This window comes from Candoia aspera, chromosome 5, assembly GCF_035149785.1.
Source record: "Candoia aspera isolate rCanAsp1 chromosome 5, rCanAsp1.hap2, whole genome shotgun sequence".
Lineage (NCBI taxonomy): Eukaryota > Metazoa > Chordata > Lepidosauria > Squamata > Boidae > Candoia > Candoia aspera.
This window is the reverse complement of record NC_086157.1, coordinates 29206758-29278846: the sequence shown is the minus strand read 5'-3', so window position 1 is coordinate 29278846 and position 72089 is coordinate 29206758. Positions and strand designations below refer to the sequence as shown.

General features: G+C 39.0%; 1 pseudogene; it reads right to left on the bottom strand.

Annotated features, from left to right (window-relative positions):
- Positions 1 to 19818: 19818 nt before the first annotated feature.
- Positions 19819 to 20834, bottom strand: LOC134498657 (ADP/ATP translocase 3-like; annotated as a pseudogene).
- Between the last annotated feature and the right edge of the window lie 51255 nt (positions 20835 to 72089).

The following is a 72089-nucleotide window of genomic DNA, read 5'->3' as shown; positions in this document are numbered from 1 at the left end:
GTTCCTTATATTAAGTAGTCATCAAGCAAACAAACTCCATGGCTTCCTGTTCCTCCCATCACAAATTTTGCTACAGTGGCACCATCTGTATCCCTTCCAATCAATATAATCAGGCATACCTTTTTTGGGTGTGTGTGTGGGGTGTTGCTTCATATTTGGTTGTCACTGATAGCCTCAGAGTGTTATGAAGCATTATCTGAAAAAGAGCAGGATGTTAAGAAATTAGATAATATCAATAGACAATTCAAACAGCAACTCTTTGTAAATCTTTGTACTAATTTGAATTCTTAGATAGAACCATGCTGTGTATTGTCTTCTAACTTGGAAGGGGAACAACACTTTCTAGAATGTGATGAGCCATTATTTTGTTCTAAGGCTGAAAGCCACTTGTTTAAACAACTGTTGGGTCAAGATGGCAAAAATCTTTGCTCATTCGTAATTGGCTTCTTTTATTATGTTACAGTGTCAAGTCTGTTTGATTTTTCTGGTTTATTTTGTGATTTAACTATGTTATAAACCATCTTTACAACTGCAATTAAAGCATATTAAAAAGTTATCCTAAATCAATTAGTGCCTCTACTGGTGAGTCTTTATGAACTTTCTCTCTCTTCCTCCCTCTCTCGATGCTCACAAACACACACATGCACACACCCCTATCTATCTTATGTCTCAAAATGGGTAAAGTTGTCTTTAGGTAGTTGTCTTTTGCTTTATAGAAACAATAGTAACATCCTCTTTCTAAAATGATCCCCTAAAATATTTTTAATAGCATAAATCTCCAGTAATTACATGTAGTTAACAATATTTATACGGAATGAAAGTGAGGATTTCAAATATCTTGTATTGTTTCTTTTCCATTATGTATTAGTATGTATGCAAATATTGTCTTTAGAAATTATTTTTAAAATTTCAAGAAAAATTACTAATGTTTGTAGTACTTTACTAGTGGTTAGCTGGATATTCCTTTTCCCACAATATATTTGTTTTCACCGGCTTGGCTGCATCTCCATACAATTATCCCAGAAGTATATGAATAAGAGTTTCTAAAGATACTTCATAAAAAGGTCCATTGCATGAAAGTAACCTGAATATCAAGGGGCCTAAGGAACAAGTGCCTTGCACATTTATATGAGACATAATCTGTTATTGGCAATTATTGACTGGACTGGCAGAGTAGTATTATACTTGGTTAAAGTTAATGGTTGAGCAAGGCTTCCATAGAATAGTTATCTACTTGGAATCTCTCATAGATGTGCCGAGCATCATTACAGACCTTTCCAGTAATCTGAAATATATTGATTTGAGGAGCACCTAGGGTAGGAGGAAACTCAGAATTTCACAAGGGACATTCAGAGATAATACAGTAAACTGTATATCAGCTTTGGCTCTATGGGAGAACACATGTTTTTTGCACAGAAGGTTCTAAGTGCACTACCTGGTATCTTCAGATAAAACTAAATAAAGGCTCCTGCCTGAAACTTTGGAGACGTATTTCCTGTCTCTGTTGGCCGCATGACACTAAAAGGGAGTTATCATACTTGGTGTAATATTGCTTCTGATGTTATGAATTTTCCAGCAAAACCTGTGTAGAAACCTTAAAGAGCTTTTTCTGGATTTGAGTTACCTTCTGCTGTGTCACTCTTGCAATGGGGTATCAGCTGTAGTGATAAATAGGAGGCCACTGTATCAATAGACAATGAAAACATGTAGGAGGAGTATCAAAACATTCATTAGGTGAAGACTACCAATCAAATTCAGAAGTATATACTTCTGATATACCCTTAATGCCATGCTGAATGATTTTGTCAGTGATCAATAGCTTTGATCTTCATTCAGAAGAAGGAAAGCTTAAAATGTATTTCATTTGTTTGATTTTCAGCCAACATAATTACTGTTGAGATGGGGTAAGTCATAAATGCACTGGATAAGTATTTCCATTGGGAAACAGGCAAATATCTGGAGGAAGACACTGTGCAAGGTGTCTGGGGACAGATATATGTGTCCATTGTCATAAAGTACTACGGGTACTTTTAAGTCCGTCCCCTCTCCTTGGTCTTGTGGAATGCATGCACCTCTGTCGGTGTGTTTTAAACAAGCTGTGATGTTTTTCAATTGCTACCCTAGTCACTGAAATGCCATTGCTCTTCCTTTCTCCCCTTCTTTTCTAGAGTGACGTGGTGGCATTTCCATGACAACAGCCCCCTAAAAAGCATCATTTAACAAAAGAGACCAAGAAGCTGTAATTGCAAGAATGGGTGGTGGGGTTTTTTGGGGAAAAAATGTGTCACTTTTAAAGAGGTAGCTAGGCCCCCTACTTGTGCATGCACACAGGGTCACACATTCCCTGGCCAATGGGCTTTAAAACCAGTTAGGCCACAAAACAGGCCTGCTATTTATTGCCTTCATAAACAAAGCCTGGATTCTCATCCTCTTCCAGCTCACTGCTGCGTGTGATAAGCAGGCGTCCTACTGCTGAATTATGATCTTGCTTTCAGGCATATGGCCCCAGGATCTATAGCAATCCCTCCAACAGCTTGAAAAATTGAAATGCTTTGAAGGAAGATGAGCTTGCTAGAGCTGTGACTGGCAGGCAATGAAATTTTCTCATTGCTCAGGTTGGAAGAAAGGACAATCCATTTCAGTTTCAGTTAGCCCCCCTTTTTGCTCATAGGGTTTGCAAGGCACTAACGAGAATGCAGAGATTGCAGTTTATATATTGCCAATTTAATTACAGAATTTTCCCCTCTTCTTCCCCACCCCATCTCTCTTTGCATAGGATCTTTTATTAGCATCTACATCAAGATGCAAGTTGCAATATTCTCAAATATTAAAGGCAGTTTAGTGCAGAATAGCAATATGAACTGCTGGATTCCTGAAGTGGCCTTTTTTTTGATGGACTGTTTTTTTTTTTTTAATAATATATGACCTGCTATAAAACTGATGGCAAAATATGTAGATGTATTTCCTTCTCAACAATGCAGATTGCTTTCCTAACTATCCTTACATGGTAATAAGGTTCATTGACATCAGTGGAATCTACGGTCATGAAACCTTCCATGGAAGTATTTGGGTACCCTTCTGTAGGCTTCAAATTACTTACTACATAAAGATTCTTACTGAAAAAAATAATCTAAAGTTGAAGTATTTGATTTAAAGAGTACAGTCTCAGATACAATCTGTTCAAACCATCACAGAGAATATAGATCTTTTCCCTTGCAATTGTAGACATACTTGTACCCTCCATCATTTCTTAATCAATGTGATTAAAAATCCCAAATTTGCTGGATGCAGTGCTGAGTATAAGATAATTCTTTGACATTTCATTTGAGTCTACAATATGCAACTTCCTTTTTAAGCTCTCAAAAATGCAATTAAGTTTCAAGGAAAACCTTTGCACTTAAGGGGTATGTACAAATATCGCACCAATAATTTGCTCTAAACCTACTGAACTGGGTAATCTGATAGAGGTTGGGGGCTTGCAAGAGGTGAGAATTACTTTTTGGGGTGAGGAGGAGAATTCTTCTAGCTCACTATTGCAGTTGCTTATCTGTGTTTAGTACAGTAAATATTTAAAAGGAATACTGGCTATCCAAAAGGATTTAACAGCTGCCTGTTGCTGTTGCAGAACCCTAGCAAGTTATTATCCAATTGTACTGCTGTTCCAGTCAATCATTCAAACTCCTTGATCAGCAAAAAATCATCAAAGGTCTTAATTCATGCAGAAGGATATGAAGTAAGCTGTTCCATATTTTATGCTTAGCATTAAAATATCATGGAAAAATGAAAGTTCTGAGAATACATTTGAAAAAATGTCAGAGCAGACCATGGATGGCAATGAAAACAGTATTCATATTAGGCATTGCACATGGGACCATTTACACTGATGGAACTGGGATAAGGGGGAGCAAATACAGACAATCAGTTTGCATTATTGCCTTAAAAGAAGCACATGCTATTATCCCTGTTGAAACTCCCCTTTCTCTGAGAATTTCAGCATATAATGAATGGAGGAATTGGATGTGGATTATCCCAAGGCTTAAGTTAAACCTTTCTGGATCTGTCTTTACTTAATATTTATCTCATATGAACTATGTTACATTTTTTATTCTTTGAACTCATGCATTACAACTTTAGCTCTATATCACTCTACTAGCATCCTTATCTTGGCTTTTCCAGTATTTTATTCAAACTGAATTTGTCACTAATCCTCTCTCCCAATGAATCTCTTATATTTGGAACATGAGCTAGAATCCAAGTGGGCTCCCCAAATTAACACTCTTAGGATTTTCAGCCACTATGGCCAAAGGGAGTTGGAAATTCTGGAAACTGTAATTCTAGCACATTTGAAGAAGGCATCAGGTTGGGAAAAATGATCTAAGTTTTCAAGATGTATAGTTATATCTGTGTCTTCATACCAACACATGGAACTTTTGTAGAACTTTCTTGTAAAGTAACTGTTCTTTTAAGACCCTGAAGGTGCTGAGGGCTTTCTTTGTGCATATCTTCCATGCAAATTGTATGTGAAAAGCGAGCTTCAGGGACTGTTTCTGTTTTTAAACGACTTTCAAAATATTTTTTGGATTCTTCACTCGCTTACTAAATATACATGAATGCTTATAAATAAATATATGAAACCATAGAATGGAAATATTTGCCTGGGACAATGCCAAGTAAATGTCCCCAATTAACACAGATGGAAATAATGCTATTTTCCTCTGGCCTTAAGAAATCAAGTGTAGAGAATTGTTGTTGTTGTTGTTTTAAATAAAAGTATTTCAGTAGCTTCCCTTGATCCATTAAACTTAAAATAGATTAATCTCTAGGGAGAGTCAGCTTCCCAAACATGTCAATTACACAGAAGGATAGCCAGGCAAATACATCCATTTAATGGAAACCTGCAGACTAGTAAAGCTAACTGCATAATTTTAGCTTTCATCCACTCTACACTAAAACCACTGTTATGTGTTGCCAGAGCTTTTGGTACCAATACCTGCAGTCCAGGTTATCAAAAGGGAATGTTCAAATTTTACAGGTTCAGACCCATAGAAAAACAAAGCAACAATGCCTTCCCTGCCAGTTTTTAAGGGAAGACAGTAGGGATTGCTGGTTACTGGGGGGAGGGTTTGAGCCAGAAACTCTCCAGATCACAGACTGATTCTTTAATTCTCCATGCTTGTGCAGGCTTCTGCTTAGAATGGAGAACCAGAAGCCACTGTTTCTCCATAAAAGGCAGAATCCACAGTCCTGTTCTGTATCACTGTGAGCAACAAAGCTGTCCAATTTCATATGCCATATTAATCCAGACAATGGGAAGCCACAATGTTATGTAATTCCAGAGTACAGGTCTTCTGCCAGCCACTGGCACCTGTCACCTAATTGCTTGCCCCATGATTTGTTTAAGCTTGGTCACGTTATTTATTTATTATTAAATTTTATTACCTCCCATCTCCCCCAAAAGAGGGACTCTGGGCGGTACTTATCAGAAGTTAACTCTAATATCTTTGGAAATGGGGATAATAGTATATAGTATGTACAATATGTATGTATGTATGTATGTATGTATATACTGCTTGAAAGAAAGATAAGGAATTCCATCCCTAGCCATTCCCCATGTCATGCAGAAAAGCCAACAAGACTGCTGTTGCCTTTTCAACACTGGTGATGGAACAACACATTCCAGGTGTTAGAAGGCTGTAGGGCACACACAACTCTGTCTTCTACAAAGAGAATGGCTGGACAATATGTGGTGGAATAATATATGTGTGTGTCTGTGTTTGTTGGGAGGAGACTATTGCCGCTTCTCATCCCCTGACATTTGCCACCCGAGACAGATTAGTTAGTTATAATCCCAGTTAGTTCAAACCCAGGATCAAATTGTAATTCTGACTCTCTTTGAACCTTTGTTTTTCTTGCTATCCCCATTTCTCTTTTCCTCTCATATGTAGGTTTTATCACATCTACAGCCCATTCTTTTATCTTTTTATAAACTGAGTTTTAAAGAGAAGCTGGTGGCAGCTGTTCTTGCATTTTAGGTCAAAAGTGACCACATTGTGGATGATAACCCACCACCCGAAGAGCAATGCTGTAGAGAAAGGAAGCAAAACACAGTATTAGAGTGGAATTGCATATTAATATGCAAAGCATGTCTTCATCTCCACCTCCCTTAAGCTGCGGGGTTAATTGGAAACAGCACAAGAAAGCTCCAAATATTAAGCAATTTCAAGGGAATAGATGTAATGTTATAAAAGCCGTGTTTAGTCTGGCCAAGCTGTATGGGAAGTAACAGGCCTTTCTTCAAGTATTCTTAAGAAAATCACAAGAAGGCAGGCAGTGATTTCAAGTGGTTCGTGAAGAGCTACTGATGCTCTTATGATTGCTAGATCAGAAAGATCTCAGAGCCAAATTTCTTCAGAGCCTGTACAGATCCATGATCAATCCTACATAAAAATAAGTTACTATATTTAATTTTATATGGACCTTTTAAAAATTTGCTAGGGCCCTCTTAGATATGGTAGATCAGTTTGGTGATGCTTATTCACACCTGCTTCTACTTTATGTCCCTTCAATCTGTATTCTCCCAGTCCTTTTTCCTTTCTCCAAGCTCTTATAATAAGTACTTCTGATGGGGAGAAAAGCGAATATCTCATAAGATAGTATAGATAGAACAGAGAGCACCATGAGGAGGAAATAAATATGTTGGTTTTCAGTGTTTGGCTCTACCACGTGTATTGTTGGCTTTCTCATCCATTATAAGTCAAAGCAACCTCTATGGATTGCTCCAGCAGCTATGGTTTTTTAAAAAATGTATCATTATGTGTGAATGCAGCAATTATCTCAAACCACAGGTCAGAGGTTGTGGGCTGGGAAAGAGACAGAGTGCAAGATCTGAGGAATGGCAAAGGTCTTAGGGCAGAATGGACAGAAGGAAAAAGTTAGGCCAAGGAGAAGACAGTTGGGGCCAAAGTTGCCTGGCTGGAAACTGTGAATGGTAAACATTTCTCCAATCATTGTACAGTAGATGTGTTTTCTATACTATTAGGTAGAAGAAGAGAACATAGCTACACACTCACACATACGCCTCCTCTTGCAGTCTTCAGAGCCTGGTATTTAGATAAGAAATGACTGATGATCAAATGAACAATCCCAACCAGAATATTTTCATTTCTGACTGGTTTTTTCTTGTATTCAATCCATTTGTTTAATGGCACATTTATCATGCTGCCTAGTGTACTTCATTGTGCATTTTATACTTAACGGATTTCTTTCAGAGCCACTTAATATCATTTTTTAAATCTTTCCAACCTATTTTCTTCCCTTGCTTGTATCTTATCAATCTTTGATCCATAATAGTTTTCTCACACCTCTGTTGTTTAATCAGAATTTGTCTGGCTGCCACAGCAGCACTACTTCAAAGCTCTTTAATCATTGTATTGAATTAATGCAATTACACGGCTGATGCATTAGAATTCTCACCTCTTGTCCCTATATTTACAACCCCTCTTGAGTCTTTTGTAGCCTTTTTAGTTTACCATCCCAAATGCTGGATTTCTAATGCTTCCATATGCTTATCTGTCTGTAAAGAATTGTTGAACAGCACAGCAACTACAAAGATTTTTCAAACCGAATGATAAATAGATCCGGAGCAAATACAGTAATTTGTGTTTTATTTTCTTAACTCAGAAGAACAGATTTCATTAAATTGAGTCAGGTTATGTATAGAGAAAGAAACATTTACTCTGTATTAGATTTAACTGTATTTCTTTGTTTTGAAACCCTGGAAAATGAAAATACTTAAAATTGCTAAAGAAAACATATTCTCTAGGTTCTTTTTGCTCTATTTTCTTTTTCTTTCTTTTCTTTCTTTCTTTCTTTCTTTCTTTCTTTCTTTCTTTCTTTCTTTCTTTCTTTCTTTCTTTCGTATTTATCTAGTGTTTTATATAGCCTTTTCCCCATGTTTGAGTTTATTATTATTATTTTACATATATTATTATGTTTCCTGAAAAGGCAGCCCTGTTAGTTTCTTGTAGCTATAATAATTTTTGTGGTACTTTAAAGGAGATTTATTCAATTTAGTACCATCTGCATATAGTATGAAAACAATTCCCATAATTCCCTATGACTGAATTCCTTGAGATTTATAGTTCCAAATTATCCAGAGGCATTAAATACTAAACAAATTTATTACAACTCTGTCCGTGTGTGTATGTGTGCATCCATTCAAGTCCCAAATTACTATAATCACAGCAAAGGGATAAAATAAAATTCTGGTGAACATATTGACATATTGAATGCCCAGGGCAATTCACACCAAAATGGCTTGGTTCTCACTGGCTCTCATTCTTCTATGTGAGAATCTAAATGGAGAAAGAAATCACCTCAGGTATTATCCATATCAGTGGCATTTTCTGATATTCCCTTTAAGGAATAGATGCTTCAGTCAAGATCAACTTCTAGTGCCTAGATCACTGGTTCTTAAATTGTTTGGCCCAATTACCCCATTTCCTGGTCTTGAATAATGTTATTACCACCACAAAAAACTCCAGACACTGTTGTTTTACACAAGCATTTTGGCAGCAAAGTCCCAAACTGGATCCTTGATTCACAAAGAAGCAATTACAAATTGATCCATTACCTGTAGGATATGCCCAGATTATCCCCTTGGGGTAATTACCCCCAGTTTAAGAACCACTGGCCCAGCTTGATAGATACCTCCATGCAGGTTTTTTACACAGTAATACAGAGGCCTGCCATTGTCTTAATTTCCCAAACTATTCTATACCATGGTATTCTCTGGTGGTCTCCCATTCCTGTATTAATAAGCCCTAACCCTGTTTAGTTCTGACCTCAGACAAGGTTGGCCAGGTGCTAAAATGAAGGCTTCCTTTATTTTCTCTCGTATAGGTGAATGGCATTTGTTTAACTCCAAGAGGAAAAGAAATTACTACATATGAGAATAGACAAAAACCTAACACTATCTTTGATTTACAGCAGCTTTGTCCGGATTCTTTTTCTATAATGACACCCTCTTGATATATTGGACTTTGAATTATCCAGTGGAATGGTAGTATGGGAATTCTAGGAAGTGAAGTTCAAAAGTCTAGAGGCAACAGGTTGCTAAAGGGTGCTTTAGAATATTCCAGACTGCCTCCATGAATGTCTAAATCTTAACAAACTGAAGCTCCAGTGTGCCCTTCTTTGACCTTCACAGCTTTTCCTGATGGCATAACTTCCTATCCTTTTTAGGTAAAAAACACATGCAAACTACATATAATTTTTAAGATGGGTACATCATAGGGTTTTTTTAAACAAAATCCCCCCCAAGCCTTTCTTAAAAATCAAATCTGATCCACATGTGTGAAAAATGAATGTATGATATGTCTGCACTTTACAGACCTCAGTGTCTCTCCCCTTCCCAGGTATTAAATGTGACTCAGAGTGAACAAAAAGTTGCCCATCCTGGTTTTAATATTTTTATTTACTTATTTTTGTTTAACGTTGTTACAGTAGATATCTCCCATCTTTTCTCCAGAACTCCATCTATCCTACATAACATTTTCTTTTCCATTTTTTTCTCTGCAAAACACCACAGAAGTTCAAAGGGGAAGAGCTAATGCAGATAGTCGGGAGACCCAAAAGTCATTAGACTTAATATGCTAATGTGAGAAATAGAATTATTTCTTGCACTCCAGCAGGATGTGTAGCTCAGGTGGACCTGAGACAGTTGTGGACATAGATCCTACAGCCCTATGAAAAACTAATCACTGCTTCTCACCAATGCCATAATGGGCATCTCTGAGACATGTGTTTGTATGTATACGTGTGAGTGAAATAATATATTTGCATTTTTTTCCTTTTTAATGCTTTCCTACTTTTAATTACAGAAACAATTTTTCAGAATATCCTGTCTTTTTTGATTTATGGCACACTCCATTTATGGTACAGTTCTAATCATTGTATTTATTGCTGCAGAAACCAGCTGAATTTGACGTTCTAATATTCAGCTGCAGATAATAAGTTCTTGCCTCTCCTATACTCCCTGTCTTCATCCATGCAATTCTTCATGGTTTTCTGGTATGCTCTTCCATTATGCCACCCACCCAAATTTAGATTCCTGCTCTCTCATTAATTGACAAAATGCAAGCAAAGGTCAAAATGGCAATTTGCTATTAATATGCACCATAGGAACCAAGCGTGACAGGTGAACTATGTAAGCTAACAATGGCTATCCTATGCTGGTGTCATTCTTTTTCTCACCCAGTTTCATGGTACTCCACATAATTTTTGAAGAGAGAGACATTCTTTCTTTTTGATTAATAAATGATTCCTCATTGTTTAAATGGACTCTTGTAAGAATCAGGTTCATTAGTTTTTGCCTTAAAAAAACCCAAAGTGTTATTAATCATTATTTTGTTTAATGTTTTTAGAACCATCAACAGGAGCAGAGATAAAATAGAGAACAGTATTTAACTTCTTTAAAGAGACAGGATTCCTGGCACAGTGATAAATCCTTTCTTTTTCATTAAAGATACATGTTCAGAGCTTCCCTTTCTTAAATCAATCTTTTTGGAAGCAATGGAAGAGTCCAGATAGCAGCATTTTTTGAGGAAACAAGGAAAAAGTGCTTGATACTGAAAATCTGGACCTATTGCAATTGTAGCTCTGAAGCTGGTCTTTTGGGCAAATATCCGGCAGCTTTGCCTTCTCCTCTTCTGCAAATCTGAAAATATTAGCATTCAGTCTTTACCCAGGATATATAAGGAGACACTTGCTTTATACAGGAAGAGGAGCTAATAATAATTGGCTTGCAATTAAAAAAATAGTAGGCATGATGGTTAATATGTCAAAGTTACAGCTTTTTGGGTGAGGAATTGGGAACATAACTCCATTATCAGGATATGGAATCTGCAACAAGCAGTGTGTTGACAGTCTGACCATAATGACTAAGAGATTTCTAGCCATGAATGACTCTCATCTAGCATCAAAAGCCTGACATGCCATTTGGGGGTCAAAACATGCAGATAAATTATGTTCTATACACATGTGTTTGATACAGTGGAATAGCTAGAAACTTCAGCCATATTATTCCTGTTTGGGGACATTTTTGAATGGAAGTATACCCACCTCTCTGCCCTTATCTAGGTCTCAAAATTGTATAGCTGGATAGAGATTTACCACGATATCAAGAATTTCACTTGAATCCTGTTTATTATACAGAGGATGTTTTCTTTCCATCACTTAGGCAACCCAAAACCTGATTTCCTGCAATAATTATTTTAATATTAATCAGCCTTGTTGTCTGGTGAAAAAGTGTCCAGAAGGATTTATCTTTTTCTTATTAGTTTGTATCAACCTTCTTCATTAGTATGAAGAATGGAAACATCAAGGCAAAGTTAACTACATTGTCCATAAAAATCCTGATGAAGGCAATCAACTTCATAAGCCAACTCAAAACTCGTAATAAACATGTATTTATTTTATTTATTTGGTAAACATTTGAAGACCAGAGAAATAAAATATAAACATTTGAAATTCACGACCAGCATATATAAGGAAGAAGATGTCATAACTATACTTTGATAGGATTGGACCCAATACCTTCTAGTGGGGACAGGCTTGTAAAGATAGATGCAAAATGGAACCCAGGCTTAAGTAATTGTAGGACAGACTCAGAGGCTTCTAATGGTAATAGCAACAGTTAGGAATTTCACAACCTTCTTAGATATTTCAATAGATTGATCCAGCAATAACTGTTCTCTAGTTGCTGATTGAGGTTGGTCTGAGAATTTGCAGACATGTCACACAAAAAGCTTGAGATACCAGATGTGAGATAAAGGGCTGTTTAGTAGCATGATCCACTGACTCAATTTTAGTGTATGGACAAGTGCAAAGGTGGCCCTGGTAAGGGATATTATTGTAACTTCAAGGGCAATACATTTATTTGCAACAATGGTGTGACTTGATGGCACCTAATGAATCAAAGTATTAGGGGTATGGACCAATTACAGAAGTTTGTAATTCAGAATTTAATCCTGCAATTAGAAAAAAAAGTTAAGCTTCCCTTTGCACATTTTATACACAGTTGAAAGAAATGTTTAATCTGGGCTTATTATTTGTTTGGGGGAACTACTTTGAAAACATACATTTTTGCTATCCTGAAAAGTCCCTCTCTTTCAGCCTCCCAAGATCAAAACATCCCCCCCACCCCGAGTTCTTGGAATGATTTAGGTTTGTTAGGTTTGTGTGTGTGCGTGTGCATGTGTGTGCTTATCTATAGGCCTTTGTATGCAATTCTATTCTCTTTCTTGAAATTGCACTGCAGTAAAGCAAAAGATACCAGAGATTTTGCTTCTGAATACCAATGCACAGCTTCTTTTCAAGAAACATTAAAAAAAACACACAAGCTGGTAAAACTCTGAGGCTTTGATGGTTCTGGAAACTTTCAGTGTTTTAAGCAGATAAACACATTTGCTAAACAATAGCCACGTAATGACTCTCAATAACACATGATTGTCTTTTATGTGCAGAACGATTTTCGGTCATTAAATATAGGAGTCAGAGAGAGAAAGAGAGAGAGAGAGAGTTAAAATGAAGAACCTTTGCTGGAATGAATTAAATATCTCCCGTGCAGAGTGCACCTCTCTTTCTAGACTGGCATTTGGAACTTGCCGTCTTCAAGGAGATTGGGATGCTGTTTTTCACTTTGTCTGTACAAATGATGTTTAATGACCTGGCAGGTTTGCTTTTGGAATTCATCATGGAGAATTTGTCAACTGCTTGATATAAATGACAGATGTTTCAATGAAATGGAGCAGTGGAACAAATCTTGTTGAGAAGGGTATGAAGCAGATGTTCAGAGCACTGGCCTGGTGTGTGGGGAGAGAAGTCTTTTTTGTTCCTTCCCCTTTCTACAATCCCTTTTGGTAAGCAAAAGGGAAATGTGTTTATCACAGAACATGCGTTTCATGCCTTACCCTTTCAGCAGTGACATAAAAATGATGAAGGAGTAAGGATTTAAACAGTCTTCACATTTTTACAAACACTTGGGGGACTAGGTTCTGACAGTTGTTGCATTATCTTTAACCTATGCCATTTCACATTTAAATCTGCCTATTAAGTTGTTTAAAAGCTGGCACAACTCTGAGCTGTTATTTTCCATCACTCATAATTCATATTTGCAGAGGGAGGGTTGTAATAAAGGGATAGAGAAATTAGAATGCATGCAAGTGAAAAAAAACTTTTTTTAAAGTCAGAATCATTTCAGTCTAAAGTGTTTCAGGTACCGAGGAACATAATTTGTCTTGTTTTTAAAAGTTTCACCCAGTTTTCCTGACTGAGTGAAAAAGAAAAAAAAATCTTGATCAGATTAAAAATGGGAAATTTCAGTTTCAACCAAAGCATCAATCACACTTAAAAACTGCTACTTGCTTTTTTTTTTTTTTAATATCAATGCAAAAAGGAAATGAGAAAAGCATGCCATTATTTCAGGCATTTCCAATCATCTGAACAGAATTAAGCAATGCCGTATCCATACTAGGGGTGTCCATGGAGGGGGAATTTGTGTCAAAGAAGTCAAGATGATGGCTACAACTACGCAATCAAAGTTCTGTCCCTCTTTATGTGCATCACGGGACTTTGATTGTATGGTTGTGGCTGCCATCTTGATTTTTTCATTCCCTACCTGCAGATATCTCTGATCTATGTTGAATTTGCTTTACATCTCAAATTAGATAATCCTGTTAGATTTCTACAAGATGGTTCCCTTCCCCAAGTTCTTTTAATATAGTCTTTTTCAGTTTTAATTTAGGAATTATATACTTTAACATATAGAAGAAACAAAAGGCTTTGAATCTAATGGATCCAGAACACTAATCTTTGGGACCCTATAATTGGTGGAAAATGGGTAGAAATGGATCTATCCTTGCAGAGAAGTTTTTAAGGTGGAGTAGCTCAGCATATGTGGGAATTAGCATTGCTCCCTTAAATTAGTTGAATTTAACTTTCACTGGAATCCATGGAAGAACTTAGCTGCAATTTAAGCCCTTTAGATTCCAATACGAGTTGTGAATTTACAGTGCAAATAACCCAATTTAGGAGAGACCCATTAAACCCATTTTCTCTCAAGAAAGTGAGTGTAAAATGGCATCTTTATCCTGCATATGACCCAGTATATTTGATCTGGAAATAATCCATGGGATAGAACTGTTTTTCTGAGCAAGCGTAGTAAACTTGGTAAGTAAATAAACATAGCTTCTGGAAACATTTGCCCTTATCTATTTATATTTTTTTACAGATTTTTCTCAAGATACCCAGTATGTTGTACTGATATTTTCTAAGAACTCAAATGCAATTGAAAAATACAATAAGGCCTGTTTCCACATTATCATAGTCTTGTTTTCATTAAATGTAGTAATAGTAAAGTTACTATTACTCCTAGTAAAGTTACTAAGCAGCTGTTATGTATATAAAAAAATAACATTATGCTCTTTCTATAGTGATTAAGGAATATCGGTAACCCAGGGCTGCAGAGGACACAATGCTATTTCCTTTACAGAGTGGAGGAAATCTAAAAAAAGAAGCAGCAAAGAAGCTCTCTCCAAGAATCAGGTCAAATGGAAGTGTCTGCAAAGCAGAGGCTACTACTTTTTGAGGCTTCCTGGGAAACAAAGACCTGCTCTATTTACATGGTGAACTTATACTGTACATTTGACTACAGAGTGGTGTGTTGCCTTGTGCATCAGATCTCAGAATGCACATCATAAATGATGCAGTTTTTCATCAGCTTCACATGCAAATGAGGATTTTTAGATTAATGCCTCCTTTCCCAACTGAGTGCTCTTCAGATGTGTTGTGCTGCTGCCAGTTGGACAGTGTGAGCATGTAGTCCTGGGAAGGCACTAGGTTACCCAAGGCAGGATTGGAGGGAGTTCATTTTCAGTTTTAAACAGCACTTTCACTATCACTGAAGCCCAAAGATTCAGAGCAGAGCTGTTAAATTAGGTATTTACAGCTTATTTTATTAGTATTCTGCCAAACCACAAAATAGATAAAGCTGTTTTATGGTTTACATCTGGGTGAAATAATAAAACATATGGTCATGGTGTAAAAGCATATGCAGCTGTGATTTTCTGTAAATACCCTAACTTCTAGATAGCTGCAGAGATAAAGAACTTATGGCATGTGCTCCAAGTTTATCCTGCTATCCATCACTAGCTGGAATATTTATGATAACTCCAACATCTGTGGCATATGTGTTAATTAACCACTTTTTAAGGAGCCATCCTTGAGGCTTTTCCTTTTATGTAGAACAGATCAGGATTATTCTATGTAACATAACTACAGAATCCATGGTTCCTAACATGGAAAGCTCTTAAAGAATTGGTCTTTCCTGCCCTTCCTTTTGCAGATACCATTCAGAGCTATGTCCTCTGCAGATGTCCTCTGAACCCCATTTTTTTTATGAATTCTGCTCTTAACCCCCAGTTATGCCCACAGGGACATTCTTCTGAAGTTAGAAGAGTCAATTCTTTTATTTCTTTCTTTATTTCTTCATGTACAGCAGCTCTTCAGGTCATAGCTATCTTGCTTGAAGACAGTTTGAGTGACGCCTTACAAATCCTATGAAAATATACTTCTGTTGCAGCTATGGACTTTTTTTTTTGCCTCTTTCTTCTCAATGATTGCCAAATCAAGGAAGATGGGGGGGGGGTAATTGAGGGGAAAAACATCAGAACAAATTAGCCTATGTTTTTGCCAAACACAAAAATGTGCCGTATTGACAGAACAAGCCACTGTTTGGGAACCCAACTTCAAAACACACTGCCCTGCTTATATGGGCATGGCATTTTTTATTTTTAAACATGTTTCCAAATCTATTTGCTTTATAGATATGTACTTTATGTCCGTACATTTTAAAAGACTAGTTGTGTGTTTGAGTAGCAGCACAAATCAAGCTTGACTCCAGGTGATTTGAAGGACTTGTCTGTGTAGTTTTGTTGGCAAAAAAATGGAAGTGGTTTCTTCCAATTTTTTATCTTTCCAGTTTAGATTATAGCCCTAAAATTTCCATGTAGTCTCCCATCCAAATACTAATTAGGTTCAACTAAAGATCAGACAAGATTCAGAGTGGCTAACATTTGCATGTCTAAAATAAAGTTGCACTACCTTGCTTTGCTCTTCAATGCTGGTGAGAAGGATGTACACAGTTAGCAAAAGATGGGTGACAATAATTTGCAGTTGGCTCCTTTCCTGTTCTCCATTTTCTCTTCTTCTTCATTTTCTCAGATTGGACAATATTGTAATCTGGATTACATGGTGATTTTTGTTGTAGTGTTGACATGGTGCAAATGAATGGCACATTCAGGGATGGAAAGGTTATGGACTTGGTTTGATTATTCAGAGGATGAACCTAAAAGAATTTCTCTCTCTCTCTCTCTCTCTCTTACACTCACATACGCATACTTGTTTGACAAAGTATCTTGAGACAGCCCTAGATATGAAAGATGTGCTTTAGATTCTCCCTCTGAGTAAGTATCTGGGGATATTTACAGATGACTCATTAAACCCCAAGTCATTGCCGTCTTCTTTAAGAACGTGTTTGGGCACATATTGCTGAAATGTATTACTGGATGGAGCCATCTTGCTGTCTGCATCTCAGTGCTATCACTCATGGGGTGAATTGGGTGCTTCTGTCAGGGTACGGGTGCATTTTATGTTTTGTTTGTGTTTTTCTTAATTTAATTGTGTACTTAAGCAAATGGAATTCTGTGCCAAGGAAAACTGGATTCTGGGTGTGATATAAATTATGCAAAAATAATAATATAGCCTAATTTGCATACTGTATTCTGTGGTGACTACTTCCTGGTGTATTTAATTCTGATTTTACTCCTGATGGTGGTGGGCAATGACCCATGAAAGCCATGGGAACCGTTCCCTTTTTTTCTGTTCTTGTCGTAGATTTCTGCCTTTTAAGATTTTTGTGGGACCCAGAATACTTCAAAACAAATTTAAAGTGTTTGCTTGGCCATAAAAAAAGGCCCTCAGTCCTCCTTGGCTGAGTCAAGAAGCATGTGCTGCCATGGATTCACTGGCTGGTTTGTGTGAGGCATCGCTCCATCTTAGTGTTCTCATTTGGTAATTGGCTACATTTTTCTTGTATATTTTCTAATGATTAATCCCTAGACCATATCATTTTTATGTACCTCTTCTTTCCTTCATATTTTAACTCTTCATACAAATATACTAGGGTAGGTGACAACAGTCTAAAACAAATTTAACAAATAAACTAAGAGTGAATAATTGACTTTAAAATTAATAAAATAAAACCCATGAAACAGAAACATGGTTTCTTTCCAGGACATTAAAAAAAAGTAGAGAAAATGTGTTATGGTTTCACTAGGGAAAGTATATTTAATCTTTTAAATGTCCTGATATATACAATAGCTGGGATGCAAAGAAAATCTTTAGGAAGACCCATGGCCTAGAACAGGGAGATTGTTTTCTTCTTCTTGCCTTGTCACACACTGCTTTTGCCTAGGACTGCATTCTTGTGCTGGACTAGATGATCCACAAGAGCCATTACAACCCACACAACCTATCCTTCTACATAATGGAAATGTCAAGTCATTCAATTTTGAGATCCTAGATAGCACTTTTGGGTTTGATGCTGATTGTTAGTACTCTGACTTGCAGGCAAGAACAAATACAGTACGGAGCCATGTGGGTATGTTATGCCATGGAAAGGATATAAATTTTCTGCATATTTACATAATACAGTCTGCAGTCTAGATCAGTATTTCCCAACCTTGGCAACTTTAAGATGTGTGGACTTCAACTCCCAGAATTCCTCAGCCAGGCTGGCTGGGGAATTCTGGGAGTTGAAGTCCACACATCTTAAAGTTGCCAAGGTTGAGAAACACTGATCTAGATAAACTATGCAAAAGGCATTTTGCATACCTTATATTTCGACTCATTGATTAAAACATTATTTCTTGATTTTAAATGTTTCACCAGGCAGCTGTGCTCCAGGTATAATTTTAAGCAGATGTCTGAACCCATTTTGGTTTGCCTTTTAAAATGAAAAATCAGACTCTCAGCAAGCTACAGTCTGTAGTTGTCTGTGAGTTGTATGCATTTAGGTGTGGTCTCAATTCAGAGTGTTAAAAAAAATAATTAAATCAATTTTCCCTCCCGGCTCCCCACCACCAGAGATCGGAAGAGCTTACAGATGCATCTGAAGGAATGTACTAGAACGTGGGATGGGGAAGCATACCCAAATATTTTCCTTTTACAGAAATCTAGTTTTCTTTGGGGGAGGGGGAGAAAGGCTAGATTCTTAAGCCGGTCTTCTCATTGCAACCACTTTGTCTTGATAGGACCTTTGACTCAGCAGGGAATGGCAAATGTTTCTCAACTTCTACTCCCACCCTCATCCCTTCACACTTCTCTGACCAGGCCTGGGGCCACTGAATAGAAAATCTCCTGTGTCTCTGAGTCATTAAGGAAAAGTGTTTGGCACAGTATGTATGAAATAGTGCAATAGATGAGGTAGTGAAACTAATAGCTGGGGAAGAATGAGAGAGTTGAAAACTGAAACCCTGCATTTCTCTGGGAGAAGTCTTCTCTGACATGATAAATCAACAGTGTAACTAGCACATCTTGACCAGAGAGAAACACAAGAGAGATGAAGGTGATTACTCTAAAGAGAGAGAAAAGAAAGCCGGTGTGGATGCTGAAGGGAAGAAAAAAATTGCCTTTGGGACTCACCCATCCTTTGAATTCCATTTCTAGTGTAAGTATAGCCTTGATGCAACCAAAGGAATCTCTTGCCGAGTCATATTTTCAAAGCAAAAATGCTTCAGTTGACTGTGCTTACAGTCAGTTTTGGACATACTGGAAAAAAAAAAAAATCCTTCAAATTGGCTAATCTCTTAGAACAGTGGATATAAGAGGCTAGTCTGCCTAATGTGAACACACACAGAGTCTCTAAATTATTATTTTTAGATCATGGTTACCATTGTCAAATCACAATTATGAAAGATCTCATCCAGCTTAACCTTAATAGAAAGAAGCTAAGCTGAGACCCTTTTCAAAGAGAGAATACCGTGAGCTGAAGCCCATTGAAATCAATGGGCTATGACACTGGTAATGTTGCATAGGATGCATAGGATTATGGTGGATTAATGTTCCATGTGGCATGCTACATGGAGGATTTTAAGGTGTTAAGAGTGGCAGTGATACACCCAGTCATTCCTACTAACCCCACGACTGCTTTCCATATGTACAACAGAATATTGCTGTCAGTACAGAGGTAAGACTCATATGGCTGTTTTGTTGCCCTCTATACATGTGATGGTATGTGTACGTGTGTGTGTGTAATAACAATGAGTTGCATCTGGATAGCATTTTATTGTGGTAAAACTTTTGCAAGAAGAGTTTATTGTTCACAGAATGCCCCAAATTGGAGAACGCAAATGCTAGATGTTCAGCTGTGCAAAACAGTACATAGTGCTTAAGTACAAGTGGATAAACAAGATTGGCTAAATGAATATTTTTCAAAACCTGATTTTTATGGTCCTTTAAGGACAGGACTTGAAACTTATAGCTGATCTTCAGACAAGTGCAGATCAGCTTCCTTGGACCCCAAACTGTAGCTATTACAACAAACACCAAAAATAGACAAATCCAATGAGGTGGATTGTCTGTTTTGATGCCTGAATAATGCTGTCTCAGAAGTACATCAGTTCACTGAAGGAAGTTTCTGGTCCTACTTAAACATGATCTGGCCCTGATAAATAAGACTGAGTAGGCATCTTTTTTAAGGTTGTGGTCCATAATGGCAAGTTATTCTACATGATCTGTCAATTTAATTTACATTTCTAATAAAGTTTTGTTTAAATGACTTTCTTGAACTCATCATACAACACAAGCACAAATGCACCACCCGTGCCTCGAAGAACATTCGACCATGCCCCTTTGAAGAAAGCCTTTCCATCTTCATCTCTTGCAATCTTCCTCCAACAGTCAATTGTTCCAGAATACATAATGTCAGCTGCTTTATGCCCAGACTGCATCATCATTCGATGTTGCACTGTGTCAGAGGGATAGGAGGCCACACCAGCTACTGCAGTCACTGTTTGTGCAATCACCTGGCTTATCACATTATGAGTGTTCCTAGGATCTGGTAACATACTTTTTGCTGTATCATAGATTCCAAAATATGCAGCTCTATAGATGATGATGCCCTGGACGGAGACATTGAAGCCTTGATATAAGCCATGCGGGCCATCAGACTTGAAGATTTTGATGAGGCAGTCGCCCAGACCTGTGAATTCTCTATCAGCTCCAGCTTTTCCAACATCAGCTGCCAGACGGGTTCTTGCAAAATCCAAAGGATAGACAAAGCAGAGGGAGGTAGCTCAGCTGCACTACTTGAGGCCAGGTTACCAGCAAAATATCTCCAGAACTGTGTGTGTTTGTCTACTCCTCCAAAAAACACTTGCTTGTACTTATCCTTGAAGGCAAAGTTGAGTGCCTGAGTTGGGAAGTATCTGATAACATTGGCCAAATTTCCACGCCAGAAGGACAATATTCCTTGCTCTTTAGGAATGTGGACTACACAATCAATCATTCCTTTGTGCTGTTTGCCAGCAGCAATCTGCTTGCTTGCACACTGCACCTGAAGCAAGAGCTTGACCTGCTTGATGGGCGCCACCGCCATCTTGCTGATGGCTGCCATGACGCCATCTGCGAGGAAGTCCTTGGCAAAGGAGATGGCCTGCTCTGCCGTGGCCATGCTGGATCGGAGCTGGTGGGTGGCACCGAGGGGAGGGGCTGGGAAACGGGGCGCTCTGCCATTGCTGCTGCAGCGCAAGACACCAAAAGGGGCACAAAGAGTTTGAAAATGAAGCTTCAGGTTATGAGAAACTCTGAGAAAACCAGTCTGCTCCTTGTAATTCTTTGCAACCTTTTTTCTCTGGCTTCTTTGGGTCAGAGGAGTAGCTAGAGAAAGGGGTGTGGGCAAGCAAGTGTGAGTAAATAAGGAGTAGTGGAAGTAAAAAACGGGAATGTGAACTGGACGTAGCTAATATTGGACATCTCTTGGTACCACTTGCTTGTATGTAGTCACTGTAGACTTGTCAGTAAATGCACAATTCAGCAACAACTGCAAAAGCATCCATGCAGATGTCAAGGATGAAGAATAGGAAAGTGGATGTGCACCTCGGTGTAGTTTCAGACTGGATTCACATCTCACACTAAGTCATGATTTGCTTAATTAGGATTTGTTAACTAAGCCACAATTATCTAAGATCATGCAATCTGCCAAACCGCACTCCCTGGATTATAAATTACAGTGTGTAGTTTGCATAATAAAGAGGCAAGATACAAGCAAGTCATATGTGTTCTGTGGGGGGCTGGAGGAAAAATTCAAACATCCAATGCTATGAAGGGGGAGAAAAATTCAAGCATCTTAGCCACAAACTGTTCATACAGAGATTCTTTTCATTTTCAGCTGCATACTAGGATGTCAAATACATATTTCACCTGCACTTGGAAACATGTGTGGATGCACAGATGGGTGGAGGTCCCTACCACTGTCATTATGCTGAACGAAGTACAGTCCAAGGAAAAGGAATTTCAACTTGAGTGGAAAAATTAAATAATGAGCTAATCAACAATGTTTCCTTGGGAAAGAACAGCTTCAGCTCCAAGCAGATTCTCCAGAAAATGAGGTGAAGTCCTAGAAAATTGCATTCTCAAACAACTAACAAAGGATGATTGTTGCTACTGATGTGCAAAAAAGAAAGGGTGATGATACAAAAAGCTTGCTACTCTAGGTAGTTGTCATTTAGTGACCACCTCACTTAGTGACCGTTCACAGTTACAACGGTGATGAAAAAGTAACTTTATGACCAATCCTCTCATTTACAACCTTCCCAAGTCTGTAAAGCAAAGGAAAGCTGAAGTAAGATCATAAGCACAGTTGCACTTTCATTTAGCAACAGCTTCACTTAACAACCAAATTGTTAGTTGCTAAATGAGGACTACCTGTATAGTAGCACTAATTCTGAGAGAGGCACAGATAACCATTTGTCCTGTAAGAAAGGCAGGAGAGAAAGCTTTATCAATAAACTTTCTTCAAGAAATAAATGAAATGCAAATCTAACAAATTAGTCCTGTGATTAACACACAGTAGAATTTTTTTTGGCCATTTAACTTTGCTGTTTGCCCAGTTGTAATCTATTGAGAATTAATATTGGGACTTAGAAAAGAACCATTTCCCCTTCTTTTTTTTTTCCTTTTTTCCCCCTTTCTCTCTGAGTATTAAACTAGAATCTATAACCAAGTTCTCAGTTTGCTATTTCAGGAAAAACTGGCTTCTAAGGAGAAGGCACAGATTAAAACACCTTGCCAGAGACTCTAAAGCAGGGTGTAGTGGGCAGCATTTTTCTGAAAGTAGTCATGGATTGTGCTCTGCTTGACATCACCTTGAAGACAGCCCTCTTTAAAAATGCCTTTGCTTCTGTGTTTGGCATGTTTTGTTTGGAAAGGGTAATTCCCAATTATATTTGCTTTTGTTTAGTTGTATACCACGTATCTAACTCCAGTATCACTTTTCTGAGTTCTACATTTTTTCAATTTCCACAGTTAACCATGAAATCTCTTCCTTTGATTGGCTCCCTACTCATGCTTTCTCTTCAAAGCCTGTTGAATGGATTGTTTCATTCATTATGGTACATATATGCCTTACTGCCCCCCTCCCTCACAAAAAAGACTTGGCCTCTGTTTCATATCCCCCTGAAGCTACTCCAAACACAATTTCTCAAAAATGGGTGGGATGGCTTCCAGCATTTTGAGGTAGGAGACATGCCAAGTTTGTAATGCAAGCCCTAAAATAGACTTAACATAGTTTTTAAAATAATGAAGAAAGCAGAAGAGTCTGCTGGTGTGTGTGTGTATGTGTGTCAAAAAAAAAAGTCAAGATGGTGGCTCTGACTGCCAGTTGAAGCCTCTGGAAAGAAGTACCTTGTTTATGAAACCAAAATTAAGACCCTGTCTAGGCTGTGACTCAACTGGATAAAGACACATCTGCTTAGCAACTTCCCCCTGCTGTGTGATTCTGTATGGCAGATTTGAAGCTGGCAATGAATGCAAATCTTATTTGTTATTGGGTGAATTAAAGACATAATAATGGAGAAAAAAAAACAGATTTGGTTGGATTTCTAACTAAAGGTTGGCTTCTGAAGAGAGTGCCTACGCCTGTCTGGCCAGAGTTTCCCCTCTTAATCTTTCTGCTTTCATCATTTGCTATTGTGCGTGCAGAAGTCAGCACTCTTATTATTTGGATTGTTTTACAGTTTTAATGTTCCAAAACACTTTACAATCCACACAAAGACTTCTGGTTATTAGGGAGATTAATGAATGTACAGTATAATAAATAAAACACAGTAAAATGAGGGGCTAGGTGAGAAAGTAGGAGTGTACTCCTTCATACAAATGCACATTTACTGCCTACTTAAAATGGGGGTTGCACTAGTAAAGTGTCTTCTTTGATGGAGCTGAGAATGTGAAAGAAGAATAAAGCCACTTAGCACAGATGTCAGCTCTAGGCACTTACAGCTTTGGCAGATCAGGAGGATACAACCAAATCAAAAGGGGTGGAGGACTGGAGGGTGAGGCAATATAAGTTCGGATGAAGATCCATCCATTAACTTAATATGGCTCCTAGTATGGCATCATAAAGGGGGCATACTAGGAGAAAATATGGCTGTGCTGGCTGGGGATAATGGATGTCATAGTCAAACATACTCAGGGCTTCATCCTTGGGAAAGTTGAACCTGAAATCAGAGCTGTTGCAAAAGCTCCTGAAAATTGCTTCTGAAGTGCTGATAGATAGATCGATCGATCGATCGATAGATATAACTATTTAAGTAAGTAAGTGCTGATAACGCATTTAAGGCCAGACCTGGTCAGGGGCACACCCTTCTTCCTGATGACTTTTTCCACCAAAGATTTTGCTGCCACATTTGTACCCAGCCCTGTCCAGAACCTCAGTCACATGCAAGGTGCATGCTTAGAAGCTGTCTGGGCAGAGTAGGAGGCACCTAAATTCTGGGATTTGCCATTTGCCCATGGCTGCACCAAAAACATGGCCCCTCACCACTCTCTCCTCACCTTGCCATCTGACCATACATGGGCTGTCTTCCCCCATCAGCAAACAGGATTTTGGAGCTTTGGTTGCAACTGTCACAAGTTTGTATTAGCCCAGCATTCCTTAGGGCATCTTGGCCTAGAAGGACAGAGCTTCTACTCACGATACAGAGAGGTATCTGGGAGCTACACTTGTTGGAAGAAGCCACATGTGCAATGCATATCCCCTCCTAGAGAAGGACAAGATGGCTAAGCACCCCAAACTTCCAGAAAGGAGTCTACCCAGTAGGTGAAGCTCTCAGAGCTCTTGGTGTGCTCACTTGATTGCCCTTGAGTTATGAGACTTTGATGAGCATCTATCAGATAAAGTCACTCAGATTCACCCAGAGCTGGCATCTGGCTATGCTGGTCCAGTAGAATCCAGTCAAGTCCAGTTTGGTCCTGAGTTCAGTCTTGTCCAGTTATCTGAGTTGAGCTCCATCAAGTGACTCCCAAGGAGTCCATGGGACTATGAGTTCTGCTACCTGTGTGTTAGATCCTGGTTAGTCAAGGCTCCCAGGTAGTGTCATGTAGCTTAGTTCAAATGGTGGTGAATGTCTTTTTGCAGGAGGCCGTGGTTCTGCCAGTCTTGAAGGAGTTGGTGGTTCTCCCCTCCTCAAGAAGTCATTCCTGGAGCCAGCAGTACAGGGCAATTTTGTCCAGGCACTAACCCTCTCTTCTTGGAGAAGGTTGTTGAGAAGGTGGCAGGCTTGCAGACCCAAAGGGCTCTTCAGGAATCTGGACCTATGGCAGTCAGGTTTCAGGCCAGGATATACTGAAATGCACTGATTGCTGTTGTGGATAATTTCTGGTGGGCTCAGGATGGGTGTAGTGTATCCATCCTGGTCCTCCTTGATCTCTCAGTGCCTTTTAATACCATCAATCATGGTATTGTTCTAGACTAGCTGAGGGAGTTGGAAGCCTGTTTCTTTGGTGGTTCATGTGTGTGTGTGTGTGTGTGTGTGTGTGTGTGGGGAGACATGTTTCATTTGTGTGTGTGTGGGGGGGAACAGATCTAGCCCTGGCCCCCTGCTTGGGGTGGTCCAAGTTCAACTGTCTCTCTCGCCTAGCTGACCTTGGCTGATTACAAAAAGCAAACTTCATCAGATTTGGTGAGTACTTGGATAGAGGACCACCAAGAAATAATCAGGCTGTAGGCTAAAATTTGAAAAAAAAATCCTGAAAGAAGGTAATGATAAATTACATCTATATTGTCATTATGCCAAAGACCCACAATGGACCATGAAGTCTCCAGGAGTTGAGTTCAATCTGAAAATGACTTGACTTACTCCCAAGTAAGTGTCTTTGGAACTGCAGGCTGAATTACTGTGAAAGTTTATTTGCAATTTGTATGCAGTTTTCTTTGACTGAAATGATATTAATATAAGAAAACCTTTCAGCTGAAACAGAACTGATTTTTGCTCAGGTCCTAAGCATGCTTTTGTGAAAGTAAGTCCTATTAATCTGAAATAACTTATTTCTGGGGAATAAAGCTTAAAATTTCATCCTGGGTCAACCACCCTCAATTCCAACAATGAATATAAAAAATGTATTACAATGCTTCCTGAGCCATGGGAAGAGTGGCAATTTATTTTTAGAAAGGCCAACCACAAAGGAGAGAACATAACAATGGGGTGATCATCTTGTAAAATCTAGCAACTGTCAACAACTGTGAGCACAGGAAAGTGAAAGACCAAAGCTGTAAATTCTCCAGGAATAGGAAATGAAAGAAATTGCCTAAGTAGGCGAAACTTTTTGGCATACTAAACTGCTATCAGTGGGATGCTGTAAGCATTTTTATTACAATATCAAAGGACAGAAATTAAATAAATGCATGTAGTGGTTGGAATCTAATTTCAGATGGATTACTGCAGCCTGCAAAATTATAGCACATTGTAATAATATATGACTTCAGCACTGCACTCCCCTTTACTCTTCAGGCTCTGATAATCTTGGAATGTAAACATACATTTGGCATCATGGCTGAGTATCCTTCCACCTGATGTCAACCTTTTATGCTTATCCAAATTCTAGACTAAATTGTGCATCATCTGCTATGAAGCCAAATTAAACTGTATCTTACTTTGCCCAATGCAGTCTCAGGTACGGGTCTGTCTAATCTTTATTTCTTAGAAGATAATACACAGGTCCAGGCAATGAAATGCAGTCTCTACTGGACAGGAAGTAATTACATTTTGACTATGATCTAATTGAACTCTCAGTTCTTCTCTGCTTTATTTGATCTGATTTGACCTTTATTTAAAAACCCTGTGGCCATAGAAACAACCCAGAATATGGAAACATTGGGCAGTAAAGATTTTTATTTCTTGTCTCTTCAATCCCCATTGCAACTCTCTTGACATAAAATGATTGGATTTTTATCCCTTGAAATTTGTTATCAAGATGTGATGTTTCCATGTCTCCAGGGAGTTGCTGCAAGTGCTTCTCTTCAAGCTCTTCTCATTAAAGTCTTTTCCCCCCTAGCATTGGTGGTTCATCTGTGACACAAACATTCATCTATGTCATCTTTTACCTATGTAATAGCATTTATCCATTTAATCTATTATCCAATTTAAGGCTAATGTAAACTACTTCCACCCTTCAGTAAGTACCCTTGAAAAATATATCTCAGCTAGAAACAGCCCAGCAGGCTAATGGTGTCCAAAGTTGCAGTCCCAATACAGAACAACCTTTACAAGCGCCAGGTCCACCACCACCGCTTTTAAAAAACAATGGCTGCATCTTGCAAGATCCCCAAATCTCGCAAAATTTGGAGATCTCACTAACAACATCTTGTGCATTCCGGCATGGAGTAAGATAAGATTTTAATGTTCTTGTCTGAAATCTCACACAATCTTACATAAGGACACCAACATCTCCTGTGAGTTTCATAATTTCAAAAAATATTTTTAAAAGACTGTGGACATAGCTAGGAGTGCTAGGCATACTTTGGCACCCGGCGTAGTGTTTTGCTGGCCCCTATCCTAAGGCTGTAATACAAGAACCATCACTGGAAGTATAAATCACTCCAACAACTTTCTAAATGAAAAGTAACATAACAGTTTCTCATTTGTTGTTGCATGGGAATCACATGCATTTCTTCCAGATAGTACTTTGCATCACATTTTCCCACCTGCAGTGTTATCCATTGAAAAAAACGTGTCTGTCTTCCCATACAGTATAATGACTCAGTTGGGGAAGGTAAACTGTCTGCTCTATGATGGAACTATTGTTCGTGAAAGACCTCTGGTTCCATCTCTGGCATCCCCAGGTAAGATGCAGAACAGCCTTTTCCAGATAGATGTGTTGGGCTGTAATTTCCATCATTCAAGCCAGTATGCCTATTGGTCATGGTCAAACTGTTCTAGATGTGTGTATCACACTGCTCCTTCCATTCTTGTTTGCAATAGTAAACAAATAAGTAAGCTGATCAATAAATATATTGCATACACTATTTTATACCTGTGGTAAAAAAAAAAAAAAAACACCTCTTCCACCTAGGAAGGTGTAGTCTCTATTATAGTAATGATTATTAACAGTGTTTGTTTGGAAGTGGAACGGTATGGAAATGCTTATAGAACACTTTAAATATTTAAACAGGCATGGAGGGCTTTTTCCAATAGCTATGTCTTATCGCTCAGCAGACCTTTTGCTTTTTCATTTCTATAAATGCTCTGTAAATGCTCTCAGCAGTGTCCCTGCAGAGTTACAGTACAATTTCTGCTGACTTTTTAAAAAGGTAACTGTTAATATGACCATCCCCACAGCAAGGTTATCTTCTCTACAATAAGGTTATGTCCATCTATTATGGTGTGGGATGGAGAGTCACACTGTGACACTAGAACAGGCTTAGTGCAAAAAAAGATACACTGAGGGGATAAGCTAGTTTAGGACTTTAGAAGAGCCCTAAATAAACCTCAGGCCACAGAGAATGGGTGGGATTCACAGTGGAAATTCAATCTTAATTTACTTGTTTGAAACATAAGATGCATATTGATTTATACTTACAATAGGATATATTCCATGAAACATCAGCCTCCACAAAGACAAGGTGCTAATCTATATTTAATACTTTATCATAAGGTTAAATTTGGTATGAAAAGCAATAGATACGATTTACTGATGCTACCTGGTTGGTTGTGCTTTAAAATTGAGAACAGGAGTACAACTCTAATTTTACAGGGAAATCACTAGAAGAATAGGTGTAGTTCAATGGGCAAAACAGAACTAGGCATTTAAAATTGCCTGCTTGAGTGAATAATTTGGACTTACACTTCTGAATGTAACTGACAACAATGCATTTTCTCAAAAATTACTATTGTACTTTAGTAGCTGATAGCCATTTTGCTAGGTTTATTGTCTGATTTTCAGGGTTTTAGTGTTAAGGTGACTTTGATCTAAACATAATCTGTAAACTAGTGATATAACAGGACTTCCTGTCAGATAGCAAAATCAATGTACTCTTATTTGGTGAGAGGCATGTAATCAGAGGTAAACTAATAAAACCCAAAAGGTGGTAACTAAAAAGAAACCACTGCTATTGTATAAAAATGTCAAAGGTGTTGGAATCGAAGAGTAAATTTTAAAATGGTTGCTTTTCTCTTTGTTATAGAAATTCAGCCAAGAGTTTGTCTGACCATTTTGAACCAGTATATGAAAATCAGCCTTTGTCATGCATGACTATGGCCTTCTACAGTTTCCATTGAGTCAAGAGGAGCAAGGCAGAATGAGAATGATGCAATTATGCCTCCATAGCAAGTACTGTGACCCAGCTACACATTACTTCAGAAGCACAACTGCATTACTGAAAAAGGATAAAGGAGGAATGTTGTAGAGCTGATGATGACTATAGTTTCAATAGCAATACCATACATTATTGGGGAAGACTATGATGAGTTTGTGGGCAATTTTAAGTTCCTATCTCATCTTTCAGAAAGTTTTATATTTTTAATTTTTATTTGGAGTGGACAGCTCTATAAGTATAGCTCTATCCTCTGTTGGATACATGGTTGTCCTAGTGGCCAACTTGGATTAATGAAAGTTTTGCTCCATTGCCCCATCCGATGGTTAACATTTAAAACAAAGCAACTGGCATCTCTAACTAAATGTCTTAATTAGTCCCTTTCTTAGATGCCTTAAAACAACTTTCCCTTACTTGGTGTCCTCTACATGTATTGAGATCTTAACATGTTAACAACTAGTTGAAGAAGCCCCTTCAAAAATCCATTTCCACTGTATAACCCATTTGTCAATGTATTACTGTATATTACTATATATGTTATGATATTGAATAGTCTTTTGAAATCTTGCTTGTTTTTTGGACTGTAGTATTAGTCCATTGATGATAGCAAAAAGCTCCGAGAAAGTTGGATAAAAAAAACGATAAAATAAAAAGCTGATGCAGACACTCTGGAATATTATGGTTTAGCTTCTGAAATGCTTGGTAGTAGAATGCATAATCTTCATACATAATTTTAATCTGAGCCAACTGAATACAGATCTTTTCTTAATAGGCACAGATTGTCCTAACTACCAGGAAACACACTGAGACAATGAACTGGTCTCTAATATTTATTACTAGTACTTAACAGGAATCCTAACAAACTGAAGAAGCGTGGGAAAAACCTAGACATATAACCCCCAAGGGTTAAGGCGGTCCCGATCTGTGTCTCTTTGAATGGCTAAACAGTTCCTCAGTGCTACGCATGCGCTTGACAGTCTGGATGGGAGCCCCCTGCTCGCCATCCTTACTCATGACACAGATTTTCAATAATTCTGTTTACCAAATTTTATATGTTGGAATCCAACAAAACAATAACATGTTATTCAGTTAAGCATTAAGGTGATGTCACCCTTATTATGGCAGATTTCTCAGTGGCTTTTTAGGAAAAGTGGTAACAGCTCCCTCTTGATTTCTCCCTTCCCCTTCCTCTTCCCCTTCCCCTTCCTGTATCCATCCCATCTTTCATTCAGGAGCTCAGTGTGGTTTATACAGCATCCCTTCCTATTTTTCTCACAACAACAATTCTGTGGAGATTGTGAGAGAAACTGGCTCAAAGTCACCCAGCAAGCTTCCATGGTTGAGGGTCAGGATGGACTTAAATTTTATTGAAGGTCATATGATTATGGTGCTCTCTTCCCTCCTGACAGAAATACTGAAATTGTAAGATTAATTTAACATAATGTGTGTGCGCATTAGTTCTGGAAAACTGCAGTATATACTGTACATACATTAGGATTTGTGCAGAGAAATTTATGAAGAATGTGTATGGGATATTCTCCTACAGATTAGAAAGAAATATACAGAGAATGGCTAGGACCAGAATTGATATGTATGCAATACAATGCTAATGAAAGCTTTGATAGCAGTTATTAATGAAAAGGCAGAAATGAACATGAATGAAATAGAAACTAGTGTTGTTCCAAAACTGGAACATGTTTTGGAAGCATGGGAGAAGACTGGGAGAGAATTTGGGGGGAATAAGCTAGCAGTGAAATAAAAAACTGTGGGAGGTGAGTGATGGGGGAACATTGATCTGAGATGTAGCTGCCAAGGCATACCTTTTAGCCCTGCGAGGTAGTCCAGACAAGAAGCACAACCAGGAGTACTAGCTCTTATTGTTAAGTTACATTAACAGAATCTTGCAAGACTGGAAGTATTTCTCTGCTCCTTTCCTTTTACTCTCTGGAAAACTAGGGAGGGTCCCTTCTGAAACATCTTTTACATGCCAATTGACCTAGCTGTGGCTCTCCCACCTGTCTCCCAAGGTCATTCCCACATACCATTACAACATTTTTTAAGATTATGTTTAAGTTTACCCAAGCCTGTCCTCTCCAAAACACAAATACAACTGTTTTAATAAGGCTATCCAAAGTATTTGCATGCATTATTTGTGTGTGGATTTCTAAAAATATTGTTTAAAAATACCCATTTCTCAGATTTAAGTTAGTCAGACTGCATTCACAACATAAAATTCAGAAGAGAGCATCTATTATCCTGGAGTTTTTCTAATTAAAAAACAACAACAATTGTACTGAATAATGCTACTGCATTTCCTGGGAAGAGAAAAAAAATCTGTATGTATTTCTGTTTAAGAGTGTAGTGACTGGAAAATCTTCTTTGCAACAAGCACTTTAACTTGTCACTTCCTAAGCTGTAATATGCATGGATTGTGGGGGAAAAAGGGACTAGAGAAGTTGAGGGGGGGGAATAAAAGCAATACTAAGACATCCTTTTGTGTGTGTGTGTGTGTGTGTGTGTGTGTGTGTGTTTGAGGATGGGGCAAAGAAGAGCAGAAAGATAATCAGGACTGAAACAGATCTGATTTGCAACATCAAACCTCTTCTCATCTCCAAAGTAGAGGCATCTTGTATCAGTGTGGATCATCATCATCATCATCTTAAATTTACAGTATATGTTGCCTGACCCCCAGTGACTCTGGGTAGTTTACAAATGATTTAAAAGATCAAAACATGAGAACCATTTCTCAGGGAACAAGAAGAGAATTAATTCACCAGTTGGATCCAAGGAGGATTTGAAGAATGTGGAGCTTGAGCAGTTACATAAGCTTCAGGTACTTATTTATTTGTTTCTTAATTAGTTTATAATACTGCCAGCTCTCTAGGTCTCCCAGTGATTTTACAATACAACATAAAATTAAAATTAACATAAAATCAATGTTAAACCCAGGTATATTGAAAACAGTGAAAACCTGCCATCAAAACAAATTAAAATCAACAATTAAAACCAACCATTAGAACTCTGTTTTAAAAGTGTGAGAGCCAGTCTGGTGTAGTGGTTAAGGCAGCAGGCTAGAAACCAGGAGACCTGGAGTTCTAGTTCTGCCTTGGGCACAAAGCAGCTGAGTGACCTTGGGCCAATCACTCTCTCTCAGCCCCGGGAAGTAGGCAGTGGCAAACCACTTCTGAAAAACCTTGCCAATAAAACTGCAAGGATTAGTCCAGGCAGATGCTAGGGTCAACGCTGCCTGAAAAGCATAAAATAATAATTTAAAAAGAAGGTATACTTTAGGCCATTTTTAGGAAGCCAAGAAATGAGTTAGGCCTTTCAGGTCACCAGGAAGTGCATGTCAAAGAACTGGGGTGCTATGGGGAAAGATGAAACTCGAGTTGTTATGAGGTAATTCTGCAAGTGTCCCTCCTCAGAATACCTCAGTGTTGGAGATGGTGGGAATTATATAGAAAGCAGAGTTCTCTCAAGGAATCTGGACCCAAGCCATGGAGGTCATAACCAGCACTTTGTCTTTCTCCTGGACTCAAATTGTCAACCAGAGTAGTTCTGTCAGCACAGGGGTAATATGATCTCTTCAGGTTATTCCAGGGATGAGGTACAAACTGGAATTTCTGGATCAGACAGTTTCTAGCACAAAGATGCAGTACTCATAGCTGCCTTCCCCACCCTGCTGCCCTTGTTTCTGAAGATGTAGACCAACAGATCTGGAAGGCACCCAATTAGAGAAGACAGACCCTGTGATAGGATCAGCCATCCTATTAGGCCATCTGCTTTGGGCGGTGGATTTGACAACTATATTATTAAAACTTGTTACTGGCCCAGGCATTGTTTTTCAATTTTTTCTTTTTGGTCATATCTGCCATACTGAGGCGAGAAGAATTGAATTGGTTAGATACAAGTCAGGGAACAATTTAGGAATGCCCGTTCATGTCATGTAGCATGAGCAAACTATACCCAGCCCTGCCAGAAAATATCAGTAGGGAAACATCTGGACCATATGTGACCCTTACTAGCATACATTTTATCAGATAAATTAGTGGCATTGTTGCACTATGTCTCTGCAAAATAATAATAAAAATAATGATGTAGTGCACAATGAGTGCATATCCTTTTCCATTCGAGCCAGAATTGCCACGACAAAAGTGAATGTTGAGCATGATTGGCAAGAGAAAGGCCTTCGAAGTCAGGAGTACAATCTAAGGAAACAATGGGTGAGTATGCGCATAGATTGCACCCTATTGATCACAAATGCTATTTATTCTACTCATGACTCATCAGCCCAAGAGAAGAGAAACTCAGGCAACAAGGGTTCTGCTGCCCAGTTGACAGCTAGACAAAAAAAGAAAAAAAATAAAGAAAAAACATTTCCTGCAATTCTATTTTTTAAATGTATCCAGAAACCTGAGCCAAAGCTACTGCTGAAATTAGTTCATGTATTGTGTGATGGCAGACCCAAGTATGAATACGAAGCATGCATTCGAGATAATCCTTCAGCTGGTCATAACTTCCTGATCAATGTATCTGTACAATTCACATGAAAAATGTGGTTAGCACAATTGACTTTTTTTTTTTGCAAGAAGGATATGGAAGTGGCCCTCCTCCAACAGGACTACTGTCAAACGAAGAATGGGAATCTTGATATGCAAGAGATAGAATGAACACCTCACACTTTTGCTATAATGAGTTCACAAATCTACTTTCTGCTACCCTCAGGCATTTTTAGCACATCTTGCACCCTGATTACACTTTGATGCCCTTCACTTTATGGTGTTTAATAATTTTCCCTACCAAGAGAGCTTATGCATATGATTAGACATCAACATTGAGAGAGTCACACATGCATTTCTGAAGGGCCCTGTCTATCATCTTGGAGGCCTGAGCTAAACTTCCCTCTAATCACAAATTATTCAGACTGGTCCCAAAAGGCAACTGTGTGCTTTTAGTATTGCAAAGTCTCCAGAAAAGTGGCCAGATGTTATGGCATAGTAATAGCCAGATGTTATGGCTTAGCAATAGCAATGTTAGAAGCCATTATATCTCAGTGTAATCTAGGTCTATTTTGTTTCTGCTTTGAGTGGAACTTTTTTGCTGGATGTTTTGTATTTTAACTCTTGTTTGGGCCTATTACTGTAAATAAACTAATAAAACAAGACTGGCTTTCCCCATTCAATGAACTTATAATGACTTACACAAAGTTCCTTTTTTATTGAAAAGACTGTAAATATATTTAATTTGGTACATTAATAACATGGTTACTAATCATGTGAAATGCTGGAAAACTTTTGACAGAGTGCCTCATGCCCAGTGCAAAGGATCTACTAGTTACATTTAACTGTGGCAAAATCTTGTTTTTCCAGAAAAGTGAAACCTGAATTTAGTATAAACAAAACACAAGAATTGTGGAGGAGGTTATTGGAATGAATGTGTCTCATCATAAGTACTATCCAGAAATACCTATGGCATTTGCCTGCTATATATAGCAAATAAGGTGAATTTACCATTTTTTTTCTGCAAGAAAATTCAGAAAAGTGATGATGGAACAATAGGGTGGCCGAGACGATTACTTCAGGGGAAAGTGATCCCTCCCTTCCCTGACTAGCCATTTAACATTTGAATCATCCCAATTCCTTTCAATAATATGTAGGATAGTTAGATTTGAAATATTAGCAAACTGAACCCTGGGCAAGCCGGTTGGGCAATTCTGGGAGTTGAAGTCCGCACATCTCAAAGTTGCTGAGGTTGAGAAACCCTGTTCTAGACTATCCAACATTTTGTCATTTCTGGAGTACCTTTATCCCCACATTGTTATTTTTCTAAAGCAGAGCAAATGAAACAAAGAACATAGAACAGCCTTCCTCAATCTGTGTTCTATAAGGGGCTGGAATGCAACTCTCTTGCGATGTTCATCTCCCTCTTCTGAAGAGACCAGGCTGGGGAAGGCTGGCAATGCATTTTGGAATAAAATTGTGGAGACTTGAATCACATCCTTCCTGAAGGTGTAACTGGGCAAAACAATGCATATGAAATCAATACCAGCAGTGGGGAAGGGGGTTCTGATTTGAACTAAATTAATGGCACTATGGAGGGTTAGTTCTTTGGTCCTGAAATTCCTTTATTTTGCCTAGTGGAGGAAGCATATAGGTTCCTTCTTCAGTATATGTATCTTCTTATTCTGCAGGATACATAGCAGCCTTGGAAGAGGAAGGATTTTTAATGATGAGGTGCTGAAAATGCTAACCCTCTCTCTGAATACTATGTTTTTGATCCCATACATTCACTCAGCACCACCCATGGCTGCTATTTATATTGTTTATTTGTTTGTTTTACTTTTTAACATGGAAGATCTTTTTAGTTTGAATGATCCTATTCACTTATCTCCAGCATCAAGCCAACACTGATGCAGTGATGAAGCTCTGTGTGTGGCCTTGGCTAGTGGCATCTTTCAGCTTAAGTTGCTCCACAAGGTTGCTGGGAATCATATGGAATGAACTGAGCCACTTTACTCTGAAGACTTTAAAGGAAGGGTGGGAACTGAATGAGATAATCCCTTATGCTATATAATGTTGGCACCTATTAAATTCTGTGTAGAAGAGCCATACTAACTAAAAAAAATGCTAACAAATGAATGCCAATATTTGAAAAAGCATTTCTTATTGTAATGAAACTTCATGACAAAATTAGGGGAAAATAGAGAAATTTTACATAAAAGAATTTACAGTGTTTGGTATCATATCCAAATCTTCAATCAGTGCCTTGCCTAAGCCAGTGTTTCTCAACCCCAGCAATTTTAAGATGTGTGGACTTGAACTCCCAGAATTCCTAGCCAGCATGCCTTGGTACTAAGCTACAGCCCCCACCAAGGCAACAACACCCCCTCCCCCCACAGTCCATACAAAAATAATATAACTCAGTAGTGCCTCCTTGTTTGCCCCCCATCCCAGGTTAAAAAAAATCTGAAATGGGTAAAAATACCTAGCTATCAAGTCAATATTCCTCCTGCATTAAAAATCTACTAACAGTTGTGAAGGTGGCATGGTACATTTTTCCAACCCTTCTAAGCTGTAGGCTGAAATTGCAACTGAAGTAGGAAAGGGAAGGTGTTCAAAATGACCATGCATTTCCATTCCATTTTAATGAGCAAATTCTCTGCAGTCCTCTCTACCCTAAAAGGAAACAAAATAAATATAAAACCCAAGCTTTGCATGAGGACTTGTTCCCTGCAGAAGAGAAGAGGAAAACAAGACAGAACTCTTGTCAAGCTAAGTCCAGCGTTCATTCCCTTTAAAGGCTGTTTGAAGCTCAGGAACTAGAAGGAGGTCAAGAACTTCCTCCAGAAGGAAATGGGACTACCCCAAGCTCTGCAGAGCTTCACTGCTCCAAAGCAAAAAAAAATGCTGCTTTTTATGATTTGGATTACACTGCAGTTGAGTTAGGAGTAAATCAGCTCAGGTGTTGAACTCAGCCAACACCGAGTTGGACTGGAACTTCTTTTGAACTGGGGCAGAGTCCTCCTGTGAAAGTTGGCCCTCCATCACTAAGATGTATTTGGAGGCATTTGGCTGGAAAAATAGACGGGATGAAAAGGGAAGGAGATAGTTAACTTCTGGTGCTTGGAGATTCCCCCCACCCCACAAACCTATCACTTCTACTTGTTTTAACCTGTCCTTGTTTCTTTAAGCTGTGATTGGAAATGAAGTTTACCATGTAAAAGGGAACTGTGAGTAAGGCTTTGAGATGAGAGAGAAAAGTTTAAGCATTTTTCTCCCACTTTACAACTCTTTGCCCCACTATGATCAGTTTTGTAAATATAACTTATTATTTCCATCCCTAAGTTTAATATTTACTTTGGGAACCTAAATCAAGCAAGAAATATACATATATCCCACTTTCACACCAGTTTGCAATTCCTGTATATTTATTTTAAATCACTTGCTTCTCAGAATACAGCAAATGACATATACCTGGTTTCTCACCTGATGCCACAGAGAGATGGAGGTTTAAGCTGGATCAGGCAACTGCTATTCGCTCTACAGATTCCAATTTTCAGATATGGTTTCAGTCTTTTCCTCCTGGAGCCTTCTGCTAGCTTAGACATGTACCACTTAAAGAAAAAAAAAAGCCTGCTTCATGGCATCAGTCATTTTGGGGATTTATCCTGCAGGTCAGAAATGTGGGAGGGAAGGGTGAGGAAAAAGGAGTGAGAGTATTTATCAGGGAAGAAATGAGTGTCATAAAAGGAATGAGTAATATATTAAGAGAGAATATGTACAAAATGGGAAGCTATATATTCATTTTCCAAGGAACCTATATAAAATGGGAACAGACTGAGTGTATTATATGCTGTTAATGCACCTTGCTTATGGGCTTCCTATCCCCTAATCAGCTGAAGTCACTATTACTGGCCAAAAATGATTCCCCATGCATCATTTTGTGGGACCTGGAGGCCACATGTGTGTATTCCTCTCTCCAAAAAGCTTATTGTGGAAGTAGAAGAGGATCTTATCTAAAAAATCAAGTCTCTTTCCCTTTGATGCTACCTTATCAGCTCCCTTTCATAAGGCACTCTTCACTGTCTATACTCCCAGGTATTTCAAGGAGGCAAGAACATGCATAGTAGTTTTCATCATCATGTCACCTTTCAAATTTGTTGGCCTACAATTCCAGTCATGCCATCTTGGGTAGCATTGGCGATGCTGGCTGGATGCGATAGAGACTGATTGATGGAGTTCAGTTGTGACCGAGAGATACTAGCAGAACAGTTCTAGCTCCTGTTGTGGAAATTTTTGGCCCTGGAGCCTCATAAAAGGTGGAAGCTCTATAAGGGAAATGCACTGGGTTGAAAGAAAGGGAAGAGCGGCAATTTGGCTATTTTCTCACCACATCAGTACCATTTTGTTTTTATTTTATACATGTTCTCTCGCTGGAACTGACTTCACCAGTGGAATAGATTAGCAGCTGACCTGAAGGCATACTGGGGGATCAGAAGTGTGGATTCTCCTGTTCCATACACTGCCCAACCTGCTCCAATGGGGTCCATTGCTCTTCATTCTCCCACCCATCCTTTCACAAATGTTGGAGTTCTGCTATTTCAAGATTTCTATAGTGACTAGGAAAGAATATCCAGTACTCAAAGGCTGGATCTGCCTCTCCAGTTTTGCATATCTCAGAGAGGAAGAATTGAAAGATTAAATCCCTAAGTACCTTTATAGGGTTCTAGGACTGCAGCCTAAGAACATCGGAGAACAACTGTAAGAGAAAGATCAACTATACGTCCCAGACAAGGAGTTAGGAACCAATTTCAAGCAGTTTAAATGTGGTATGTGAATATGACCTTATTCTCTTTTCTGGGTCACTGCCAACCTGCAGAAATATAAACTTTGGGGTTATATTGTGTTCCGCTGTGTAAGGAAGCATCAAGCAAATGGGAAGCTAAATAAGCACACTTTGATATAATCTTTTAAAAAAGATAATAAAATAAAGTTCTCCAAGCACCGGGGTAATTAAAATTTGCAGGCCAGTTTTCAATCAAATCACTCCCTCTTAGGCAGGATATTACTTGAAGAATTCCTTAGATATATAGCAACTCCCAATCTACTTTAATCTAGCATACATTTTGCACAAAAACCACAGACTGAAGACACTGACTTTGATCCTAGTTTTAACTATAAAGGAGGTTAAGAGTGGCCATTCTTTCACTACTGCTAAGTTAAGTGCTCTCCACACATTTCTGAGTGACCAGAAAACCCATATATCAGCATAAAATTGGCTGCCCCCATTGCCAGTTACTATTATGCCTTGATATGCTCCATTCTTAGTCACTGTAGTCTCCTGACTTCCCTCCAAAGCAGTAAGAAATAAAACTTAATAGATTTTATACATCTTGAGGCTGCCCTGGGATGTTGTTGGAATCAGGCAGGAAATGCTCCTTTATCAACAGGACAGCTAAGGACTGCTTCAGATGGTCTGCTTCATCAGGATGAGATAAAGGCAACATCTCAGGGGTGGGGATGGAAGAAAAGTGATGTGGCCAAGAGAGATTGAGGCCATAGTGAGATGAAAGTAGGGAAAGGCCCTATGGCTTAAATCCATGGCACATCCACTGGGGCTTTAATAAGGTATCTGCATGAAAAGCTCATTGTAATTTTAGTACACCTATTCCAAATAAGTGAATTTAGAATGATACTTTTACAGTGAAAAAAGAAATCCAAAGCTGTCGATTAAACTTGGAAGTAAACAAACAAATCAGACAAAGCAATGACAGACCACATCTGTTTTGCTACCAAGAGAACGGCATGGATATTTCCACCTGGTCACCAGAAGCTGAACTCAACTCCAGAGTGACTGTATCTTACCTTAAGTTATTTTAGAGCTTCCCTTACTGGTTTTGTATATTTCTCCCCCTCTGGTAGCTGTGAAACTGACTCTGGAAATTTTAAGTTATACACATCGGAATGGTCAGAATGCAGAAATATTAAGCTGGGCTATTTCTTAATTGATTTTGAAGTTGTTTAGATTATATTTGCTTCGCTGGGGAAGCTTGTATATTAAGACAAATAGGACAAATGATGTGCTGCAGTGCAGAGGTTCTTCAATGTATCCAGCTGTTCTGATAGACAGATATAAAATGCCAAGAAAATTAAATATTTTTTAATTTTTAAAAAAAAGATAATTAACCCAAAGTCTTTTTAAAGATTTACCAGAAGATAGCCATTCTTCTTTTCACTGTCACTGGGGAAGCATTTAGGAATCTCCAGCCACTCCCTCAATCAATCATTTTGGTTTCTTCTGCAAACACAGACATTTTTGCCATTATGCTAAAAATAGATGCTTTTCAGACAGGAAAACCAGTCTGTCTTCTTTTGTTATTATTTTTAATGTGCTGTTTTACTTATAGTTGTGATAACAGGATGCATTCACCATTCCTCAGTTCAATAACCTGGTACTTTGGCAATATGAATGGCCCCTGTAGCTTCATAATGGAATCATAGGGAAAGAATTTCTTAGGAGAAAAGGCACCACATTAATTCTGTTTTTTTTTTAATTGCATTGCCGCTACAATAGGTCTAGCTGATTTCAAAAGTTCCCAGTGTTATCACACTGCTTCAATTAGCTGTGTTTCCTCGTAAGAATCTTTAGGATTCCAGCCAAACGGCATGCTTGTACAAGTTACTTTTATTAGCTTTATTAAACCAGCATGAAGTCTAAATTGTGTTATTTGAAATATAGACCTGCCTCAGTCATACCTAGTTCTGGGATAGAGGAGAATATCATGCCCCTGTGCTTTTGGCATGTTTTGGGCAAACTTTGAAAATACTAGAGGTGTTCAAATTAATAATGTGGTGTTGAAAGGGATAATGGGGTGATGCCCAGGAGCTCTGCTGCCTGCAACAGCTGAACTCCTTGTATGGCGTGTTTCAGATAAGGCTGGGAATGAAACCCACACAACACCCCAATGTAACTCTTAGAGTTCCTCCACAGGACAGGGGATGGAGCCCTTTCCATTTTTCCTCTTCTGTACATAAAATAGACACTTCCTTGAAGAAAGGAATTGGCCTTTGTGGGGGTGGAAAATTTCCAAGAGCCATGGGAAGTCATGAGATCCCAGAATGGGCAGAGCTAAAGGTCTTCAGAGGGGAGGTTGGGATGCTTTAAGGGACAAAAGCCACCATTTTGTCCACATTTTCCCAAACTGGAAAAATAACCCCACTTGTTCATATAAAAGGGTTCCTTGCTCCGCTCAAAGGTGCCCAAAAGTTGGGCTGGAAACTTTGGCCCTGCCCACTCAGGAGGTTGCAAAATAGTCTTGAAGGTCTGGATGTAGCCTACAAGTTTATCGTCCATGGTACGAGGAATGAAGTAGGGGCTGTCTTTATGAGTTTCAGTTCAGAAAGGAGCTGATGTGGTGCTTCCAGAAAAGACTTTTAGCTTACTATCTTCATGGACTTTCACAGATGACGCTGTCTTCTATTTGTACAGTTTTTTTCCACTTCCATTTTTTCCCCTTTCTACAAGAATCTGTTAAACAAGGAAAAGTTGAACAGCTGCATAATTAACTAGTAGCTTTAGGACCTGCTAGTCTGGAAATACCTAAACATTCTTGCTTATCATTCTTGCTCTGATAAACTGTGCTTAATAAGGATGTTTTTATAAATACATTTTCAAAGCTTGCAAATGTTTGAAGCTCAAACTAATCTAATAAAGCTATCGTTCTCTTTACATGATGTTTCCACTTTTGCATATAGGCATGGTTAATAACTCCAGGCAAAAATCTTACTTAAATGAATTGATAAAATTAGTTACCCTGCTGATGCTGATTTCCAATATCCCATTAAATTGATTGATGCATTTGCATCATATTGTTTTTGCATTATTGAAAAGTCAATCATGAATGTACCTCCGTTCAAACTACATTAAATAAAAAAGGAAGGTGGGTTGAAATGAACAAGTGACTACTTCCATAATTCTTGAATTGGAGGTAACAAAAGACAATGAAGTTTGTGTTTTCTATGAGCAACTTGCTATGCATCTGTCACTACATATGGATATAAATTCTATAATTCATAGAGAGAAATTTTAGAGGAAACCACTCTTGCCAGAATGAATGTGGGTGCCAACCCAAGAACTGCCTTCTGCTTTGGTCTACCTTGCTCGCTGTTTATCATCAAAGGCCCTCTGCTGAATCACCATCTTAAAGTAGTCTGTGGAGAGGCCTCTTCAATCACCAGATGGATAGACATTTAAATTAAAGTGGTTCCTTAGTATTATGTCTCTGCCCTTTGCTTTTCCTTTAATTGTCCTTGTCTGTGGAATGTGTCCCTGTCACCTCTTTATCAGGGCCCACCATCACTGGTGTGGGCCTTGATCCTGGCAATGCTATGGCTACAAGATGCCGTTCCCTGTTATACACAGTAAGTAGGAGTAGCTCCCAAAGACTCCAGAAATTGTTGCCAGATTAAAGTTCTCAAGATGAGAGGGGAGGCCAATTAATAAACAAATGTCTGGCTAGTAATTGTATTACCTATATTTGATTGTTATAGCATTTACTTGCAAATGAAATAGAATCAAATTTAGATTCTGCCTTGACCTCATCCACTGCTTCTTGGAATTGCTTGCCAGGAGCTATTCTTGTCCCAGAAAAAGGTGTGGTGCAGGCACTCCTGCAAGCAGGCTGATTTCCCTGATATGGACAATTGTTACAATAGCACTATGTAATGCAGCACACTGTGTGATGAACCTGTCAACCCTTCAGAGTAGATCAGACTAAGAAACCAATGCCATGTCGGTCAGTATTACTTTTATTGTAAAGCTATAGTAACAGAATCTTGCAAGTCTGAATGCGCTTCTCCCCTCCTTCCCTTTATCTTTGTGGGAGCTAAGGAGGGACTTGTCTGAGTCTTACTCACCATAATTTTTGCCTCAGACTCAGGCTCTTTTTATTTGCACATTGCTTTGGTAGTGGATCTTCCTCCTGCCCTTCAAGGCCATTCCCTCTTCCCTCTACCGAATCTTGAAAACTCTTGACTTCCAAGTGCTGTTGAGCTAAGAAGTTGACTTTCCAAAATGTCTGCATTGCAGGCACTGACATCTGGAGCCAGAGCAAGTTTGTGTACTAATTAAGACATCAGGTTAGAAACTAGGAGACCATTAGTTCTAGCCCTACCTTATGCACAAAGCCAGCTACAGTAGATGACCTTGGGCCAGTCACCACTCTCAACCACTCTCAACCACCACATGCTGCCAAGAAATCTGCAGGGGGCAGTTTCCAGGAGTCAAAACTTACCTGAAGGTACATTTTAAATTTCTGTCACTGCTATACAATACTGCTGATTGCCAAACAGCTGACTGGCATGCTGGCAGCAGCAACCCAACTCTACAAGCATGTTAGCCTCATTGTCTTTGGCAGCACCCCTCTTAATGCCTGTATCTGGGGCAGACTGCTGTACCACAATAAAAAAGCCTATCTAGTGAGAGAGAATGCCTGACAAGGCCTAGGAGTTGGGTACCCAAGTGGTCTTCCCATATTTTCCCATGGATCTGGGGGAACAGAATTAAACTGATACATCCTGCTGGGATGTGTGCATCCTCAGCTGGACAGATACACTGGATGCTTCTGACAGGCCACTTCCTTTGCCAGTAAGGCTCCTTCTGGATCCAGCCTGGATGTCTTTACAGTATCCAGCTTTTACAAAAATACCCCAGAATTATTTGGTGATTTACGGCTGGTCAGTTCTATTTTAGATGTGCTTCTGCAGTTTGTGGATTAGTAGACTGCATTCATTCTTTGCTACACATGAATTGCTTTGTATATGGTGTTGATTTTATATGGTGCTTTATGGTATAGTTTTATTACTTTTATTTTGCATGGAAGGATAGTGTCTGCATATAATACATGTGCAATATACAATGTACAATAGTATACACACATGCACACATATATACAAGCAACGAAGCATCTGCAATTTCTATTTTTAAATGCTGCATGTCAGATAGATGATACATCTTCATGTCTAGCATCCCTCTCCCTCTAAGAGGCTGATAGAGTTCTAGATAGCCTTGCTTGTTTTTACGCTGAACCTTGTACCTTCCAAATTGTGCTCCCCGTCCCAGTCCCAACCCCACTGTCATGACAAGCTTTCATTCATAACAATAGCTCCATTCTTTTCAAGTTTCCCAACCAAGTTGCTTTTGACCCTTTCAGCAGACTGCTTGCCACAAGGTGTCATCTTGTAAAAGTCTTGCTAATTTGTGGGCTGGCTGAATTGCTTTAGCCAGTTTCCTGCTAGCTTCTGCAGCTGACCACTGCTCTGAAGTGGGATATAAAGAACTAGATTTTAAATTACTCTTCCTGTGCATCTGTGTGTTATGTGAAAAAGAAAAGGTGATAGGGAAGAGAAAGTGCACTTTTGTGTTTGCTGGAGATTCCACTTCACCACAAAATGACCTTGTGGACAACATCTTTTATCCTATAAATGGATAATGTTGTACTGAGGGTTTCTTAGAATTTTTCATGAGCTTTTATTCTTTAAAAGTGAAGTTTATTTTATTACAGATTTAAAAGAAAAATATTTTAAGTCATGCATTTTTTTAATGAATCAGATCCAGAAGGATTAAATAAAATGCACCTATAAAGTTCAAAGCATCTTAATAGGAACAAATCTCTTGTGTGAAATGTTAGGTAATGACTATCATAAAACATAAGTCTTTTGAGTGCAATTATGTGTTCTAAGTGAATTTCCTTTTCATATCTGAACTTGAAGGAGAATTTTTATTATGCCTGATAGGATATTTATCTCACAGAGTAGACTATGATTGCTATTTATCTCTGCCACATTTCTGAAACATGTATGAGGGGTTCCACAAACCAGCACTATAACTGCCAAGAAATGTAAGTCTTAGGGACATTCAAGACTAAGCCTGTTTTACGCATCACTCCTGACAGCAAAGAGCCCCGTCTATATGGAGCAACAAGGCATTGTGCAAACCTTTTAAAAATAGGGGAAAGCTTATCATGTGAATATTTCCATTAATCCCCACATCCCCCCAACAACTTTGCTCAATTGTCAGTCCCCTTAGGACACCAACTGATAGGATGCAATATCTCCTAGGAAACTCCTTTGGGTATGAGACTCTGCATGCACTGGTTTTCCTATGGGCAGACTTGGCATTCAAACCACCTCAGATGAAGTGGTGCTTATTGCAAATAATCCCACGATGAAAGCTGGATGTTTTGAAGGCCTAATAGGTCAAGGGTCAGTTCTTATTGTCTGAATTTACCTTCTTCCTTTCAAGAGGAGTTGCAATTGTATTGAAAAGTCTCACGTGATTATTCCCGCTAACATTCTAACTTTATTCCCACAAGCAATACTAACACTCCCAGTGGTGTGGAATCCCATCTTCAGGAAGCAGCTTCTGATCTTCATATTGTACTATATATAATGTATGAAAATTACTTTTGCATTATAATCGAAATCTCCTGAATCTAAGTAAATATGCTGGGACAACATCACATAGAGAGCTATTTCCAGAATTTATTTTTTTTTAAATATACAGTGGTGTTCAATCATTGTTTTCTACAACAATTTCTAACATATTGGTTAGGCCAGGGACCCCAGGCTTGTGAAGGAATGTGCACATACACCTGGGCCATCCACGCATCATGACTTTATTACATAAAAAGATGGTCTGAGATATTTCTGCTTGAGCTGTTTTGAATGCAAGTTATAATGGGAGGAAGCTTTTGACGCACCATCCCATCTCATTGTACCTGAACTGGGCTTCTTTTCTCTCCAGATCTATTCTTGTTGCCTGTAGTACAGCAGTCATTAGTTATCATCCTTTGGTATCATGCTGTACAGGTAGTCCTTGCTCAACGGCCACAATTGGGACTGGCAACTCCATCGTTAAGCACCGTGGTTGCTAAGCAGAAAATCATGTGACCACGACAGGCTTACAATGTAACTTCCCATTTGGTCGTGAAGCAAATTACCACAGACATCACCCACATGAAGCGAAACATCATGTGATCACAACTTGTGAGTTTACTTCCAGGTTAACTCCATTAACTCTGCTTGTTGGAAGCCGGTTGTGAAGCACACATATGGTGATCATGTGACCAGGGGATGCTGTGACTGTCATAAATGTGCAGTGGTTGCAAAGTGCCTGAATGGCAATCATGTGACACGGGATGCTGTGATGGTCAGAAATGTGAGGATTGGACGCAAAGCTGTTTTTTTTTTACACTGTTGTAACTTCAAATAGTTGTTAAATGAGGCAGTTAGTAAGCGAGTTCTACCTGTAGTGTTTATCAAGAAGGCTAGTTATTACATTAAAGTAGAGGTGAAGAGCCTGTGTTTCTTCCACCTGCACTTTGCCATGCTGGCTTAAGTGGAAAGCCCAAACATACACAAGGCCCACAAGTACCCTAACTTTACATTAAGGGAACAATTGCTTTCTGGTGGCTCTTCTTTTTCCGTATTCTACTAGCACGGCCTTTTATTTCAGAGGACAGTCCTCTGTTTGAAAGCATTTTTTTTGTGAAGAGGTTTTTAGTCCAAGTCTCACTTCAACAAACCTAGGAAAGATGAGGAAAGGCTGCACGTTGCCCATTACCTAAAAAGCAACTTAAGCTGGCCCATAGGTCAGTGTCGTCTTCACTGATGTATCACAATTGTATTTAATTATTTCAAAATTTTTGATTATACATTAGTATATGCAACATTGATGCAAATTCTTACATCCTTTGGCAACATCTAAGTATCCAACTTATACTTTGCTTACATTAGTACTTATGGGAGAAGCTGACAATATTGTTCCTTATTTCCTATTATTCCATTCTGAGCTTGGGAAATGCTGTCATGGAAGAAATCATGCTGACTTTCATGTGCGAACTCAGTGTTTTTATAGTTACAGAAGAAGAAATTGAACCAAGAGGAAACGCTGATAAGCACATTTTATATACCCTTCTTTAGGCTGATTAATTTCAATTTATTTTCAAAATTAAGTTGTCACAACAAATGATATAATAGGTTGAATTAAAACCTACATGGAATAAGAAAAGGAATACAACAGTAATTAAATGCAACCAGAAGTCATGCAGCATCATTAAAACAAGCATGATCATTTATTTCTTTTCTCAAAAAACTTTCTGACTTTTTGAGTTTCCTAGAGTTAGGCCATGGAGTGAAAACATGTATTTGAAAATACAATTTGAATGCTGAGCTCCAGGTAAGCTATGCTCTATTATAAGGATATAATTTTTTCCTTGAAAAATTAAGATAGCTCTATGCTCTATGACAAAACTAAAGCCCTCTGCAAAGTTACTGGCAAAAATATACGTTTCCCTGCTCAGTGTTTATCCCAAACTGTGTTGTCATTTTTTTTTTAAGTTCCTTGTTCAGACTAACATACTTTTAGCAGATTCCTTTTAAAAGGGTCTTTACACAGCATTTTATACAAACCAAATTCTGGGAGTTTCAGAATGAATCTTGAAGCTTTCCAATCTAGTGATTTATAGCTGCATCCAGCCATTGTGATGGTGATACATCACTAATGTGGTCAGGCTTTATATCGCTACAGTGATGGCTAGATGATACTATAAATTGCAAGTGTGGACAACCTTGAGAGATTTGACCTCTTCTACCATAGATTATTTCAGTCAGCAGAAGAAAGTGAAAGTATTCCTAAAGAACTAAGAAATGTTTGCCATTGCATCTCTCTCTCTCTCTAACTTCTCAGAAATGTACCCCAAAAGCTGCTTCCCTTAAAACCAGAAATGGATATGTCTTATGGATTCAGTATTGCTCCTATCTCAATAGCCTAAGAATTGCAATTTCTTAATACTCAGTATCAGTTTTTACAATCTGAGTCACCACTTACTATGATGACACTGTAGGAATCCATTAATTAGTTGCTTCCCATTGCAGTTATTATTTATTTCTTGAATCAGTGCGTGCATATGCACATACAGTACATATGTTACTAACCTGTCACAGATCCACCTCTGGAAGAATGTTTTTGTTTTCCCACTGAGTCAGAGCTACTGATATATTTGCCATGCTCTGACACATTCAGATCAACTTCTTCTCAGGCCTTTGTAAGTTTGTCTGTAGCCAATACTGATCCTCAACAATAGGAAACAGTTAGTGGATAATGTAACATTGACATTTTTGATATTAATAAAAATAAAAACTGAGTATAATGGAATGCATATCTTGTGAATCAAGAAGGTGGTTTTCAAAAGTTCAGTGATAAATAATGATGGAAGCAAGTTCCTAAAACAGAAGAAAGTAAAATAAAATGGAAGAATGCACAGCAAGCTTAATGGAGATCTGAAAACACACACACACATATACACACACACACACACACACACACACACACAGGATGTGGAAAGAGAGATACCATGGGTCACCAAAGAAGAGTAAACAGAGATAGCTCACAGTGATAGAGTTGATTGCATAATGGCTGAGCTTGCTGGGATACTACTTCAGATATGTTCAAAATAAAAGGAAAACCAAAGGAACAGTATATCAGCTGTTCAATGGCAACTGTTTTATTTTCTTTGGCAACTGGAATAACACATTTTTGAATTCAGCTCCATTTGGAATTCAGTATAAGAATTAATATTTAACCCTGTTGACATCCTGGTAAATAATGGAAATCATGTTTGTGCAGAGATCAGTCAAATATCTGCACTGATCATTGCAAAATATATACAGAAAATACTCTATATTGACCTTTTTAACCATGAAAAGCTATCACTAGGGTATAACTCTAGTTTAAAAATAGCAAGTAAACCTGTTTTCTGACTAAGCTTGGCAGCTTATAATATTTTTATTTTGGATCAAATCAGTTCTGCTTAAACTGTTTTTTAAAGTTAGAACTAAACCTTGAGATTATCACAGGATGCTTCTTGATAATGTGCTCAGTTCAAACACTTCTTATTTGGACTATTTGGTCCTGATTCACTCCTACTTCTGAAATTTCCCAGAAGCTAGAGGATTTGAAGAAGTATTTTGAGTCTTCTAAGCCTGTAACCTATGTTTAGTAGAAAGTTGAAAAAAGTTGATGAAATGGACATTAATTATATGACCTGAGGAGTAATAAGGTTGAATATGTTCTCTTCATAAACTAATGAAAGGTTACTTTAAAGAGTGTAACATTAGTTTCTTTTAATTTAAAAATTATTGAATATAACAAAAATACTGTTTTGTGTATACTGGATACCTTGGAAAATGTTTAATAAGCTGTTGGTGTTTGCCTTGGTGTGTGTGTTTGTGACTTCAAGTCAATGTTGACTCCTGGCGACTGCCTGGACTACTCCCTGCAGTTTCCTTCGCAAGATTTCAGAAGTGACTTGCCATTGCTTTCTTCTTCCTACCGCTGAGAGAAAGTGCCTGTCCCAAAGTCACCCAGCTGGTTTCATGCCTAAGGCAGGACTAGAATTCATGGTCTCCTGGTTTCTAGCCTGGTGCATTAATCACGACACCAAACTGGCTCTCATGACTTGCTGTACTGTTCAAGAATTGATACATTAACTCTCTCATTTGGACTTGTTCTGTTTTTGCATATTTTGGAATGAAATCAACCAGATTGTTAAAAAGAAAGTGGATCAATTGAATGCCAAAGATTCATACCATAAAAATGTGCCCTTTAGTTATATCCATAGAATTTGGAATTTTTCATGACATCTAGAACTGTGGGTTTTCTAGGCATGGGGATGGCTGAAATAATTATTATATAATATTGGAAGAGGGAATCCAGCCCTACCTTTCTGCAATGGATTGTTTGTGGGTGTTATCTGTTATTATTTGAATATTATTATTCAATAATATTTATATTATTTATATTATTTGAATTAGGTTTTTTTAATGGGGTGAGAAAAAGGACTTTCTTGAATTTTTTTCAATTTTGGGAGAGTTTTTCTGTTGATGACATCATTTTCCAGGCACAAACCTGTTAAGAACTAGCTTTGCAAGATAATCTTATCTCATTTTTTGACTGGGAATATCCTTACTAGTTTCTGGGAAGATTGTAGGAATAATATTTTTTGATTTCAGAAGAGCATTTAACAAACTAGCCCTTGACATTCTGACTAGTTATGTGCAGACTGTATGGCATAAGATAGTGGATAAATAACTGGCTTGAAAACTCTATTGGGAGGCTGCTGATGGAACTGGGGTGCCACAAAACTGCTGATACCTGTACTCTTCCACACTTCCATTAAAATGAACTGGATGAGGAGATGGAACTTATCAAATCAGAAGTTAACACAAAACTGGCTGAAGAAGCTAATGCTTTCAATATTTAAAAATGAATTCAAAAAGATCATGAAAAGTTAGAGAAATAGGCAGGAAATAACACATGGTCTTCACTTGGGACACAAAAGTCCAATGCATGGGTAGTACAACTGGGGATACTTGGCTTGGTAAGATGATACTAGAATAATAGTGGAATTCATATTGAATACGAATCAGTAGTGTACTATAGGGAGGGAGGGAGGGAGGGAGGGAGGGAGGGAAGGAAGGAAGGAAGGAAGGAAGGAAGGAAGGAAGGAAGGAAGGAAGGAAGGAAGGAAGGAAGGAAGGAAGGTGCCATTTTAGGCTGCATTAGCAGCAATATAGTTTCTAAACCATGGGAAGTAATTACACATTATTTTGGTCAGACCTCACCTTGACTATTATGTACAGATCTGAAAAAATATGTTAAGGATTCAAAGGTATTAGAATATGTTCAGAAAAGACAAGTAGAATGATCAGGGTGCTAGAAACTAAGTCCTATAAAGAATGATGGAAGGACCTGGGAATGGTTAACTTTGAGAAGAGCAGACTCATGCAAAATATGATACCTGAAAGGAAATGAGCAAAAGAAGGCCAAGCTCTAGAGGGTAAAAAATAGAATGATGATCTAGATAGATTACAGGAAAGCAGATTCCAGTTGGAAGTTAGGAAAAAAAAAAATCCTAACAGTAAGAGCAATTCAACTGTGGAATCAATTACCCAGAGAGGTGGCGGGCTGTTCTTCACCCAGAGGCTGGACAACTATCTGTCATAGATGATTCAACTTAGATTTCTGCACAGAACAAGGGGTTCTCCCTGATGGTTTAAACACTTCCTTCAAACTCTATGACTCTGTGTGAGAGACACACACACAGTCAAGGCACAAAGTGCAAAATGATAACAAGAGAAGCTGCCCATTCTTCCTGTAATAAAATCCGGATGAAGGAAAGAAAGGAGGTTAGTAGCTACAAGAGATCTCTCCTTCTTTTTTCCATTATTGCTAATTCCAGAGGTGTTTAATCCTACATTTCTTCTTCTGTCTATATTTGCTGTTCTTCTCATTGTCTGCTGCACCACCAAATATATATTTCTTATGCTACAACTATTATCAGTGCCATGGTTTTTGTAGTTAACGGTTGACAATAATAAACATTACCTAACCAGATGGCTGATGTTGCATCAGGCCTAGAAGTGGAAAATGCCTAATAACAGACAAGCTGGGTAAACAACAATATGATGGCTTCCAGCCTTCTCTAAATTCCACTTCTTTCTCTCTCTCTCTCTCTTTCTCTCCGTCTCTGTTTTTAAGTTCACCTATAATTAAACTCCATAAGGAATACTGATGTTACTTTTAAACTAAGAAACTGGGAATTTCACTCCACTTTTTAAAACTTAATGTTACTTAAAAAAAAAGATATTGCAATAACATAACTGGAATCAATCAATTACTAGATGTAACTACAGGTTAGAGGGAAGTGCATTCTGCGAATGCAGATTTTGATTTGGGGTGAAGAATTAATTCATTATCCTCCTATTTTAGGTTTTATTTTAAATATGCAAAGTCCAGCCAAGTTTAGGTTTTATTAATCCCAGTGTAAAAATTGAGAACATGGTTCATGCTCCTTTAAACTGATGGGATTCACAGCTCAGTTCTTTTGATGAGAATGAAGTCCCACTGTGTTCAGTGGCGCTTCAGTATGTTTACATTTGGAAAAGTGAGAAGAGATGAGCAGCTGACGTTTTTCTGTTCTCCCACCTCACCCTCAGCCTACATTCTCTACATGTCCTAACAGCCAGGAACCACGCTGAGACAAGGAATAGGTCTCTAGTGTTTTATTACTGCTACATTAGACAGAAAATCCTAACAAACTGAAGAAGCGTGGGAAAAACCCAGACAGATAAACCCCAAAAGTCAAGGCGGGTCTGTTCTGTGTCTCTTTGAATGGCTGCTTAACTCCTCAGTACTACGCATGCGTTTTCCCCCCTGGATAGGGGCCCCCTCCTGCTCACCATCAGTACTCATGACACTATACTTGCCTTGAAGCAGAAGTAGAAAGGGGATGATCCTTCTGCCACCCCCTCTTCAATCTGCAGGTGGACAGATAGGTGAAATTGGGCAGAAGAGGTGAGTTAGGTGCCCTGCCCTCTCTGTCCCCAATTCAATCCGCAGTGTCCCTGATCCCAATTGGGACATTGCTAATTTTTCTATTTTTATTTTGAGGACATTAAAAAACAGTAACAAATGCTATCAGCAACAAAGGAGGTTGCTGTTTAGCTCATGGAGTCCTGCATTTGTCCAGTTCTGTGCTGCTGCTAGAGCCGTGGCTGGCTGATGAATTCTGGGAGTTGAAGTCCACTCATCTTAAAGTTGCCAAGGTTGAGAAACACTGTGCAGGAGCATCAGGTAGATAGTTAACCAGACATAGCAGCAGACTGGGTTGAATGCCATGTACAAGCACAGTCAAAAATAAGTTCCTCCGGGTTCAATTACACTTACTCTCAGATAGGGGTTGCACCCGAACAATAATCATATGAATTGCTGCTAGGGAGGCAGTTAGCTTCCTTCTGGAGCTGTAAGTGGCTGATCCTCTCAGGGCCTCCTCTCACCCTGCAGATTTCTCTCTCAAGGCCCACACTTCCCTTCTTTCATCCACTCCCCTTGATCCTGTTGTGTTTTGCATTTTATTCCCCTGCCACTATCCAAAACCTGTTGAAACAGGACTGTTTTGACAGCCTTATGAAGCCCATCAGGTTAGGGGTCAAAGAAACCTCAAGTATTAGGACCATCACCAAGAAGGTTTATCTCCAGGCCCCCATTTCCTTGTTTTCTAATGGGTGAGGGTAACCATCTCTTCTTGGGATGGTACACGGGATGGGCAGAATCTAGTCTGAAGAGATGGTGCTTCAAGTAAGCCGGAGCCAAGCCATGGAGGGTTTTATAAGTTAGTACTATCACTTTGGATTGGAACTGGAAACTGACTGGCAAATAAGCAAAAATAAAAACAAATATATAAGAACAACAACAGTAAAAAAGCAGTGTCACATAATGCTTGTGTTATGCAGTCACATGGAACTGTGGGTATCTTTGGCCATGAGATTCATGACCAAGATTTGACTTCTCATAAACGTGATAAAGTGCTCATCAGAAGCAAAAGGTTAAACATTAACATTTAAGGTGGGTTTTGATTAAGGATACAGATTATATGCAAGAAAATTTAAATGAAACGGTCATAGATGGCATATTTTTCTATATGATTAAATGATATATAATAATCTCTAAATTAATTATGATAGTTAATTAGCAATAAATATACATTTCAATTTGGTGATCTGAGGATCACACTGGAGTGGCCATTTTAAAGTGACCCACAAAAAGATCATATTTCCTCTTTCTCTCACATGAACACTATAAAGGAACTTTTCTGCCCCCCACCCCCACACCTAACCCTGTTTTAAGCTTGCTCTGACATCTTTTTTCTGCCATTTTTCCATGGCGTTGCCATCACTGCATGGCACAAGTGAGAAAGGCTTGCATTGTTCTTAGCCACCTTTCCACAAAGTCTAAGTGCAGCCCCAGAATGGATAAAATCTTTGAGGCTTTGTCAGCCATTAATTTTAAAGGGAAGCCAAATGACTGTCAGCAACTGTAACAGAGACAACAGAGGCAGGATAAGGATCAGCAATGGAGACAGCCAGTTTCATTCTGGTCTAGTTTTCTGCTGACTCAAAGATGGGTGGATAGCTTGTCAACTCATCAGGGAAAGGCTCAAAATTTCACACATGTTTTTTTTAGCAGATAGCTGTACTACATTTGTATATCAACAGCAATCAAGAAACACACTGCAGACTAGCACTTGGTAGAGTAGCAATGAAGGAGTTGGAAAAGACATTCAAATGCCGTGATCTATATCTACAAATATCAGAATCCTGCAGGCAATAGTTTTCCCTACTGTTGCTTTCATCGAGTGACACTCGATGAAAGCAACAATTGGACTTTGAAGGAGGAGGATAGAAAGAATCTTGAAGTTTTGGACTTTGGTGTTGGACAAGACCCCTGAGAATACCCTGGACAGCCAAGAAAACAAACCAATGGATCATCGAACAAATCAACCCAGAGTTCTCACTTGGGGCACAAATGACCAGGCCCATATTATCATATCTTGGACACATCCGTGAAGACCCAGTTCCCTTGAGAAGTCCATCATGCTGGGAAACAGAAGAGGTCAACCAGCAGTAAGGTAGATAGACTTAATTATAGTGCCAATAGGTTAACCATTGGAAGCTCTGAAGGACAGGCTGGACAAAATATATCTATGTAGTTACTAAGAGTCAACACAATATATCCATATGCCAGAAGGTTGTGTTTAACAACAATGACTAAGATATGGTACATGTCATAGTAAGTCTATGGTTGTCGTCTGCTTTCTACTCATGTCTCCTCGCACTGTTGTGCAAAGCTGGTATCGCAGACACGTCTGAGTCCAAAGCAGATCTTTTACAATTGGGCTAAATAAATAAGGGACACCTTGGGTGGCCCTATGTATATGCAAACTTCTTGAGCATTTTATTTTCACTTACCAAAGTGAAATGACTTAAGAGCTGACTGACTGGCAGAAGTACAATAGGTAAAGCTTTTCCCATTACCTCATTGCTGTAATTTAACAGCTGCACCTGTTACATTTCTATAGATTGTGCTGCTGTGAGAGGCACAGAGCTTTTGACCAAGAAGGGAAGAGGGTGTGGATAAAATAGACTTTTAGCAGGTAAAATATTGCTGCAGAGTTGCTTTTTTCCCCCTGTCCAGGCTCCTTTGCCATTGTCAGCTATGTTTTCATTTTTAATTTATGTGTTATTCATTTCCTGCCTTTCAGGGCCAAGGCTGGACCTACCACATCTGGGCTGAAAAAATCCTGACCACCATGAGATGGCAGGAAAGATATACAGAAAACTCTAAAATTTTGCTGCCACCTAGTGGCCATCCAGATTTTTTAAAGGTGATATTGCTTCCCCTGGTAATACAAGTGAGAAAATACAGCTCTGCTATACAAAAGAAGCCAGCAACTATATGCTCCTCATTCCTGCAATATTGTGAGAGGAGAAAAAACAGGTACTGTAAGTCTTCTTCATGTGACTATCACTGGCTGCAAAACAAAAATGGTCCCATATAAAATTTGATAGCTGTGTCTATACCAGCAAAAATATATCTATAAATTTCCCATCAAAGATATGGGGGATTTGTTAACTGTATAGAAGTAAACCAGCCAGATGTACTCTTGTGCTTCTGGCAATAGCTGCAAGGAAACAAGCAGGAGGTATTATTTACCTTGCAGTTGGGTAAGCTGTGATTTTCCAGATGTTGCTAGATTGTAACTCCCAGCAATCCAAACAATATCTGAAAGACCAAAAGTCCCCACTCCAGATACATCTACATGCACTTGAAAGCTTGACTGTTGCTTGGGATTGCCCATCAGCTTTTTGTTCAAGACTGCTTCAGAGGCCATCTTCAGTAGGGTGAACCCTAACATCCCCTTCTCTCTAAGAAGATGGGGAGCACAATTGGAACCTGCTGCATCTGTTCATAAAAAGCTCCTAACATACCAGAGGCCTGGGAACATCCTAAAGGAGATAGTTGCCAGGTAATCTGCTACTTATGATGCATTGTGAAATCAAATGAAGCAAGTCTATGTTCCTTGCTTAAGCAGCAAGACAGGACAAAAGCAGCCTAAGCTTTCCCTTTGGGTTATGCGGAGTTCATTTTAGTGTGTCCTATCAGAGGGTAGCTTCTCTCCCTCTGCTTTAAAGGCGATTTGTGGTAAATGCTATTTAATAATCGCAGCTCAGCTCTTTTGCAACTGGGCCTTTCCTCAAGTGGAGGTGTTGTGGGAACGGATTTGTGGTTAAGAAAGACCTATTTTTCTCTCCTCTTTTCCCTCATCCCACCTGTACAGCTGTTGTTGTTGTTGTTGTTGTTATTATTATTTCAGCAGCTCCACAATGCCCCTATTTTAGAGGAATGTCTCTAATTGTTAGATGACTCAGTTACAATGTTGGCAGTTTCAGCAGGGAATTTTCTGGAAAGAAAGAAAGAAAGAAAGAAAGAAAGAAAAAGAAAGAAAGGGGGGGGGGAGAGACAGTGACTGAAGTTTTATTAGTGTTTTCACAAAGTGTTATTGTTCCCACCCCTGTGAATATTTGGCATGGCAGGTGAAACTCTGTGGGATTGGTATCTTGGCTTGGCACAGGCCGTCAGGCTCAGCAGGGAGTGACAGGCCATCAGCAGTGATGTCCAGGGCAAAGCTGTGAAAACAAACCCTCCTAGATTATCCGGGCTGCTGACCAGACATGTTATTTATTGCAAGCCACTTTGTGGGCCTATCCATCTCAAACAAACAATGGTGCTTTTCCATTCTCTTATTTGTGCAGGAGCTTATCCATGAAAACAGGGTAGGGGAAGGTGTCTTTGGCAGCCTTTCTGAAGGGCTGATTCATTTAAGCAGGGCTTCCTATAGTGTACACATCTAATAAAGACTTCACTTTTCATTATAAAGAAAGCAAGGCAAAGAGAGTCCAATCCTTTCTCTCATCTTGTGACACTTGGAGCAGCTGATGTCTCTGGAATTCTAGGAAAATGTTGACCTTCAGACAGGGCCAGATTAAGGCCAACTGATGCCCTAAGCACACCCAACTATGGTGCTCCTCAACAGAAGCAAAAATTTCATGCTACGAGATGGAAACAAATGAGATATCTAACAATACCTTCAAACCACACTTTTAAACTTTAGTCACCATGCCAAAGGGGGGGGGATTAACAATGAAGATTAAATTCCAGCATGGCAGTTAAGGACAATGACAAAAAATTAGACTAAAGTCGAGTGTGGCAGTGAAGGAGTTAAGGGCATGATAGCTAAGGGAAAAAACCTCAGTGATACCCCCCTTCCCCTGGTGCCCTAAGCATGTCCTTATTTTGCTTAATGGTGAATCCAGGGCTGCCTTTGGACATTGCTGAGCTTCAACTTGCAGCAGTTTTTGGTAGCCTGGCCAACTGAGAAGGTTGGTTCCTCTTTCCCAAAGATCTGGCTGTTGTTCATGCAAAAGGGAGACATGTATTCTGGTTCTGGAAAAGTAACTGAATTTGGAGAGTCTGTACATTATTGGGAGGTGCATTTTAGAATATGGGTCAGGAAGGACCATAATTAGGGAGGGTGGACCATTGATTTCTAAGCTTGTGAAGCAGTTGCTTCTTTATTGTGATTACTCACCTGCCCTCTCCCTAAGTTGGGGCCAGGTGAGTGAGAACCTTAGTGATACCATAGCAGTATTTGCTGGCTAATTAACTGGTTGTCTTCTTGGCAAGCACTGAGCAACCACATGGCAGAAGTAGTGAGGATAAGCTGCAGGGAGGACCTGCAGGAAGTAAGCTCATGCATTAATTTATTTAGCAAAGGTATTTATAAACTGAACCAGTGAAAATGAAAGACACTAGGTAATTATCACCTCCTTAAGCAATACAGAGCAAAACATACCAACATTCTGGCCCTGAAGCCTGAGGAAAGAGCCTGGTTTGTAAGGCCTTCTGAAAGGCCAACAGGGTTGGACTCATCTGACCCTCAGAAGGGAGGCCATTCCACAGGGCAGGCAGTGTGACAAATGGACTATCCCAGAGGAAAAACAAAAGGTTTGTGCATATTATGTTTTTTTTTTTTTTTTTTGCAATGCAACATGACTAGGTCCTACTTCCAGCTCAATTATGGATTTATCTCATGGCTGGGATGTAAGTCATCCTTCTCTCGCCTCCTCACTTCCAGAATTATGAAATGAAAATCCCAGGGAGGAAGACTTGACATTTCAAAAGCCATGTAAACACTTGAAGAGAAATGCTCCCAAGCAACTGACATGGCATGTGATAGTTACTGTATCATTCTTATGTGGTTCCCATAATTTTCAAATTAGGAGTATTTCTTTAAAAGTTGGGGCAATTCCCAAACCTTCAGATTTCACCAGAACCATTTGCCTATGTATTATCCACATAGAAGAGGACAAATTATAAATGTAATTTGTTTGAAGAATATAATTGCTTGTATTTATCTCACAACATATAATCTCTCCATGTCTCCAAAATGTAGTCGTCTAACTATCCAGAGGATCTCATAGTGGGTTTCTCTCTCAACCTCTCTCTCTTAGAACAGCAAAACTAAGTAAAATAAATAATAATTTCATGGAATGTCTCTGTTGCTAATTCAATTTCATTTAATTGGCCCTCATCTACTCTAGTAGAGTGTCCAGATATTGATCTAACACTTCTACCATCTCACCTGACTTCTAATGACAGGGAGAAATAGATGCTGAGTAACAAGGCAATTAATTGAATAGATCCTTGTGGAACAATTCTAGCAGCTATGGGGCTAAGCAGGAGTCTCCTAAAGCCACATCTTCTGGGAGGTAGGAGCAAAACCACTGAAGAACTGCTTTTTACTCCAACCAGTCTTCTCTTTTCCATTGTCTTACCTTAAGGCCATCAAGGGGATGAGAGGCAATCTTGCTTTACAATTTATTGGTGTCTATGACTTTGTTTTTAAAATGAACTTCCATAAAATGTTATCTTGACTTTATGCAAAAATTGCAGTTTTTTTTAAGATGCTAAAAATCAGTGTACATCAAAAATTGTGTTGTTTGGGTAAACTCTTATTTCCTTTTCCACATTGCTAACCTACAGTTCCAGGAAGAATGGATAAAAAGTGGAAAATCAGTTACAAGTTCTTCGTGGAACGGTTCTGCCAGAAGTAAAAGCCAGTAGCCCTAAAGCAAGTAGTAGTTCCAATGATGAGCAAATGGTCTCTCTCTGGTTGTTTAGTATGTTGGATTAAAGATAATATAAGTTTATTCTTCCAACTTGGTGGATCCTTACTTCTTGTAGTTTTTTTTTTCTTCTGAAGTATGTCAACAGCATACTTACCCTAATGATTATTGCTCGAAGTATGAGTTGCAGAAGTGTGCTTGAAAAGATTCTAGAAGTATCCCAAAAGCTTTTCATTCTGTTGGGGAAACATTTTCACAGATGTTCTTGGTGAAATTAGTGAAGCTTGATTTGTCATTATCTTCATGCGAGGAAATGCTTTAACCGTTAAAAGCACAGGAGCTTCATTCCCCTAAAAGGTGGGAAGTCTAAATCAGTGGAGGACTTTTTATCCACGTTTAGCATAGATCATGAGGAAAGTCCACCTTTTCAAGAAAATCCATCAGCCTAAGCTTAAGATTTTACTATTTGTTTGTAAGGATCAAACCTGGCATCTAAAATGTTCCTGTGTACTATCTCATGCAGTATTACTTTATAGTCCTCTATTTAATAGTTGTCCAGTCCAAATCTGGTTTAAAGGCAGGGAAATTTAAGCTGTGGGCATCCATGTTCTAGAGAAATATGTTCAGCTTTTGTTTCTCAGAGTCCCCTGTTCTATTTTTTTTAACAATCCAAAATTGATATTTCTATTCAGGTTTATTAGTAGTGATAATAAAAAAGCTTAATTTTGCTTTTGGAAAGAGATCTCAGTGGTTGTTCTCAGCAATTCCCTTTGCACAATAGTGACACTTTCTAACGCCTGACCAAGATGAATAATTTACATCTAATCCAAACGACTCATTCTTGACTTGATAGGTAAAGGAGAAAGAAATCCCTTCAGACAAATCTCTCATACTGTATACAATGGGATACACATCTGTTCTTCCAGAGAAACAAGCATGACAAATGACCGGAAGATTTCCCTGCAGCGATGGCACCATAAGCATCATGTATGATCATTCCCCTGTTCTGAATTGCTCTAGTTGCTGGGACAGAATATGAAAACTGGGAAGAGATGACAGAGTAAAGGAAACCGCTATATGGGAAAGGTATTCTAATCTGTTTGGAGGATGTACAGATCTTTGATATTCTGCTTTGTAAGTGCTTTTTATCTATTTCTGTACAATGGTATGAATTTCTGTGCAATTGTCCATCATGCATTACTGAAAGTGCTATGTAGAAACCTAATACCAAATCAGAACATTGATTCACTGTTGGGTCATCTAGTTCAGCATTGTCTACATCTAGGGATGGGCAACCTATGACTTCCAGATGTTCCTGAACTTCAACTTCAGTAAGGCTTAGGAAGCATAGGTTATGATGCGAGTGTAATGGGAAGAAGGAATAACCTTGAGGAACGGGGGGAAAAGCTGCAACCAAGACCACTATCAGATAAAAGAAATCTGAGTCCATGCCAGAACTATAACCTGAGAAAACATCTCAGGCAAGACCCTCCCTAGTTGTCATGAAGATTAAGGGAGGGAGGGGAGAAGCTCATTCAGACTTGCAAGATTCTGTTACTATAACCTTATAATAAAAGAAGTATTAGCATGCATGATTTTGGTTTCCCAGTCTGGTCTCCTTTGAAGGCCTGACAATGAGGGACGCTATGAGCTGTAGTTGAATAGCATCTAGAGGGCCACACTTTGCTTGCCCATTCTTGGTCAGGAAGCATGATTTTCCACCCCTACCTGATGGTACCAGGGATTAGACTTGGGACTTTCTTTATGTAAAACATGTGCCGTACTACTGAGCTACAGCCCCTGCAGCCTAACATCACTAGAACAAAGTGATGCTTTGAGTCAGGCATCATGTAAGTTTAATAAATTATTATTATTATTATTCATTGTGCATGTTCTCAAAGCTATCTAAAAGTAGCAGGAGGGAGAACCTTTACCTTCCTATCAATAACCACCTCATCCAAAATCATCCATATTTCTCTCTTGCGCATAAGATGCTCTAAGTTTTAAATTGTGATGTACTAGTCTTGACAGCTATGTACTGATTCCAGATTCCAAAGCAGCCTGGTCCAGTTGCCAGAAGGTAGGAAGCAAGAGTGGAAGAACACAACTGACCTTGAGTCTTGCCTGAGAGCTTTCTAGGTAAATCTGGATGCTGACTGTCCGCTGTGAAACAGCAAGTTGCATTAGAGAGATCCAACAGGTCTCTTCTGATGTTCTTAAATTTGCACTATGTCAATTAAGGCCAGAATGGAAAGTTCCAAGCTCATTCGGAATTAATGTGAAACTGAGATAGACATCGCTGGTAGTGGGAGATGAACAATTGAGAATGGAGTCATCAAGCACCTTTGCACAGTTGCCAAGAAAAACTTGCAATTATGAACATTAACTCCAAGTATGCATCATATCTGACCTGATCAAAGCCATTTAAATCCAGTCAAGCGTTGCTTTCATACATCAGATCTCAACATAGCCTTGATTACAACCCTGCATACCAGGTATTTAGCTTAGGGTGTTAGCCAATAACAATATGCCATTGTCTAGGAATGTTAATCCCTCTGCCCATATTTATAAATGTCATAAATTTGATGGCAAAAGATTAGTTATCAAAATGCTGGCTGTACTCACATTCTGTCTATAGCTTTAAAATAGCTGAGTTTTAAAACAAAACAAGCTCTCAATCCTGATAAGATGTCAAAAGTATGTGTTCAAACTGGACCTAAAGAGTGGTTTCACGTTGTTACATGGCAGCAATGAAATATTATGGAGCTTCCAAATATTTTTATCCTTAGGGGAAGTGTTATTTCTTTGCAGACAACTAAAATAATGCAAAACCGTTCTTGTACATTTCACAGTATCAGTTTTGTTTTGTTTTGTTTTGTTAAGGAACAGTAACTTTTTTACAAAACAACTAAAATTCCTTAAAATACTGTTTCAAAAAATCTATCATAGGTTTTTGTTATACATTTTATAATAGAGCAGGTAGCAGCCGTGGCCAGGAGAGCCTTTGTGCAGCTATGTGCTGTGCACCAGTTACGCCCCTTGTTCGATCGGGAGGCCCTTCGAACAGTCACTCATGCTCTTGTTATCTCTCATACAGACTATTGCAATGCACTCTACATGGGGCTACCCTTGAAAAGTATCCGGAAGCTTCAGCTGGTCCAGAATGCAGCTGTACGAGCTGTTTTTGGTGCCCCCAGAAGGGCACATGTAACACCTCTGCTTTGTGAGCTGCACTGGGTACCAGTTTGCTTCTGGGTCCAATTCAAGGTGTTGGTTATCACCTTTAAAGCCCTACATGGCATGGGGCCAGGTTACCTGAGGGACCGCCTCTTCCCCATTACATCAGCCCGTCCCACCCGATCGTGCAGAGAGGGCATGCTGAGGACCCCGTCTGTAACAGAATTCCATCTGGCGGGGTCCAGGAAGTGGGCCTTCTGTGCAGTAGCTCCTGCCCTGTGGAACATGCTACCCCCAGAGGTGAGATTGGCCCCATCGCTCCTGGCCTTTCGGCGGAGTCTGAAGACCTGGTACTGCCGCCTCGCTTGGGGTGGAGAGGGGAATAGATCTACATGGGGATGGCTGCTATAGGCCACTCCTCCCACACTTGGACTGTTTTTAGATTCTTTTGCCACTTGGACTTTTTATCTTTACTCTTATTTATATTATTTATTATTGTAATTTTATACTGTATATTTTATGATTGTTGTTTTAACTGATTTTAATTGATTGTTGTAAACTGCCCTGAGTCCCCCGATGGGAGGAGATGGGTGGGGATAAATAAATAAATAAACATATCTTAGCCATCTGGATTTTATTATATTTTAACATATTTATATTTTTATGTTATTGATATTATTGTATATTATTTATATTATAGTATGGTTAAATGTTTTTATTGGGAACCGCCCAGAGTCCCTCCTTGTGGGGGAGATGGGTGGTGATAAATTTGATAAATAAATAAATAAATAAATTTTCAAATAAAATGCAATAAAAATATTTGTAAGCTTTTAGTTCAAACCATCCCAATGCATTGTACAAAAAAACAAGGGGAATCAGTGTTAAGATTGATCTGCTGTTTAAATAGTAAAATACCAAGTCTCAAAATGATATTTTTCATATTTTGATATAAGAGAATTAGTCCAATAGCCTAAATATGGGCTATTTGGGAGCTACGAGTGAAACTCTTCTATCTCAGGTGACTGGAAAAATGATGGAATAGTGCACCATTGGATTTTTTTTTTAATTAAAAACACACAGGGAAGAGTGGGAAGCTCAGGGAAAAAATACAGCATTTTTTAAAATACATTTTCTCCCAAGTTTTGAACTAGCAACCTTCTGTTTACAAGGGAAAAGTTACTGTATAAATATTACACTATTACGGAATTCACCAGACAAGGTAGCTTTAAAAGGAATTAGAGAACACTGTAACGCTGACTCAGTTGAAAAGGCATTCCTTCCTCTGCAAAGCTGCCAATGAACTGCTGGGCTTAGCTTCAACAAACTGCTGTCAGGAGCACTCAAGGTAACATAACATGTAAAAGTGTACTTTGGATGTGAAGCAGAAAAATACACCCTGAGATTGCTTTGAAGGTGAGGTTGGGGGGATCAATATGGAGCAACATCATTGGTTTTTGCCTTCCAGAGCAGTTGCCTGCCTGTTCTGATGACAGGGCTACTGGACAATGTGGATAACCCCAATGATGGGTGTTAACATACAAATGATTTGATCCCAACTGTTGAAGACTCAGTTAAATGCAGTGTGATGGTCTATGTGTGAGTTTGGGTATGTGCATGCCTCTGTGTGTATGCATTTAAATAATAGGAGACTGAAAATAATTTTTTGAAATGGCCTGAAGTAAAATGTTCACTTTTTCTCACTGTTCACTCTCTCTCACCCCCTCCCAAATAAATAAATGAAAGGCAAGCACAATAGCAAGTGTCAATTAAAGAATAATGCCAACTGGTATCATTCTGGACCTGCAGATAATTGTATTTGAACTCTGAATTTTTTTCCCCCCAAAATGAAACACACCTACTGCTTCTTGATTTCTTACTGAATTGCAACTTATTCCTCGCTCTCCATAAAATGTCAAGTGTGCGTTGCAGGGAATGGAGTAAGAAATGTTCTCCAATCTTCAATAAACGGAACTGTGAATTGCAGGAAGCTACAGGCATAAAGGCTGCTGCAAAAAGTGATTTCAATTGGAATGTGTAATAATTTTTGTATATTATTTATTGTATATATTTTGTATAATTTTGTATAATGTAGATAAAAAATACAAAAAAAAAAATTAAAAAAACTAGAGTGAAACATAAAAAGAATTTCGAAGATTACATAAAGAGGTGACTTCCAACTTTCAACAAGAATATACAGCAATTTCCATACTCAATCCCTTGCTCTATATCAAACCAAGATCACATTATTCCTATAAATCATTCCATTAGCACATCATAAAAATCACTAAATACAATTGCTCCTTATATTAAAAGAAAAAAATACACACACACATATATATACATGTGTGTGTGTGTATATACACATACACATATGCACAAAGCTCGAAATCAACTCCCCCACCAAAACATTTATTTATTTCCTTCCTACCACTATTCTATATATTTCTGTCCACTATAATAAAAATCAAATTATAAAAACATAAATTGTCTACTTTTATAATTAATGATACTATAGCAATCTTAACCCTATTAAACCTAAAACCAAGCAATTATTATTATACCTTATAAATCTTAAAAATCAAACAAATCTTAAAAACAATTCAGTAAATCTTAATCCAAATCATTAAAGGAAAATTGAATCATACAAGCCCCAATATCAATCCAGATAAACATTCTTAAGTCTTTATCCTACTTCAAAATATACCAGAGCATTTACATATCTTCATATTATACACAGGGCATTTTTCATACAGAAATCAAACAGCCCAGCTGCCCCCTTTAGAAACTCAGACTTCTCAGCAAAAAACCTCCCACAGAACACAGCCTCTTCTTTCCCACAACATTCCATCAGAAAAAGAACTCCATTTGTAATTTGCAACTCAGACTGTCCCTTTAACCTCTTCAACACCAGAATGTAATTGTCACCTGGGATTTCAACAAAGGCTTCAATCTCATTATCAGTAGAAACATCTCTATCTTTGTTAAAATCTTCAACTTCTTCCACAACATCCTCATCCAGATGACACATTTTGAAACTAATATTTTCCACAATGTCCCGAATATCTTGCAAAATAGCTTGACAGGAACTGGAAAAGTTCTGTTTAAGCTTACAAAGGAACTCTGAGAAAGTCTCCTTGAACTCCTCCATGTTACAGGCAGTAGATTATGGCACCCCCTAGATACTTGAATGGCAAACATAGGAGTTAAGGAGTTAATGGAAGATCTCCAAAAGTTATTGACACAAGAGGAAGTATGCTAACAAGCAGCTCCCAGGGAAGTGAAAAGAAAGCTGAAGATTCAAAACAGGAGTAGTAGTAGTAACTTTATTGATTAGTCAAATGACCATATCAGAAAGTTGGGCATCAGCCACTATAAAGTATAAAATATAAAATATGATACCATAAAACAGCTAAAATACAGTAAAATTAGCTAAAATATATGTTAAGGTAAAATACAATAAAATATTTTAGGGTAAAATAGAGATAAAATTTAAGATAAAAATGCAAGATGTAATAAAACAAGTAATAAAATACAGAAACAATGTGAGTTTAAATGAATTCATCACCTTTATATGCCACCCCAATGCGTTCTGTAAATTGCGTTCTCAGTTGGACAACCCTAACTATAAACTTAACAGTTCTATTGACCACATACATATTTGTGCCCTGGAGGAAGTAACATAGTCTTTTGTTACAGTCCCGGTTTGTGGTTCTGTCAATTAATGTCTGAAGGTACTGAGCCCTTGCTGGGGCATATAGTTGGCAGTTAAATAGGACATGTGCAATGTCTTCTACTTTGGGTGCTCCACAAACATACGTCCTCTCAAGGTAAGGCACTTGGGTGGAATCGTCTGTATTTGACCATAGAATCTAGTTGCTCAAATCTTGCTCTAGTAAGAGCTATTCTATGGTATTACATCAGACCCATTGTCAGGTATTTTTCAATTTGAAAGGACAGTTTATTCTTGGCCAGCCATTTTGATGACCTATTGTGTACAAGTGACTCAATGTCTGTTTGGGGATTAACATCCAAAACTCTTTGTTTGAACATTGCCTTGGCCTGGTCTCTGGCTGAAAGTAAGTGTTGTGATGAAAAGCCGAGGAATGCGATAGTTTGGAGGACTTGGTTGATCCATGTGGAGGGTTGAGGTGTGCCCATCTGTTCTTCAAGGCACATTGGTAGTCTATCATGTTCCATTGGGAGACTCCTCCACCAGTAGTTGAAGACTTTGGTTACTGATAGACTGTAAATGGAATGGGTGCCTGTTACTGCTGCTGGGTGCCTCTTACTGCTGCTGCAGGTGTATTTCTGTTGGTCCCCAGAATGGTTCTTAAGAAGCGTGCTTGATTTTGTTCAAGTAAGGAGGACTTTGATAGGCCCCACAATTTGGCACCATATGTTTGCATGGGTACAACAAAACAGCAGATTCAATGTGTAGGAAAATATTAGATCCTTCAAATTCAATATAAAAATAATAGCAGGGAGGTAATTATTTATTCTCAGTCCTCCTTAGTATTTAAATGGGAAAACAAGCCAAATCTTAAAAAGTTTTTTAAAAATTAATCCAGAAATAATGATAAGCACCAAGAGATTTTGATTCTTCTTGCTGTAGAAAGCCTCACTTGGGGTATATAAACTTAAAAAAAATTGTAAACTAGGTGGTTTAGAAATGGGGTGGCTGGTCTTAGTGTCCCTTTAAGGCTATAGCATGGTTTGGAAATTGTGACGTCCCAGCGTCCCTACCAGATTGACACTAACACTGTTCATGATCCTCCAGCTGTGAGGCACTGTTCTGGAGTACAAGTGGGATGATTCTGAGCATTTTCTGTCCAGGAAAATGCTCTAGGGCTTCAGGAAAAGCCTGTCTGAGCAACCCCCAAAAACCCGCGTTGTCAGATCTGCCTGTGGAGCTCATGGGCACAGCTGTTCAGACTGCCATATTCCTACCAGAAGTCTGATCCAGTCTTCCTTTCAAACTTTTGGTTACCACCTTTTAACTTGGGCAGGTATGCCACAACTTCAGTCAAAATACTCTGAAGAATTCAATAGCCAAGTTTAATTTAACTCCTGCATATTTGATATGAATCTTATCTTCTGTGGAGTAATTCACAATGGCATGAGAGATCAAACATTTTAACCAAAATGCCAAAAACTAGAGTATGCTCAATAAGGTAGGACCATCAAGAAAATATTTAGTGAAAAATGTATACTTGCACCTTACAAATTATCAAGAGGGCTTGAAAAGGTAGATTAACTGGCTGTTTATTAAACTGAAGACTGAGACCCAATCCTGGTTTTGGCTGGGCAGCTGGGACCTGCTGTGCAGTAGCTAACAGGCAAGCATGTGAAGCATTCTCTTGGGTTGGCCAATGGAGATTTACAAGCTTCCAGAACATCTGACTCTTTATTGCTAACTATCTAATGCAGAACCAGAAAGCTTTTGGTCTCACACAACATGGTTTCAATTCTTCTATTATAAAAGTACTGGAACATTTTGTAAAGTAGTAATCAATTTGATTTCCAGTTGTACTGGCAATCAAGTCCTACTCTGAAATTCAAAGTTTTGCAAGCTGTTGGTGTCAGATTGTGTATGTGGGAATGATGTTGGGAGACAGGAAGAAGAGTCCCAGACCAAACAACCATCCTGCAAAAGATATCTCAGTCCACAGAAGGAGACGGGGGATGTGGGAAGCATTTCAGAAGGGACCCTCCCTAGTTCTCTGGAGAGTAAAAGGAAAGGAGGGGAGAAATACTTTATAATAAAGACAGAATTAATACTCATATTTGTGCCTCTTGTCTGGACAACTCAGAAGGACTAACAGTGTCATATACTCTACTGAGAAAGCCTTCGTGGTTTCATCTGTGGACCCACTTGTGCTATTCATTCTTCCATTTATTAGCTTCCTAGATCCATCATGGAATCCTTTCTTCCTCAGATGGTACAGTGACCTCAGAAATAGTACAGTGACCTCAGGATTACCTTCCATTTTCCGGTAAGGGGTGTTGTTGGGAAGTGCAGAACAAATATTGTTTTGTTTCCTCCCATTGGAAAATGGGGGACTCTGTCTAGCTTTTTGAGTCCATGGCTGTTTCCATTGCTTGTTGACTTTAACAGGTGTCCAGGTGTGTACACCATGGAGTTGTAGACTCTGGTACATTCTGTGTGCAGCCAAACAGTGGTTGGATAGAAGGCCACAGAAACTTTGACTCAATTGATTTCCAACTAAAGTAATATTTCCTGAATTACCCCCACAATCCCCAATGTGTTGAAAATACTGACAACCCAGTTTGGTTATTCAGGCTCTATTCCAATCATGAGGTTTTCTCTTTGGGCATTTTACTTTTTGCTTTCAAGTGAACGATGAACTGAGCAAAGAATATGGGACAGTGACTGTATCTTCACCAAAATTTAACTTCTGTGCTAAATTTAGACTTACTGTAATATCAACCCTCACAATGATGTTCCTAACTTAAAGAGGGTTTATAAAAGATACCACTGATCACACACATGAAAGGGACTTGCTTGTTTCCTGCCATCTTGTATGTATGACTTTTATTGTTCTTGGTAATTGCTTTTGTTTTTTGGCTTCAAGTAGAGTTCTTGTAATTGCATTGTTTACTTTAATAAGTCTTCTTTTCCTTTTGAAACATAATGAATTTCTTCATGAAAAGCGAGGAACTGCATAGAAAAGGCATATCTGGAGACTTTACTTTGCTGGCATGGCTCCCTAATGCCTACAGGTACGAGTGTATGTCTACATTACAAGAACTTGGCTCCAATTTAATTATGAAACAAAGGGAAGGAAAGAAACCCTTTCCATACTATTGAGGAATACTAATATTATGTTTTAAATTTTGGTTTGAGAAATGTAATGCAACGTGTTCCAGTAATAATAGCTTTATTGTTGCAGTTATTCACATTCTTGGGCCTGGCATTGCATGGAAATTTCCATTCCAATTCCTCTCCTGCCTTTCCTCTCCCACACTTTTTTTTCCAGACTTGCTCCCTCTTTCTCTCTGTTTTTCTGGTCTTGCTACTGCAAGTAAGCAGATGAAAGTTTTTATGTTGTGGAGCAGAATTTGTGGCTAATTCCTCCAGAGGTGAATAACTTAATTCAAGATTAGGATCCAAGGATTCAGGAAACACCACTGTTTCTATGTTTTGATGATTTAATGCAAATGTGCTTCCATCCACATTCCACTGGTAAAAATGTTAGTTTTTTTTTTCTTTTGCAAAAAAAATCTTATTTGAAATTGTACATAAAAGGTAGAAACAAAATTATTTTAGGGAGAAGACTTTTGAATATAGTCTTCAAAGTTATACATTCCCTTTGGCAATACAAAAGCTAGAACTGAGTAAGTGACCTAAATATTGGATTCCCTCTGGTGCTGGGTCAAGATGGGAGGTGAGACCAGCATTTTTTGTGTTTTTTGAGAGAGTATTGCTATGGCATTGATGGTGTGTTAGAGTTTTAATCTTGCATTTTTACTCTTTGTGTGTTTGTTAGCTGCTGGGGGTTATTTTATGTAATATAGGCAGTCATATAAGTTTTTCAAACAAACAAATAAATAAAATGGTCAGTTAAACAAATAAAATAAGAAATTCTTCAAATAGTTTCATTAATGTGAATTTTAGGATTTATCTAAAACGGTCTTTAATGCTCTTGCCCTTGAAGAAATATTATTCTAAAGTAGTTCCTAATGATCTGCAACTCTTTTGGAGAAAACCTGAATATCTAAGAATATCATAGATTAAATAAGCAGGTGACCTGCTTCAGGAAGATTTGGATTGCAAAACAGCTTTTGACTAAGTTGACCCAAAGTTGGTTGAAGTATCTGTAATGATCGCCCTAGCCCAAATACTCAGACTCACAAGAGGCTGCTATATGAAATCTGATTTATTAAGGAACTAAAGGCAAATACAGAGAAAGCTGAGAATGAGCAAAAGCGCGCCAAATACAAACTTGGTGCAAACGTATCCTGCCTCCCTTGTAACAGCCCCGCCCGTCACAGGTGCTAGCAATCGTCAGAGTTGCTAGCCTGGGAAAGTAACCTTGAACGCAGTAGATAATGCGAATACATTCCAGAGCAAAGCCAAAAGATAACTACTCCCATCCTCCCGAGAAAGATGAAACACGCATCCAGCTAATGACATGCGAAACGTTACGATGTATCAAAGACATTGAAACGGCGAACATGACATACCGCCCCCCTAAAAATATCCCTAGGGACCCGGCTTAGTGGGATAAGCAGAGTGGAAATGGGCAACTAGGACAGGGGAAGCCACATCTGGTGCAGCGACCCACTCTGGATGAGGGAAATGTTTCCAACGAACTAAGTATTGCAGAGTATTGCGAAGGTGTCTAGAGTCCAAAATTTCTTTAACTTCAAAGTGTTGCTGACCGTCAATCATGATGGGGGTTGGAGGTGGAGGTTGGCGATGCCAGCGGTCAGAAGGAATAGTCGGTTTGAGCAAACTGCAATGAAAAACAGGGTGTAAGCGTTTGAGGTTATGAGGCAAGTCAAGTTTAAAAGTCACAGGGTTAATTTGAGCGGTAATTGGGAAAGGACCCACAAATTTAGGAGCAAGTTTCTTGGAAGGTTGTGAGGACTTTATGAACTTGGTGGAAAGGTAAACCGAGTCCCCTACTTGAAATGCCGGCTGAGGGGCACGCTTCCGATCAGCATACTGTTTATAATCCAATTGTGCATCAGCCAGTGCCTTTTGAATCATTGGCCAGGAGTCTGCCAGTTGCGTTGCCCAATCACCCGGAGTGGCTGATCCGCCTGGAGGTTGCGGTAGATCGGGGATAGGTACAAAGTCTTTGCCTTGGGCCACACGAAATGGGGTTTGGCCGGTGCTTTGATGAACCGCATTGTTGTAAGCCACTTCGGCAAAAGGGAGGAGGTCTACCCAGTTGTCCTGCTGGTAATTCACAAAAGCTCGAAGGTACTGCTCCAGAGTAGAATTTAAAGCCTCTGTGGCCCCGTCCGTCTGGGGATGCCACGCCGTGGACAGGGCTTGCTTCGTTCCTAACAATTTGAGGAACGCCCGCCAAAATTGTGAGGTAAATTGTGTGCCCCTGTCTGAAATCAAGCGGGAGGGACATCCGTGTAGCCTGTACACGTGTACCAGAAATAGGCAAGCCAATTGACGTGCCGACGGAATGGACACGCAAGGGATGAAGTGGGCTTGTTTAGAGAAATAGTCTTTGACCACCCAAATGACAGTTTTGCGTTGACTGGGTGGTAATTCAACAATAAAGTCCATGGAAATTTCATCCCAGGGGCAAGAGGGGGCAGCCACCGGCTGCAGCAGTCCCTGAGGCTTCCCCACCTTGCGCTTAGACATCGCACAAACAGTGCAGGAGGCAATATAGTCTTTTACATCTTTGCGTAATGTGGGCCACCAGAACTGCCTCCGAACAAGGTGCAAGGTTTTAACAAACCCGAAGTGACCCGCCAGTTTGTCATCGTGTGAACGTAGTAACACCTCTTTTCTGAGGCTTTCAGGGACGTAGAGGCGGTTAGATTTCCAAGCGAAGCCTTGGTCAAAAGTAACATTGTCTTTATTTGCAAGCAACCAAGTATCAGTTTTCAGCTCTTTTAGAAACTTTTGTTGCAACTGGGAAGGAATTGACAAAGCGCTCGGCTGGGCAGCGTCCGCAGCGGGTGGCTGCTGTGCGCGCGTTTGGCTACGCGTCACAGCCTGCATACCCAATTGAGGCGCCGTCCACAGGGTGCTAACCACTTCTGGCGCTGCCCCAGAGTCCTGAGGTTGCCTTGACAACGCATCAGCCAGGAAATTCTTTTTCCCCGGAATAAACTTCAATTGAAAATTGAACCGATTAAAAAATTGAGCCCAACGGACTTGTTTCGGGCTCAGTTTTCGAGGGGTGCTAAGAGCCTCCAAGTTTTTATGGTCGGTCCACACCTCAAAGGGATGATTCGCCCCCTCTAACAGATGCCGCCAGGCTTCTAATGCGGCTTTTACTGCGAATGCCTCCTTCTCCCATACATGCCAACGTCGCTCAGTCTCGGAGAACTTGCGGGACAAGTAGGCACATGGCTTGAGGCATCCTGTCCCGTCTTGTTGCATCAACAATGCCCCAATGGAATAATCGGAGGCATCAGCCTGCACCACAAAAGGTTTTGAGGGATCAGGATGTTGCAAAATGGGCTCTTTGATAAAAGCTGCTTTAAGCCACTCAAACGCCGTTTGACAAGCAGGCGTCCAGCGCAACAGCGCCCCTGGATTCTTTACTCTCCGAGTATCTCCCAAACCCTTGGTTCGGAGCAAATCGGTTAGTGGCAAGGCAATTTCAGCGAATCCCCTTATGAATAATCTGTAGTAGTTACTGAACCCCAGGAAACTTTGAAGTTGCCTGCGGGTGCGGGGA